The sequence below is a fragment of the Anomaloglossus baeobatrachus genome, chromosome 4 (assembly GCF_048569485.1).
Source record: "Anomaloglossus baeobatrachus isolate aAnoBae1 chromosome 4, aAnoBae1.hap1, whole genome shotgun sequence".
NCBI classification, from domain to species: domain Eukaryota; kingdom Metazoa; phylum Chordata; class Amphibia; order Anura; family Aromobatidae; genus Anomaloglossus; species Anomaloglossus baeobatrachus.
The window spans coordinates 698422244-698494332 of NC_134356.1; the positions used below are offsets into that span (position 1 = coordinate 698422244).

Consider the following 72089-nt stretch of genomic DNA (forward strand, 5'->3'; position numbering starts at 1 on the left):
ACACATAGAGGCCCTGGGGGGGCTGGCTGCATGACACATAGAGGCCTGTGGGGCTGGCTGCATGACACCTGGTGGGGCTGGCTGCATGACACATGGAGGCCTGGGGGGCTGGCTGCATGACACATGGAGGCCTGTGGGGCTGGCTGCATGACACCTGGTGGGGCTGGGGGGCTGGGCTAGCAGCATGACACGTAGAGGCCCCGGGGCAAGCTGGCTGCATGACACGTGGAGGCCTGGGGGGCTGGCTGCATGATACATGGAGGCCTGGGGGTGCTGGCTGCATGATACATGGAGGTCTATGGGACTGCATAATAAACATGAAGGACACCTTATACATGGACTATAGGGGTGCATTATACATGGAGGAGTATGGGGCTGCATAATACAATATGATTCATGGGGCTGCATTATAATACATATAGGACTATGGGGGCTACATTATAATATATGGAGGACTATGGAGGCTAGTTTATACATGGTCTGTGGGGGTGCATTATAAAACAGGGAGGACTATGTTGTGCAGTATAAAATATGGAGAACTATGGAAAATGTATTATAATACATGGAGGACTATGGAAGTGCATTCTAATATATGAACGGTTATGTGGGACCCTTTATACTATATGGAAGGCTATGTGGGGGCCATTATAGTATTTGGAGAACTATGTACGAGGGGGGACAAAGATACAAGTATGGGATGGGAATGTTTTGTGCTGAGGTGTGAAGGCTCTTTCCCTCAGCATCCAGCTTTCCCATGCTCTGCTATACATCTCTCAGCACCCAGCTTTCCCATGCTCTGATATGGGAAAGCTGGGTGCTGAGGGAAAGATGTGTGACAGAGCATGGGAAAGCTGGGTGCTGAGGATAAGATGGATATCAGATCATGGGAAAGCAGAGTGCTGTGGGTAAAAGCCAAGTGTCAGCATCATTATCCCGTACCCTAAGTGTCGGTGTACATGGAGGGGGGCCCTGGTCCAAATTTTGCACCAGGGCCCATCAAACTCTAGTTACGCCACTGCTCTCACACTAAGGTCAATGTGTATGATAATGACAGTGGCAAAAGCAGCAGCACGGACACACCTCACAGAGAACATGTACACATGCGTCCGCACATACACACATTACTCCCACACTGAGGTCAATGTGCGCTTCACATAGCATAGATACATGAAAGAAACACATAAATATGCATATAGACGTACTGATGGACAATGCTGCAGCGAAAAGACACACACAGGCCGCAATATACAATATAGTGAAGGCAATAGATCAAAATATATGTATATACTCACACACTGCGGCCAATGTGTGCTTCTCACGCAGCAGCAATGACAGTCACCAAAAACACCGCATGTATAGGTGTCAGTGTCAATAAAAAAGATGAATACCGCAGGGCAATGAGGGCGGCAGCACTGACACACCACACATATTACTGGCTGGCGACTACCACTGTCGCGGGCGGGGAGGAGGGTGTCAGCACACTACGCTCACCCCTTCTGCTCGGGTCCGGCGGCTGCTGCTCAGTGGTGGCTCAAGCTGTGGGCCGGATCCCAGGGGTTCTCGAGCGGCACTCCTCGCCCGTGAGTGAAAGGGGGTTGTTGGGTGTGGGAATAGCTTATTGTCCGTGACGCCACCCACGGTTGTGGTGATTTCACCACCGCTGCTCACTATGGGGATCCCGGGGATGGTGATGCGGAGCAGCCAGGTGTTGTGTTGCCCCTCCGTGGGTAGGGGTTGGTGATCCCGGGGCCCGGTGATGGTGAGGGAGGTGCAGGGCCTGGTGGGCGCAGGGACGTGGGGGGGCAGCGCTGTGCCTTGCGGCACTGTGGTACTCACTCAGCCTGAGACGTTGACACAGTTTTACGGTAAACCACACGGCTGGAAAGACGGTTCCCACGGACGGATGCACTTGCTCTCCCAGTAGGTGACGGTGATGTCCCTTTTCCTTGCACCTTTGTTTCTGTGTTGGTAGCAATGGATTCCCACCGGTAACCCGCTCCCCGGCTTCAAGCTGGACCGGAGGAGCTCTACTCTTTGCCCGCAGGTGCTGGCCATGAGAGACTGGTGCCTTGGCGGTGGCGGTGTCTCTCCTATTCTGGTTGGGCTGTTGCCTTCAATCGGGACTTGGTTGTTGGGGGATCTACGTCCCCTTCACTGACGGATTTGGCAAATTATGGCGACTCCTAGCCTTGCCAGGGTCCGAGAGGCCCCTGCCCTGGTGCTGACTGTCCTTCGGTACACTGCTCCAGACCGCCAGGCCACTACCCGTCCGCGTTCCTTCCAGGAACTTCCAAACGGTCCCCCTCCAGACAGTCACCGCCGTTGCTGACCTTGCTGACCTGTCCTGCACACAGCTGGACTACTTCAGGCTTTCTTTCTGTCACCACTCTTGCTTTCCTCCTTTACCTCTTTACTTCTTTCTACTTTCACTCCTTGTTTACTTCTTTCACTTCCTTAGCTCATCTTAGCTGTTTACTCCTTCATGTCCCTCACTGGACTGCCTGGTTTCTCCCACCTCCAGAGCTGTGAACTCCCCGGTGGGCGGAGCTAACCGCCTGGCCCACCCCCTGGTGTGAATCATCAGCCTCTGGAGGAAGGCAACAAGGATTTTTGGTTAGCTTTGGTGTTCCTAACTGGGATGTAGGGTGTGGTGGTGTGATGACCTGTGTCCCCTGGCTTGCCCAGGGCGACACACCACCATATTAGCACAGTATAATAGAAACATACGGTGAAGAAATCCACAATGTGGGACACTCAGACACTAACTGGACCAACCATAGTATGGATGTAACATTACCTAGAATATGCGGTTTGCAAAGGGAATGCGCCCGATGCGCATTTCGGAGTGTACCTTCGTCAGGGGGCGTGACCGGAAACTACGGGGGTGCCATTAAAATAGGCCTTCATCCCCCAGCTGATTGGGCAGACAGCCGGACGCATCCGCCGCCAGCCAACCGGAAGTCCCGCCTCACAGGCACGTCATGGCCCCACAGAACGCCGGGTAATTAAACCCGGCGTCCCCGTCGCCATAGAGACGCACCTACGAGAACAAGGAAATCCAGGCAAGCGGCGCATGCGTCAACCACCCAGTCAGGAGGGGGATGAAAATTAGAAAATAGAAGTTGCTATGCAGGCAAATAGACATGGAGGGATCCCTGCACGATAACCACAGCATAATATGGACATATACATTAATCTCATAAAGATGGGAATATGATCAGTAATAAAAAATAAATAATTACTGCACATAGTGAGACATACATATTACACAGTACACATACAACAGCAAATGCACAGATTACATATATGCACATATTGTATAGACATACACAGGTATGTATGTACCATAATTAAATGACAGATTAGATACTGTAAATAATAAGAAAAAATGAAACATAAAAAATAATAAATAAAAAATAAAAGTAAAAAAATTATCAAAAAATATTAATAAAAATAAAAATAAAAAACAAAAAAGACACTAAAAAATAATAATACTAAATAGAAAAACAAAGAGAAGATCCAAAGAGATTTTGCAGTCCAAAGAGATCCATCCATGTCAGCATCCTGTATGTAAAGCGACGATGACCAGGTAACCAATCGCCAATACAAGTGACATACAGTTAGGTCCAGAAATCTTTGGCCAGTGACACAATTTTGGCGAGTTGGGCTCTGCATGCCACCACATTGGATTTGAAATGAAACCTCTACAACAGAATTCAAGTGCAGATTGTAACGTTTAATTTGAAGGTTTGAACAAAAATATCTGATAGAAATTGTAGGAATTGTCACATTTCTTTACAAACACTCCACATTTTAGGAGGTCAAAAGTAATTGGACAAATAAACCAAACCCAAACAAAATATTTTTATTTTCAATATTTTGTTGCGAATCCTTTGGAGGCAATCACTGCCTTAAGTCTGGAACCCATGGACATCACCAAACCCTGGGTTTCCTCCTTCTTAATGCTTTTCCAGGCCTTTACAGCCGCAGCCTTCAGGTCTTGCTTGTTTGTGGGTCTTTCCGTCTTAAGTCTGGATTTGAGCAAGTGAAATGCATGCTCAATTGGGTTAAGATCTGGTGATTGACTTGGCCATTGCAGAATGTTCCACTTTTTTGCACTCATGAACTCCTGGGTAGCTTTGGCTGTATGCTTGGGGTCATTGTCCACCTGTACTATGAAGCGCCGTCCGATCAACTTTGCGGCATTTGGCTGAATCTGGGCTGAAAGTATATCCCGGTACACTTCAGAATTCATCCGGCTACTCTTGTCTGCTGTTATGTCATCAATAAACACAAGTGACCCAGTGCCATTGAAAGCCATGCATGCCCATGCCATCACGTTGCCTCCACCATGTTTTACAGAGGATGTGGTGTGCCTTGGATCATGTGCCGTTCCCTTTCTTCTCCAAACTTTTTTCTTCCAATCATTCTGGTACAGGTTGATCTTTGTCTCATCTGTCCATAGAATACTTTTCCAGAACTGAGCTGGCTTCATGAGGTGTTTTTCAGCAAATTTAACTCTGGCCTGTCTATTTTTGGAATTGATGAATGGTTTGCATCTAGATGTGAACCCTTTGTATTTACGTTCATGGAGTCTTCTCTTTACTGTTGACTTAGAGACAGATACACCTACTTCACTGAGAGTGTTCTGGACTTCAGTTGATGTTGTGAACGGGTTCTTCTTCACCAAAGAAAGTATGCGGTGATCATCCACCACTGTTGTCATCCGTGGACGCCCAGGCCTTTTTGAGTTCCCAAGCTCACCAGTCAATTCCTTTTTTCTCAGAATGTACCCGACTGTTGATTTTGCTACTCCAAGCATGTCTGCTATCTCTCTGATGGATTTTTTCTTTTTTTTCAGCCTCAGGATGTTCTGCTTCACCTCAATTGAGAGTTCCTTAGACCGCATGTTGTCTGGTCACAGCAACAGCTTCCAAATGCAAAACCACACACCTGTAATCAACCCCAGACCTTTTAACTACTTCATTGATTACAGGTTAACGAGGGAGACGCCTTCAGAGTTAATTGCAGCCCTTAGAGTCCCTTGTCCAATTACTTTTGGTCCCTTGAAAAAGAGGAGGCTATGCATTACAGAGCTATGATTCCTAAACCCTTTCTCCGATTTGGATGTGAAAACTCTCATATTGCAGCTGGGAGTGTGCACTTTCAGCCCATATTATATATAGAATTGTATTTCTGAACATGTTTTTGTAAGCAGCTAAAATAACAAAACTTGTGTCACTGTCCAAATATTTCTGGACCTAACTGTATGCCAATTGCCCTTCTTGGATGCGACCTTATATCATTAATCTAGTATATAATTGGTACATTATGACCAATACCTACACTGGTTGCGGTGATGTATACCGTTCTTTCCTTCCCATCACCTGTCCGCATGTTCCAAAATTTCAATATGAATATTAATAAAAAATGTTGAACCGTTGATCACCTTCTTTTGTTTTTTTGTATTATTAAAAGAGTAAGATGCATTGATTGGCATAAGCAAGTACAATACTTACAAGTGAACAAGGCAATCAGAGAACCCCTGCTGCCTCGACGTACGTTTCAAGTATGTCTTTTCTTCAGGGTGCATCCTGTAATTGTATAGCAGGATAGGACTTAATACAGCCGGAACATCCTGGATCCCAGCAAGAAAAGAGCTCAGCTGTAATGTGCTCCACCAGGAGCCCAAGGAGGTGGCGCTTGTAGGTAACCCTGACAGCACAGGCAAAGAGAGGCTGAAGAGGACACATGTAGGCCGGACCTGGATCTAGGGGTCTTAGTGAAGAAATACTGGTCTTACCAGGGCATGGAGACCACACAGAAGTGAGCTGGGATCAGTGAAGGACAAAAAGAATAGAGAATTTAAGTCAGACCTGCCCATGCGATGTGCCGGCCCATGAACCCGACATGCCTGAGCCTCTGTGTAAAGCACAATATGTGAATAACAAGCTTTGTATTTGCTGCCTACTGTAGATGAGTTCATTCCAACAGGAAAGTAGACTTTGTTTTAACGAAATTCACTGAATCCTACCCTGTAAATGCAATACAAACCGGAGATGATCCAATTTTTGTGGCCAAAATGGTAAATTGAACGTTATTATCATAACTTCATGGTAAGTTCCACTGCCGCCAGAAATTCTAATTTTGGGACTTTTTTGGGGGGGCGGCAGATAAGGAGATTTTCTTGGAAAAAGTAGAACGGAAAGTTTTTTCTCTCGATCTGTTGGGAGAGAGGTAGATTTTGACAGATTGAGGGAGCATCAACCCTTAGGTCGTTCTTCTTATCTGAATCGAGATCAGGGGCGGACATATCATTTGTTGATCCTGTGCAGCCCAACAGGGGCCCAAGAGATAAAGGGGCCACTTCCATATCCAGAGCAGGTGGAATTGTGCATAATGATGAAATATTAAACTGAAAAGGGCCCATATATTGATTTTGCACTTTTCAGTCAGTTTCTACTGATCGAGATGATGCTGATTACGGAGCTGAAGACAAGACAATGTCAAGATCCCGGAAGGATAGAATTGCAGAAACTGACTGATCCCTGGTTTTAGCCTCTTTTAGAGGTAACAGTCGGCATAGAATTTTTTTTTTAATTAATTGATTTTAATAATTTGCAAAATTTCTTAAAAGTGTTAACACATTTTCATTGTGGCCAATTTTGAATAGCCAAACCTTGACGGTATCCACATGATGACCCTCAGAAAGAACAATATAGACCAGGGAAGAAGGTTTCCCATCTTTACATCTGTGAGACCTGATTAAGATATTATGCAAGTAGATTAGGATGTAATGATTGAGCACATAATTAATGAAATCCTCCATGAACTGTCGGGAGACACCAAGGGCATTGCCCAAGAAAGTTGCCCAAGAAAAGGCTTCCCCTATAAGCAAAGAGAGACACTTAAAGGCATTATCCCCCACTGGACAACATCTTCATAAATACTAAAGAATCTAATTTGAAATTTAAAAATCCACAAAATCACCCAGTGGCGGACACACAATATAGCCAGTGCAGCCAGTGCAACTGCACCGGCGCCCATAAGGGAGGGGTCCCTCGCAACCAGGATCTGACTGGCCTGGTGGGACACCGGGGGATCCTCCGATGTCCCTGAGTCCTCAGTGGGCCCCCGTGCTGGATATAGAGTGGGCAACCGCAGTCGTTAGAATGAGCTTATGCAACATCAAACGCCTCTGCTATGCGCCGCGCAGTGACATCAGCATGCAGCGCATTGCAGACACGTTTACTAATAAGCTGGTGGCAATTAAACGTAACTGCTATGTGCCTGGAACTGTCACCAGAGCGTGGTGCATAGCATTGACGCTGAATGGCCGTCATAGCTTACTGCATCACACTGTGCCGCAGAGGTGGCAATGACAGACTGAAGGCAAAGACTGTGAGTGTGCACTGAGGTACAGTGTGACAATGCAGCGGGGGGTGAGTGGACCATATGGATAATGAGGAACAGTATTTAGTAGTGAAGGAACAGTATGAAGAAGTGGGAAACAGTATGGAGAGGTAAGAACTTGAGGGCACAGTGTGAATAAATGGTAGCATAAGGCAGTATGGATAAGTGAGAGCATAGGGGACAATATGGATACGTGGGAGCATAGGGAAGCACAGTATGGTAAGTGGGAGCATTAGGGGCAGTATGGATAAGTGAGAGCATTAGGGGCAGTATGGAAAAGTGGGAGCATAGGGGGCAGTATGGATAAGTGGGAGCATAGAGGAGCACAGTATGTAAAAGTGGGAGCATTAGGGGCTGTATGGCTAAGTGGGAGCATAGATCAGCACAGTATGTAAAAGTGGGAGCATAGGGGGCAGCACTAATAAGTGGGAGCATAGGGGATCAAGGTATGGATAAATAGGAACATAACGGGGCAGTATTGATAAGTGGAAGTTTAGCACCCCTGAGGCTTCAGTCGCCACAGAGTATTGCACCCAACATTGGGTGTAATGCTAAACCCGGATCATGAGGAGGTCAGTCCCGGTTACACCACATTACACACTCAAATACACACTAGGTTGCCCTGTTCCCACTGGGGACTTGGCTAGGGTCGGGTAATAAAGGGGTCACCGACAGAGAGGTATTTACAGGATGCCCTCAACAGGGGCCCCAGTCCCACTAGCTTAGGACCTGGGAGGGGGAGGTACAGCCAGCAGGGGGAGCCAGGAGCCACCACAACAGTTAGAGAGTTCTCCAGCAGAAGAGCAAGGAAGCAGTCGTATCTTCAGGTGTTCTGGTGGGAAGGAGGAGAAGTTCACTACGGTTGCTGCGGGGAGAGGGATCTCTGCTGTCCACGGAACCGACACCACACAGGGCGGCAGGACCCTAGGGAAGATCATACTTCACGTTGGCTTTCCAGAATCTGCCTAGACGGGGAAAGTTTCAAGCTTCCCTGCCCACACAACACCCGACAGCCCAGTGCCAGAGAGGATCCGGAGTCTTGCTTCAAGCCGGACCCCATAACGGAACCGCAACACCTACAGATAGGGACAAGAGTACATCTCGTGAAACCCAGTGTCCCCTCGTAGCTTCAAGCCAGGGGATCCACAGACAGGCGTTACAAGGAGAACCCCACCGTACACTAAAAATGACTGATCTCTAAAGGGATTAGAGTTTGACGGAACCTATCATAGCAAGTGACCGGCATTACCCGGGTGAGCAGCATCGTACAAAAGTGAGTAAACAACCTGGAACCACAGCTATAGACTCTGACTCTTTATTACCCATACTGACGCTCTGAGCTGCCATTACTACTCCCCTCATCATCCTCCCCGGGGTCCGCTCTACCTATGGAGAGCGATACCATCCCTGGCTGCTAACACCATCTGCCCCGGAGGACAGCGACAGCAGCAGCGACCCATTCCCTGACGGCGTACCACAGGTGGCATCACGACATTCACCTCACTACTACCCCCACCATACTTCCCCAGTCATCTTCTGTACGCCTCGGGGCAACAGAGCCGAACTAGGCTGCCCGTGACAATGACTGTCGACGAGTAGGTTAAATGCATCTGCCCCGTGGGGCACTACAGAAGCATAGGGGAGCACAGTATGGATAAGTGGGAGCATAGGGGGCAGTATTGGTAAGTGGCAGTGTGGGGGGGGGGCAGTATGGATAAGTGTGAGCAAAGGGGAGAACAAGGCCGGAACAAGGCAAGAAGGTGGCTCTCATAGATTACACTGTGACCTCCGGCATGCCACATGAAACACTGGAGCTGTTGGCAGGTCACAAACTATCCAAGACCAACTGGAACAGCGGTGGAAAAGGATGAAGCTGCCAGAAGGTGAGTATAAGACAAATCGCAAAGGACTTTTATTTAAAGCACCACTCCACTGGCAAAATAAAAGAATACGCTGGATTGGTGCTTTAAAAGTCTAAATTCAACACATGTATTATTAAATCTAAATGTTTGAGTGTGTTGGTGTGACGCCCTGGACTAGCCATGTAGTCACAGATAGGCCCGCATAACACCCGTCCCCCTAAACAGGTAACAGCAGCCAACCACATTAAAACCTAGTCACCTCCCTCTGAGCATAATGGACACGCCAGTGCAGCAGGCCTGTGGTGATAGGTCTGCAGCGGGAGAAACTGACAGGTGTGGGGGTTGTAGCCCGCACACCTTGGCTAGGAGTCAGGCAGTGGCCTGGCCTGCAGGAGCCGGGAAGACGGCCAGGTGGAACTGTAAGGGACCGGGACAAGGTAGTGGCCCGCCAGTACCGAACCGAGGAACCGACTGGAAATTGGAGCACCAGGTCGGTACTCAGACCCAGACCGAGGCCCAGAAGCCACTGGACCACGTCGAATTTACTGATTGAGGTCTGGACCTTAGGTCCTTTCCCATCCCAAGTCCCGACAGAAGGCAAAAGCCCACTGAGGGGGATAGAAAGCCACCGCACAGACAGAGAGATCGCACGGGTCAGCGCCTGCGGGCAAACGGACTCCACTGACACATACACAGCCGGGGAGCAGACTCCAAATTGCTAAAGCACAGGCAGTCTACACAAACATAACGAGGTGCAGGAGAAAAGCCAAAACCACCAACCCAGGTTGGTGACAAGACGCAGCCGGCTGCGGGCATCAACCACCATCAATTTTTTTCACCAGAGACTTGTGTGTGTCAATAATCGTGAGTACCACAGTGCCATCCGGTCGCGCACCGCCCTGCACCGCCCAACCACTACTCTCCCCAAGCGGGTCCCGGGGCCACCATCCCTGCCACGGAGGGGTCAACATCTTACTGCACGACCATCTCCCCCCGGGTGCCCCTGTAACTGCAGCGGTGGTGTCTACACCTCACCACGTCCCGTGGGTGGCGTCACGAACTCAAACACGGCTCCGGCCGTACACCTACCTAACAACCCCCATCGAGATTGCCAGCAACCCCTTGCAGAGCGACGTGACCCCTGGGTCCGGAGGCGCTCAAGCCACCCACCAAACGAGCCCGGACCCGAGCGGCTTCACTAAGTGAAGTGCGCCTTTAAGTGGAAGTCAGCTGTGATCCGTTGCAAAAATTGGAGAATCCGCCATCTTTTGGCGCTAAGATTCCCACCAGAGTCTTCTTCCCCGCAAAAAGGACGCGAAAGCCAAAGCCTCGCCCCCAGAGAACGCGGCCTTGTAGAGAAGGTGAGCGGTCGCAATGGGAAGTTGCCCAGCAGGAAAAGGGAGGGCCGCGAAAAGACCAAGGGGGAGTGGGTGAATTTGAATTGGCGGCTGCTGATGACCGCGGGAGAAGAGAAGGATGTCGGCGTTCAGGGAGGCACCGCATCGTCACCGGAGTGGCGGGACCCAGAAGCGGTAGAGGAGGCATGGCTTTTGATCCAGAGGACCGAAGCCCGAATGAGCTCCCCGCAGGAACCACTGCATGGTTAGAGCGGGAGCTGGGCCGGTTTTGTGTCCGGGTAAGAGCGCAGACCCTACAACAGGTGCTCGACTGGAAGGCGGAGGTCTGGAGGATGGTGACTGTGGTGTGGGCCCGTGAACAGAGGGTCTCAGCTGCAGTGCCATGCCATGACAAAGCCACGCAGACCCCTATGTCGTCCCTCATCAGCTGGGAGCTGGAGCCCGCCAGTACCGCAACAAGTGAGCCGGGAGTGGCGCAACTCATGAAAGAAGAGGTACTGTTTACGCTGCCCCCACCGCCGTTCCCCATGGAGATCCACAGTCCAGGGATCTATTGCACCTGGAAGGGGAGCCCGATAACCCGTCCGAAGATGGCACAATGTGGTCCCCTGCAATGGTGAGAACCGCTGCAAGTTAACCCCTGAAGTTTTAAAAGTTTTACAGTTAAATGTTTTAAAGTTAAAAGGACCAGCTCCTGCAGTAACCTCCTGCCTTTGTTGAACGTCCCCATGTTCCCGGGAGACGCCATCCAGCACACGGGTGGAAGGAGGAAGACCTTGCCCGACTTGTTGAACGTTGCCGCGGTCGGAGCCGCGGAGGGCGCCACCAGGGGTCGGAGCCCCTGGTGGAGGACGGCAAGGAGTTAAAGGAGTGAGGACAGTTTCTGCTACAGAGTCCGGTGTACCGTACCTGCACTGCAGGCAGTGGAAGACGGGGTCTTTCTGGACAGTGTCACCCGTGAGTGAAGGTGGCATTGGGGACCCGTGCTGCCCTGTGGTGGACTGTGAGAAAGTGGCTGGAGAAGGCTGCGTTGGCAGTGAAGTAACCCTGTTTGTAAATAAGTCCCGGACCACCCTTTCTGGTCCCACAGCCTCCGGAGAGGCAGGCTGGAGGAAGGGCCTGCGGGAATGTGATGGCCGAGGCCCTGTCACCAATGCAATTGGTAATAATCCTCCGGGTCAGTGGTCCCCTGGACGTGGGGCCTCTGAGAGACTGCCGGGTATGGAACTTTGTACCCGGCCCGTTTGGGCAATACCCGGACGTGTTCCTGTTTCCTGGACTGGGGAAAAGGGGTGCTGCCTGTTTCTTAGAGGCAGCATCAAGGAGCAGGTTTGCTTGGGTGGGTGACTGAAAGGACCTGGTCCCGTCCCGTTTCCAGTTACAATAAAAATGTTGCAACGTTTAAGCAAAATGCCTCCCGCAAGGGAAGAAACCTCACATATGCTTGGAAAATGTAAATAATGTTATTATAACTGTATATGTTTTCTCATTTTATCTTTTTCAGTTAAAATAAACGGTGGTGGTCGGACAGCCCGCGGATGGTCTGTGATTAACCAAGGGGGAGTGTGACGCCCTGGACTAGCCAGGTAGTGACAGATAGGCCCCGCATAACACCCGTACCCCTAAACAGGTAACAGCAGCCAACCACATTAAAACCTAGTCACCTCCCTCTGAGCATAATGGACACACCAGGGGCAGAGCCAGGTGGTTGGCCACGCCCACCGAGGAGTCCAGAGGGCTTGAGGCAGGAAGTGCAAGTCAGATTAGTGACAGGAGTAGAGTGCAGCAGGCCTATGGTGACAGGTCTGCAGCGGGAGAAACTGACAGGTGTGAGGGTCGTAGCCCGCACACCTTGGCTAGGAGGCAGACTGTGGCCTGGCCTGCAGGAGCCGGGAAGACTGCCAGGTGGAACTGTAAGGGACCACGACAGGGTAGTGGCCCGCCGGTACCGAATCGGGGAACCGACTGGAAACCGGAGCACAAGGGGGGTACTCATACCCAGAACGAGGCCCAGAAGCCACTGGACCATGTAGAATTTACTGATTGAGGTCTGGAACTTAGGTCCTTTCAGATCCCAAGTCCCGACAGAAGGCAAAAGCCCACCGAGGGGGATAGAAAGCCACTGCACAGGCAGAGAGATCCCACCGGCCAGCGCCTGCGGGCAAACGGACTCCACCGACACATACACAGCCAGGGAGCGGACTCCCGTTGCTGAGGCACAGGCAGTCTACAGAAACATAACGAGGTGCAGGAGAAAGGCCAAGACCACCAACCCGGGTGGGTGACAAGACGCAGCCGGCTGCGGGCACCAGCCACCATCAACTTTGTTCACCAGAGACTTGTGTGTGTCAATAATCGTGAGTACCACAGTGCCATCTGGCCGCGCACCGCCCTGCACCGCCCAACCACTACTCAACCCAAGCGGGTCCCGGGGCCACCATCCCTGCCCACGGAGGAATTAACATCTTGCTGCATGACAATCTCCCCCGGTTGCCCCCGTAACTGCATCGGTGGTGTCTACACCTTCACCATGTCCCGTGGGTGGCGTCACGAACTCAAACACAGCTACCGGCCGTACACCTATCTAACCACCCCCATCGAGATCGCCAGCAACCCGTTGCTGAGCGATGTGACCCCCGGGTCCGGAGGCGCTCGAGCCACCCACCAAACGATCCCAGACCCAAGCGGCTCGGCTGCAGCCGAGTGCGGGGCGGTACATTGGTGCAATATGTCAGCATATTGGGCCCCATATTAATCTTTTCCCCATGGCCCTAATCTATCTAAAACCAGCCTTGTCAGTGGTGGAGAATATATCAGCAGTAACTATGCAGCAAGCTGGAGTACGAGACAGGACTGTAGTCAGAACACAAACCAGGAGTCAACACCACGAGGCAGACTATGTGATTAAGGCAAAAATTCTAAATGAGCATTTCCAGGAACAAAGCCGACTTCTACAGTACCCAGCCTTCAAGACTTGATATTGTAGCACCCAGGGGGATTCAGGCACGGGGACTTGTGCCTGAGTTACTCGTCACCGGGCTGGTGTGGTGATCTGGATGACATCTATTTGGCTGGAGCAAGGTGAGGTGCGTGTGTAGTTCCAAATCACTATATATATCAACCGGCTACGAGATCTTGTATATGATGTTTGCAAAGATTTGGCCTTTAGATTGTTTGTCCGTTTTTTTTGTACCTTTGAATAACACAGGTAATTGTTGTCCCGGTCACTCTCCTTTTATTTTACTTTTTGCTTGTTGTTTTTTTTTCTTTATAGTTCTGACGCTTTCATTTTTTCTTAAGCAACATAAAGCAATTAATAAATAGATAATCTCCCTGAGTGTCATTCCCTGATGAGTAAGTAACCTGTGTGGTACGGGAGAGAGACATTCTCCGAGGGATTCATGGATTCTTATTAAAAGAACAAGATTTCAGAGGGAAAAGCGTTATGCGGATCCTGTTATATCCAAGTGGTGACATGAGCCAGACGTGCCGGAGATCTCGGGATAAATCAGGTAAGAGATGATTGTGTCTGTAACACATGCTCCACACACCTCACCATGAGGAATCAAGTCACAAATGAAGAACCTCACAGGGAGGAATCAAGATACAAGTGAAGAACCTCACCAGCAGGTACCAAGTCACAAGTGAAGAACCTCACCAGGAGGTACCAAGTCACAAGTGAAGAACTTCACCAGGAGGTACCAAGTCACAAGTGAAGAACCTCACCAGGAGGTACCAAGTCACAAGTGAAGAACGTGAAAAGGAGGAACCAAGTCACAAGTTAAGAACCTCATCAGGAAGAACCAAGTCGCAAGTGAAGAACCTCACCAGTAGGAATCAAGTCACAAGTGAAGAATATCACCAGGAGGAACCAAGTCACAAGTGAAGAAACTCACCAGGAGGAATCAAGTGATAGGTGAAGAACCTCACCAAGAGGAACCAAGTCACAAGTGAAGAACCTCACCAGGAGGTACCAAGTCACAAGTGAAGAACCTCACCAGGAGGTACCAAGTCACAAGTGAAGAACTTCACCAGGAGGTACCAAGTCACAAGTGAAGAACGTGAAAAGGAGGAACCAAGTCACAAGTTAAGAACCTCATCAGGAAGAACCAAGTCGCAAGTGAAGAACCTCACCAGTAGGAATCAAGTCACAAGTGAAGAATATCACCAGGAGGAACCAAGTCACAAGTGAAGAAACTCACCAGGAGGAATCAAGTGATGGGTTAAGAACCTCACTAAGAGGAACCAAGTCATAAGTGAAGAACCTCATCAGAAAGAACCAAGTCACAAGTGAAGAACCTCATCAGGAGGAACCAAGTCACAAGTGAAGAAACTCACAAGGAGGAACCAAGTCACAACTGAAGACCCTCATCAGGAGAAGCCAAGTCACAAGTGAAAAACCTCACCAGGAGAAAAGTCAATACCATCAGTTGCCAATGTTTCAGCTCATTTATGAGCCTTTGTCAAGGCAATATTATTCTGAGGTAGACTAAAGCAAGGTTAAATACTAAGGGTGGACACAAGAAATTATGCTGGTGCCCAGGGATGAGAGAGGCAGGATTAAGCAGCCACGCAGCCCATCCACCGGACTCTGCTCCCGTCTCACCAGGCTGTCTAAATCAGGTGCCGGCGCAGTTCACCCATACCAGTTTTCACTGCGTAATCCTGCCTCTCTCATCCTTGGGCACCAGCATAATTTCTTGTGCCCAGCCTTAGTATTTAACCCTGCTTCAGTCTACCTCATTATAATATTGCCCTGACAAAAGTTTATGAATGAGCCGAAACATTGGCAACTGATGACATTTACTTTTTGCAGAAAAAAATTCCAAAAAACTAAAAAACTGTCTCCAAATCCATAAGTGTGGCAGAAATATTTCTTCTATAGTATATACAGTTAGGTCCAGAAATATTTGGACAGTGACAGAAGTTTTGTTATTTTAGCTGTTTACAAAAACATGTTCAGAAATACAATTCTATATATAATATGGGCTGAAAGTGCACACTCCCAGCTGCAATATGAGAGTTTTCACATCCAAATCGGAGAAAGGGTTTAGGAATCATAGCTCTGTAATGCATAGCCTCCTCTTTTTCAAGGGACCAAAAGTAATTGGACAAGGGACTCTAAGGGCTGCAATTAACTCTGAAGGCGTCTCCCTCGTTAACCTGTAATCAATGAAGTAGTTAAAAGGTCTGGGGTTGATTACAGGTGTGTGGTTTTGCATTTGGAAGCTGTTGCTGTGACCAGACAACATGCGGTCTAAGGAACTCTCGATTGAGGTGAAGCAGAACATCCTGAGGCTGAAAAAAAAGAAAAAATCCATCAGAGAGATAGCAGACATGCTTGGAGTAGCAAAATCAACAGTCGGGTACATTCTGAGAAAAAAGGAATTGACTGGGGAGCTTGGGAACTCAAAAAGGCCTGGGCGTCCACGGATGACAACAGTGGTGGATGATCGCCGCATACTTTCTTTGGTGAAGAAGAACCCGTTCACAACATCAACTGAAGTCCAGAACACTCTCAGTGAAGTAGGTGTATCTGTCTCTAAGTCAACAGTAAAGAGAAGACTCCATGAAAGTAAATACAAAGGGTTCACATCTAGATGCAAACCATGCATCAATTCCAAAAATAGACAGGCCAGAGTTACATTTGCTGAAAAACACCTCATGAAGCCAGCTCAGTTCTGGAAAAGTATTCTATGGACAGATGAGACCAAGATCAACCTGTACCAGAATGATGGGAAGAAAAAAGTGTGGAGAAGAAAGGGAACGGCACATGATCCAAGGCACACCACATCCTCTGTAAAACATGGTGGAGGCAACGTGATGGCATGGGCATGCATGGCTTTCAATGGCACTGGGTCACTTGTGTTTATTGATGACATAACAGCAGACAAGAGTAGCCGGATGAATTCTGAAGTGTACCGGGATATACTTTCAGCCCAGATTCAGCCAAATGCCGCAAAGTTGATCGGACGGCGCTTCATAGTACAGATGGACAATGACCCCAAGCATACAGCCAAAGCTACCCAGGAGTTCATGAGTGCAAAAAAGTGGAACATTCTGCAATGGCCAAGTCAATCACCAGATCTTAACCCAATTGAGCATGCATTTCACTTGCTCAAATCCAGACTTAAGACGGAAAGACCCACAAACAAGCAAGACCTCAAGGCTGCGGCTGTAAAGGCCTGGCAAAGCATTAAGAAGGAGGAAACCCAGGGTTTGGTGATGTCCATGGGTTCCAGACTTAAGGCAGTGATTGCCTCCAAAGGATTCGCAACAAAATATTGAAACTAAAAATTTTTTTTTGGGTTTGGTTTATTTGTCCAATTACTTTTGACCTCCTAAAATGTGGAGTGTTTGTAAAGAAATGTGACAATTCCTACAATTTCTATCAGATATTTTTGTTCAAACCTTCAAATTAAACGTTACAATCTGCACTTTAATTCTGTTGTAGATGTTTCATTTCAAATCCAATGTGGTGCCATGCAGAGCCCAACTCGCGAAAATTGTGTCACTATCCAAATATTTCTGGACCTAACTGTATATTTCTCTGAGCACTGACTACTTATGGTTGAAGCAGAGCCCTACCATATCAAAAAGTTAGGGAAGGACGAGAGTGTGTAAGTGGAAGAAGAGGTGGTGAATGATGAAGTCACTCACCCAATTTGGCAAGGTGCCATGCAGAGCAAGGACAGCACAGCAGAGGTGATGGGATCAGCAGCAGGGCAACTGGCAGGAAGAGGCAGTGGGGTGGCAAGCGGGAGTGTTATATTCTCACAAAGGCATAATAGGTAACACAAAAAACTGCAACGGACCCTGCCGGTTTCCTTACAGACTAAATACTATACTAAAATGCTACCTGTGATGGGGTCCTTCTCCCATATCACACAATCAACAGAGCGAGAGATGGCTGTACAATCCAAAAAGCATTTATTCCAAGCAAATCAAATGGTCCATAAGATAATCCACAAAACAGAGGGTAAAATTAGTCCAGTAACACAAATATAGTCCGGTAAGCAATAAATGTTCATGTCTCTGAGAAGTCAGTTTCTTCCAGAGGATCAATCCTTCTCTCTTCAAGTTCTCCAACAGACTGCCAAATCCTCCAGGTAAGCAGAGAGTTTACAGTAGGTGGATCCCAGGCCCACCCCTTCCCCCAGACTTATGGGGACTTCTCACATAGCAAGATCGCTAGCGAGATTGTTGCTGAGTCACAGGTTTTATGACGCACCAGTGACCTCATCAGCGATCTCGCTGTGTGTGACACTAAGCAGCGACCTGGCCCCTGCTGTGAAATCGCTAATCGTTACACACTGTTCTGGTTCATTTTTTGCTAGTTGGTCTCCCACTGTGCAGCACACATCGCTGTGTTTGACTGCGGGAGACCAACGAGCACCAACTCTGTGTAAGTAGCATAAGCTGGTAACCAAGGTAAATATCAGGTAACTAAGCTTAGCGCTTTGCTTGGTTACCCGATATCTACCCTGGTTACCAGCGTACACCGCTTAGCGCTGGCTCCCTGCACACGTAGCCAGGGTAAATATCGGGTAACTAAGCAAAGCGCTTTGCTTAGTAACCCAATGTATACCCTGGCTACGTATGCAGGGAGCCAGCGCTAAGCGGTGTACGCTGGTAACCAGGGTAAATATCGGGTAAACAAGCAAAGCGCTTTGCTTAGTTACCCGATATTTACCATGGTTATCAAGTGCAGCATCGTTAAACAAGTTGCTGGTGGCTGGTGAGATTTGCTTGATTGACAGCTCACCAGCGACCATGTAGCGACGCACCAGCGATTCTGACCAGGTCGTATCGTGGTCAGAATCGCTGGTACGTCGTTTAGTGAGACTAAAGGTGGTGTCACACACAGCGACGATGACAACGACGTCGCTGCTACGTCACCATTTTCTGTGACGTTGCAGCGACGTCCCGTCGCTGTCGCTGTGTGTGACATCCAGCAACGAGCTGGCCCCTGCTGTGAGGTCGTTGCTCGTTGCTGAATGTCCTGCTTCATTTTTTCGTCGTCGCTCTCCCGCTGTGAAGCACACATCGCTGTGTGTGACAGCGAGAGAGCGACGAAATGAAACGAGCAGGGAGCAGGAGCCGGCGTCTGGCAGCTGCAGAAAGCTGTAACCACTGTAAACATCGGGTAACCAAGGGAAGACCTTTCCCTGGTTACCCGATATGTACCTTCGTTACCAGCCTCCGCCGCTCTTGCTGCCAGTGCCGGCTCCTGCTCTGTGCACATGTATCATAGTATCATAGTATCATAGTTTTTAAGGTTGAAGGGAGACTCTAAGTCCATCTAGTTCAACCCGTAGCCTAACATGTTGATCCAGAGGAAGACAAAAAACCCCCAATGTGGCAAACAAGTTCCAATGGGGAAAAAATGTCCTTCCTTCGTCCACATCCGGCAATCAGACTAGTTCCCTGGATCAATACACTGTCATACAATCTAATATACATAACTGGTAATATTACATTTTTCAAGAAAGGCGTCCAGGCTCTGCTTAATGTTAGTAGTGAATCACTCATTACAACATCATGCGGCAGAGAGTTCCATAGTCTCACTGCTCGTACAGTAAAGAATCCTCGTCTGTGATTATGATTAAACCTTCTTTCCTCAAGACGTAGCGGATGCCCCCGTGTTCCAGTCGCAGGCCTAGGTGTAAAAAGATCTTTGGAAAGGTCTCTGTACTGTCCCCTCATATATTTATACATTGTGATTAGATCCCCCCTAAGCCTTCGTTTAATAACCTGTCTTGGTATTGCAGCCCACCCATTCCTCTAATAATCTTGGTGGCTCTTCTCTGCACCCTCTCCAGTTCAGCTATGTCCTTCTTATATATCGGTGACCAGAATTGTACACAGTATTCTAAGTGCGGTCGCACTAGTGACTTGTACAGAGGTAGAACTATATTTTTTTCATGAACACTTATACCTCTTTTAATACATCCCATTATTTTATTAGCCCTGGCAGCAGCTGCCTGGCACTGTCCACTAAAGTGAAGTTTACCATCCACCCATATACCCAAGTCTTTTTCTGTGTCTGTTTTACCCAGTGCTCTACAATTAAGTACATAATCATAAATGTTATTTCCTCTACCCAAGTGCATGACCTTACATTTATCTACATTAAACTTCAATTGCCACTTCTCAGCCCAATCCTCCAATTTACATAAATCTCCCTGTAATATAAAATTATCCTCCTCTGTATTGATTACCCTGCCGAGTTTAGTATCATCTGCAAATATTGAAATTCTACTCCGCATGCCCCCAACAAGGTCATTTATAAATATGTTGAAAAGAAGAGGGCCCAATACTGACCTCTGTGGTACCCCATTATGAACTGAGACCCAGTCCGAGTACGTACCATTAATAACCACCCTTTGTTTCCTATCACTGAGCCAGTTTTTAACCCAGTTACACATATTTTCCCCTATCCCCATTATTCTCATTTTATGTACCAACCTTTTGTGTGGCACCGTATCAAAAGCTTTTGAAAAGTCCATATACACAACATCCACTGCATTTCCCTGGTCCAGGCTTGAACTTACCTCTTCATAGAAGCTGATCAGTTTGACAGGATCGATCCCTTATAAACCCATGTTGATACTCTGTCATAAGGTTATTTTTCTTGAGATACTCCAGTATAGCATCTCTCAAGAAACCCTCAAGGATTTTACCCACCGTAGAGGTTAAACTTACCGGCCTATAATTTCCCGGCTCAGTTTTTGTCCCCTTTTTGAATATTGGCACCACATTTGCTATGCGCCAGTCCTGCGGTACCGACCCTGTTATTAAGGAATCTGAGAAGATTAAAAATAATGGTCTATCTATCACAGAACTCAATTCCTGTAGTACTCTGGGGTGTAGCCATCCGGGCCCGGAGATTTGTCACCCTTAGTGATTTCGAGGCGGCGGCATACTTCCTGTAATTAACCCGATGTGTACTGTAGCTAGGAGAGCAAGGAGCCAGCGCTAAGCAGTGTGCGCGGCTCCCTGCTCTCTGCACATGTAGCGACGTTATGATCGCTGCTGCGTCGCTGTGTTTGACAGCTAAGCAGCGATCATAACAGCGACTTACAAGGTCGCTGTTACATCACAGAAAATGGTGACGTAACAGCGATGTCGTTGTCGCTGTCGCTATGTGTGAACCCAGCTTTAGGGCCAGGAACACTACAGGGGGTGATTACCTACAGACAATACAATGTACACACAGGCAATACAAATAACGGACAGTGAACCAATCTTAAAATAGGAATCTGAACATGATACACATCCCCCCATATCCTACCATCACAAACTCTCTCTCCTTCTGAATAAGTGACTATGCCATGAGGTCTACACAGACCTCTGGCCATCTCACATAAGTCCATGTTGCTCAGCTGTGGATAGTCTATGGTTCTTCTTTCCGGACAATCTATCAGCAGTCTGGCGTTGGCTTCCATGCTTCTATTGGATGGAGAAGCTGTGGATAGTCCCTTGTACAGCGGTAGGGTTGGAAGGACAAGCTTCCCTTTGTGTCCGCCTTCACTCAAACTCTGTTTCCTGCACCCACATATCGGCATTGTAGATCTCCCACATCATTTCCTAGGAGAATATCTGCAGCCGCTCATCACCCCAACCACACATTGCTTGACCCCAAAGCCAAAGTCCAGATCTACAGTCGCCTTTGGGATATTCCTCCTTTGTCCTCCAGCCAATTCAATAACAATCCCTGGTCCATGATGTATCGCCTCTTGCCGAACCACTCGGGGATCAGCTATTGTGAGAAATGCCCCGGAGTCACAAAATCCAATGACTTTCTGTCCATCCAGGACAACCTCCTGTAAGTGCTTGCTTTGATGGCAAGAGGAACTCGGGGCTGCAGCTCGCACCCCATGAACCCCTAGTGGCCGACCACGAGTGTCTGAATCATTAGGCAAGTCAACTTGAAGGGGTGAGAACTCTTCCCTGATTGTGCTCGGCTGTAGAGAATGAACAGGTCTATTTGGTGTCAGGTCATTCCTCAATCGACCACTAGATAAATAAATGTAGCTCCGGCACACCTTAGAGGATAAAATGCAGTAGGTCTTGGGTGGTGCTGAATAAATTTTTATTTAACCAAGAAATAAAGTCTGTCCCAACGTTTCGGTCCACACTGGACCTTTTTCAAGGGATCTATCAGACTGACAAGAAAAACAAAAACAGAAGGGAAAATAAATATACAATAAAGAAAGATATATATCATCATGAAGGAAACTTTACAATAATGTATGAGGGGAGATACAACATGGTATAATGCAATATTATAATCGGATAGTGACATCTTATGGTACAGAAGTTTGCAAACGCACATGATACCCTTGAGAAAAAGGTAAAGTCAACATGAAATCACGGTGAATGTATGAACATGTGATACCATGGGCAGATGCCGTAACTAGTAACTAATGCATATGAACATACCTAGAGTATTGCAGAGAATAAATAAGCACCAACGGACAACATGTGTAATCGTCAACAGCGTCTAACAGTAGGGCTGGGTGCTATATGAGAAAATGAAAAAGCTCTTAGGTACGCAAAATGATAAACAGTGTGATCACTGACATATAGTAAGTACCTGTGACCGTATAACCCAGGTTGTGTACCACGCTAATTACACCTAAAAATGGGAGGAGTCTTGTTAGCAAAACCTTAGGAGGCGAGATACTGTTTGTGTTCTAGATAAAGAAAAGGTAAGAGTCAAGAGAGAAACGTACAGAATAGTACCATGGAGTAAACGTAGACTATCCAAGACCATACCTGTGCATGTACTGCCGGGCAAAAACGAGCCCAATGAAGTGTACAGGGTGTTGTGTCCAGAAAGATGTCCTGATGGGAGAAAAGGAGGTGGTAAAATGTACTAGTGTCCATCTCCATATCTAGTGATGATGGATGATTATGTCCCAGAAAAAAGATACTGAAATACCTGGAAGATCAGGGTACAAATTGCAATCACAGTGGATCACGGTCAGAGGGCTGGACCGCGTATTTCTAATCCAGAAGCAAGGGGTGTCATGTTGTAATGGGATCAACAATTCAGACTGCATCATTAATGTAGAAATGGATTTGAATATTGCTTCAGCCCTTGCCCACAAGGGGGCAGTGTCAGACTGTGCAATCACAAACACAGAGATGGGAAATCCCCTCCAGCAGTTTGTGTGTTTTAACCAGGAAGAGAAAGTGCAGGAAAATCATTCAGCCCCGGAGCTTAGCCAGGAGAGAGCTGCGTGTGGTCTCTCTGAACACAGGGCTCTTTTGCCACCGGATTCTTGGAGGAATCACCCTGTGGAAGTGGTTCCTGCCATCCCCGGACTGCAGAGCATCGCGCCCGGAGTGCAAATCCAGGGGCTGTGACAACTTGACTGCAGAGCATCGCACCCTGAGTGCAAGTACAGGGGCCGTGACCTCCCTTCTTCTGCTCGGTGTGCCCCGGGACTAAAAGACTGACTAGAATCCGTTACCAGCGGGAGAAGATCAAAGGAAAAGACCGAGGAGCTGCATCCCTTCAGCGCTGCACCAGGACCCATCATCGTGAGACTCCAGGCCTGCGACGTGGGAGCGGCATCTTCTTCTGGGATAGACTGGTACGTGATTATAGGGAAAGTTAGGGAAAGTTGCCGCCATTTCTTTGTTGTTTTCTTCCTTTCTTTTTGCTGCGTACCCGGAAAGAGTGTAGATCCGGGGACTCCACTATACTCATGTGCGCAGATAGTTCGGTTGATTGTATTATAAATATGTTTCCTAGTAAAGAAATGTTACTACCGGTAAAATCTGAGTATGGGGATTTTGTTGGAATAGAGCATACACACACACCCGCGGCCCTACCACCGGTCGCTTCAATGTGACTAATCTTGAAGGCAAGAGAGAAAGAAAAAAGAGATGAGATAATAGCAGAGGATGACATGACTAGATAAGGAGCAGACACGTCGCAGAGGGATATCGGCGTGTCTGTGTTCCCTCATATGTACACGCCGTACACTGTAAGGACAAGGGCTCTCGGTAATGTACCTGTCATATTGAAGACATAAGCATATATGCTGTGGATTACCCCAGTGTCAAGTCTTCAGTGGGATCAGGAGAGAAGGATCTAGCAGAGAAAAAGGGGAGATTGTATGTGTATATCCATTAAGTGAATGGGAACCATGGGGGGGGGGGACATCAATGTGGTGGATTACCACATGATCTGGTTGCTAAGCAACAGTACCAGCTGTAAGCATTACAGATCTGTGAGAGATCTATGAGAGAGGTAGTGAGAGCATCATATCTTAATAGAACCAAAAGATTAGTGGTGAAAACCATGTAAGAAATTGCAGTTACACATGAGGAGACTGAAATGGTAACACATACCGCCAGGAGAAGGACAGGGGGCATGTGACAAGCGCTGGACTGTGCCTGTGCTAATGGAAACAGACATTTACACAGGGCTATGGTGCAAGGCTGGAGATAGGGTGTAGGCATGATACAGACCTGTGTCCGGGTGGGTGCGTCTAGACCGGATGCTCTGTCGGTGGTGGAGGGGCCAGATATGAAATAGGTGCCGTGAGTCAGGAAGGAAGGTGGAATCAGGTGAGACCACTTCCTGATTAGGTGGTTCACAGCGTGGTGACGCGATGCGCACGGCGACGCATGCGCAGACCGTATCTCGGCCCGCGCATGCGCACCGCGCATCACGTAGTGGAGAGATCGGTGGTGACTAGTGGTATTGCGGCGCTGTATCGCGCCTGCGTAGTAGCATAGGGGGACCAGAGGGCGGTGGTGGCTAATGGTATTGCAGCGCTGATTCGCGCTTGCGCAGTAGCAGTGGGGAACTAAGTGAGAGGTGGGGAACGTTCCTGTTGTGCTATCCACCGGTGACAGGTGGGAAAGTAGGTGCCTTTTCAAAACTTCTATCGGGGGTGATGGTGGGTGAAGACCAGGTGATCACGTAGTGTAGAGTGCCTAGAGGAAGAGAAAGACAAAGTTAGTACATCCTAGTAATAAATTGGATGGTCCACGCTGTAATGTAGCAAAACATAACACACATATGTGCCAACAGATGCACAGGGGTAATAGTCAATGTGATAACCAGTATTAAAGGGATAATCTCAAGCAATAGAAGACCACAGGGTATGTAAAGCTAAGAGTATATAGAGTAACATCTCATGGATCACGCATCCAAGAACCTATATATTATTTTATATGTACATCATACTCTCGGTTTAACCCTCTTGGTTCAAGTGTGCCTAATGTATGTATCCAGAAAGATTCTCTATCCTTCAATCTGCGAACCCTGTCTCCTCCCCTGCGCATGGATGGGATGTGTTCTATGACCTGAAACCTTAGCTGGGCCACTGTATGGTTTGCTGCGTCAAAATGATGAGGAATAGGTAACAGGAGTTCTCTGCATCGTATGGTGGATTTGTGCTTGCTAATCCGGTCTCGGATATGTTGGGTGGTCTCTCCAACATATCCGAGACCGCACGGGCACTTGATGAGGTATATAACAAATGAAGATTCGCAGGTGAAGTAATTCTTGATTGAAAAGATTTTGCCTGTGTAAAGATGCGTAAATATATTTCCTTTGGTGAGATTGTTACATTGGAGACAATGCAGGCAGGGAAAATTACCCATTTTGGGTGGACCAAGAAAAGTCTGTCGAACAGGAGTAGGTGATCCTATATCAGCTCTAATCAAGTTGTCTCTAAGATTCCTGGGCCTTTTGTGACAAAATACCGGGGGTGTCGAAAACTCGGTAATGGAAGAATAAGCTTTATGTAAAAGTGGCCAGTGCTTGGAGATTATTCCCTTGAAGATGGAGGAGAATGGGTGATAGGTTTGTACGCAATAGATGCGTGGTGTGGTAGTATCACGTCTCTGAGGGCGAGATGTCCGATTCATTGCTACAGAGGAGGGGTAACCATGTGAAATGAATTTTGTACCCATCTCATTGTATCGTAGTTGTTGTTGTTGGGGATCCGAAACGATCCGCTCAACCCGCTTATGTTGTGAGATCGGTAAAGATCTTTTCATGTGAGGAGGGTGACAACTCGTGTATAGCAGGAGACTATTCTTGTCGGTAGGTTTGACAAAGAGATCAGTAGAGATATTACCCTCAGGGGATAGGACGATCAGGGTGTCCAAGAAATTAATCTGTCGGGGGTCACAATGCATGGTAAATGTGAGGCCTGGTTGGGCGGAGGAGATGTCATTATGAAAGGTGTCTAGGGAGTTGGAGTCACCGTGCCAGATGACAAATACATCATCAATGTAACGTTTCCAGACCCTGGCATGCCTGATCCAAAGAGGGTGTTTGTATACAATAGTATCCTCAAAATGCGCCATGAAAATGTTAGCGTATGGAGGCGCTACATTAGATCCCATGGCGGTCCCTCGTTGCTGTATATAAAACTGGTCTCCAAATAGGAAAAAATTATGACCAAGAACCAGTTGGAGCAAATCCATACAGAAGGTATGCTGTGAGGGAGAGATAGTACCATGCTGTTCGAGGAACCAGTTAATGGCCTGAATGCCGTCACCGTGCTGTATACTTGTGTATAAGCTATCAACGTCTAAGGTTACGAGGAGACAGTCAGGGGGTAAAGGTGGAAGAGCCCTGATGTGAGAGAGGAAATCCGAAGTGTCTTTCACGTATGAGGGTATCAGTGGCATCAATGGGGTAAGTATTTTGTCTAAAGTGATTGCAAGAGGTGACAGAATAGACTCCGTGGAAGCCACGATGGGGCGTCCAGGTGGTCGTTGTAGGTTTTTATGTATTTTGGGCAAAACATAAAATACAGGTATCACCGGATTGGATTTAACGAGGAATTCCGCTAGGGTCTTTTCAATGGTGCCCTGCTGTAGATGGTAATCTACCTTTTCCTTGATGTATCCGCATATGAGTGGAGAAGGCTCTTTGGGGACAGGAAGATATGTGGTCGTATCACTAAGTTGTCGATCTATTTCTGAGAGGTAATAAGCCCTATCGAGAACCACAACAGCGCCCCCTTTGTCCGCTGGCTTGATAATGATGTCCTTATAATCCTTAAGTCCCTTAATAGCCATATTTTCATCGGGGGTGATATTATTTTTGACCCTAAAGATGCCCTTTTCAATCTCCTTAAGTGTCAAATCTATGTCCCGAGAGACCAAAGAGATGTATGTCTCAATCGGGTGGTATGATCTAGGGGGATTGAAAGTGCTGGTGACCCTTAGGTTGAGATTACGTAAGGAAAAAGTGCCAGTGTCCTGGGTGACATGATCCGAACGGGTGTCAATATCTGAGGAGGCGAAATGAGCCTTCAGTCGTAAGTTTCTAAAAAAACGCCTCATCTCTTGATCCACTAGAAAGGAGTCAAACTTTAGGGTGGGACAAAACGACAGACCTTTCTGTAACACTTGAGACTCAAGAGGTGTCAGATTATATGATGAAATATTATAAACCAGATTGTCAACTACATCCGTCATACCTGTGATCGAGTCTGTGCTCAGGTCGACGGGCCTGGTCTTCCTCTTGCTCCTCCTCGTCTTTCTCCTGGGGGTTGTCGTGGCTCTAAAAAATGGTTGGAGTGAGTAGAGTGGGAATCGCTATCTGAACCTGAAGAGGCAGAAAATCTATAATAATTCGGACGGCGCTGAGGGTTAGAGTCCAGGGAGCGCCACCGATATATGCGGTCTTTTGCGTAGTCCTCCTGGTCCCTGATGAATTTAAGTCGTTTGCGCTCCTGCAGTGTCTTCTGGAAACTTTCAATAGAATCCTTTGATCTCTGTTTAAGCTTTTCCCATTCGGTACTTGGTAAGGTGTTACAGAACTGGTCCTCTATAGACTTTATCTTTGGTTCTAGTTCACTGATCTCCTTCTGAAGGTACTCAATCGTCAGGATGATTATGTCCATAGAACACATAGAACACACCAGATAGTGAACCAGGCTTATTTTTTCTATTCCTCAATCGACCAGCAGGGCAAGTTTTTTGCAAATGCCCAGGTTGACCACATCGATAATATCTCCTCTGCGTCATACTCCTTCCAATGTGCATTCTGGAGAAGGCAGTAGGAAAACCTGGTGACAAAAGCCGGAGGCGATACACTCCAACAGGGGCATCTATGGTGCAGGGGTCAGTGGTACACTTCGGTGGAGGTGGTGGTAACTCTTCCTCAGGCAGGATGGACTGCACAAAATGCACCGGATGAGATGTAGGTGTGTGGGGCTCCCTCAGAATCCTTGCGAGACAACTGGATTGCAGGTGCCCAGGTTGCCCGCACCCATAATATCTTCTCTCTGAGATTCCCCCAGGGCGTGGTCGAAACTGCTGGGGCCCAGGATTGTGAGCCGTGGTTGTCATCGGTCTGCAGTTGGGTGGAGGGACAGATATAACTGGAGTGGTCCAAGGTGCAGGAGCAGGCTGTGACTTATTGTCCAGAAGCCTCCTCCATTGTGGTCGGATAGTAAGGGCCTCATCAGCCAGGGCTGCAGCTCCATCCAAGGTGCACGGCGTGCGCTCTCTGATCTATTCCTGTATTTCTGAGGGACATTTGTAAAGAAATTGTTCTATAAGAAATACCTGCATAACGTCTTCCACAGTGAAGACATTTTCCGCTTACAGCCATCTCCGACATGCCTGGGACATCTTATGGGCATACATCCTAAACGATCCCCCCTGTAACGCCTGATCCCACCAGACCCAGGGGGGAGCTCTCCCTCACATCTGCCCAGTCCCAGCATGGCTCCCACATGCACTCCTGCTCCCACTCCCAGACAGCGAAGGCCTTCCTCTTACCGGTCCCATGGCTCTGCAGACGCTGCTCCCACTCCCAGGCCTGCTGCAGTCTCTTCCTCACACAGAATTGCTGTAAGTGACTTTAGGCTGCGCGCGAGGCCACGCCCCCTTTCTTAAAGTGGTATGCCCCATTTTCTGGAAGTGACCTCAGAGGTCACCTGTTGCCTAATAGGTATTTAGGTTCACCTCCCCCGGCAGCAGGCGCCCGAGCAACGCCTCTATTAGTGCATTGCCAGTGTCCAGATCCGTTTGTGCTATTGTTTGTGATCCGTGCATTTGATACCTGGTTCTAATCCTGTGTCTCACCGTAGTGCCATCTATACCATTCCGGCTGTGGACGTCACCACTTATACCTACCGTGAACGTCACCGTGCCCTACCTGCCGTGGACACTATCTATACATACCCGCAGTGGACATCACCGGCCATACCTGCAGTGGACATCACCGCTCATACAGACAGTGGACGTCACCGTGCCCTACCTGCCGTGGACATTATCCGTGCCGTACCTGCTGTGGACATCACCTGCTGTGAACATCTCCGGTGCCGTTTCCGTGTTCTGCCGGCTGTGGACGTCACAACCTTGCTACACCTGGCCCTACAGAGACTCCTACTACCGGTTCCTGGCTGCCGTGCATTTAGGCCTTCTGGGGAGGCGCCGCACAGTCCCTGTATAGGGGTTCGCTGCTGGTCGCCTTCTCGGGGGAGTCCGGTGCACGGTCCAGTGGGTCCACCTCCGGACGCTCGCCGCTCCTCGGTGAGCGTAACAGTTTGCTCGGGCCATGGACTCCGCCGGGATCAAGGTTAACCCGCTGACTGACCTGCAACAGGAGCTCTCCCGCCAACGCGAGACCCAAGCAAGATTAGTAGCTTACATGAAGTCTGTGGAATCCCGTCTGGCATCCATGCAAACCTCCGGATCCTCCGACGGCTCCCAGTTAAGTGAACTACAGAAGGAATTGTCCCGCCAGCATGAGGCCCAGAGACGCATGGCCGAATATATGGCGTCCGTGGATTCCCGTCTGTACGCCCTGCAGAATCCGGCCTCCTCAACAACCCCCGACGCTGCGGGATTATCGACATGCATGTCTCCTTCCCGCCATGCCTCCCCACCCATGTATGGAGGGGATCCCCGTTTGTGTCGCGGTTTCTTAAACCAGTGCTCCCTGCACTTTGAGCTGTCGCCACTGCAGCGAGTGACTGATCGCTCGAAAATCGCATTTATCATGTCTCATCTGACTGGCCAGTCTCTGGCTTGGATGAATCCGCTCTGGGAGAGGAATGACCCGACCGTTCAAGTCCTGTCCGTCTTTCTGACCACCTTCCGTAAGGTGTTCGATGAGCCAGGCCGTCTCTCGTCTACTGCCTCTTCGCTCATGAGAATCCACCAGGGGAATCTCACCGTGGGACAGTATGCAATCGAATTCCGCACTCTGTCCTCCGAACTCAAGTGGAACAATGACGCCTTGGTAGCTGCCTTCTGTGAAGGGTTATCCGGTAAAATCAAGGATGAACTGGCCGGCTGGGATGTACCTACCACCCTGGAAGAGCTGATCTCTCTGGCTACCCGTATTGATCTCCGTTTCCAAGAGCGTGCCAGAGAAGTCACCCGGGCGAAAAGAACCCCGCGCCTTGCACCCACCTTCCAAAGGCCGATGTCACCTCCCTCCACCCGGCCTACTGCTCCGCACGAGCCCATAGAGGTTGATCGCGTCAGTGAGTCCAGACTGCAACAGAGGAATCGGAGAATGGCAGGAGAGTGCTTCTACTGCGGAAGTGCCAAACATCTGATTCAGGACTGTCCAGTAAAGCCTTGGAAACTACAGAGCCTAGGGTCCATCGGAGAGGCCACCCTAGGTCATGCCAAGTCCTCTCCTTTTCTCAATGTACCTGTATCCCTGTCCTGTGGTTCCATCCGGTTGTCAGAGCATGCGTTCCTGGATTCAGGCTCTGCCGGGAACTTTATCCAACAAGCCGTGGTGGACCTACACCAGATTCCCGTCCAATGTCTTGCTACCCCCATCAGTCTTTCTTCCGTGGATGGAAAACCGCTATCCGAACCCATCCGGTACATCACGGAGAACTGTACTATGCAAGTGGGGTTGTTACACTCTGAGACCATCGCCTTCCACGTACTCCCTGGCATGACGCATTCCCTACTACTGGGAATACCCTGGCTTCGGTCGCACAAGCCAGTACTGGACTGGGATTCTGGAGACATCCTGCAATGGGGTGCGTCTTGCCACAGCAACTGCCTGAAACCAGTGCATCCTCCGCACCGACCTGTTGAACCGGTCACCCTTCCCGGGTTACCCCCTGCCTATTTGGCCTATACCGATGTCTTTGACAAGAAGGAGGCTGAGACGTTGCCGCCACACAGACCCTACGATTGTCCCATCGACCTGCTCCCGGGGGCAACCCCTCCGCATGGGCGCATCTACCCTCTGTCCCGAGAAGAGACCCAAGCCATGTCTGATTACATAAAGGAAAATCTAGCACGAGGCTTCATCCAAAAATCCTCCTCTCCTGCCGGAGTGGGTTTCTTCTTTGTGGGAAAAAAAGGACGGGGGTCTACGGCCTTGCATTGACTACCGCGGATTGAATAAGATCACGGTGAAGAACAGATACCCGCTACCCCTGATACCGGAACTGTTTGACCGCTTTCAAGGTGCCAAGATCTTCTCCAAATTAGATCTCCGGGGTGCGTACAATCTGGTCCGCATTCGGTCGGGAGACGAATGGAAGACTGCGTTCAACACTCGGGATGGGCACTATGAATATCGAGTGATGCCCTTTGGGCTCAGAACGCTCCAGTGGTCTTCCAGGAGTTTGTGAACGACGTCTTCCGTGATCTTCTATACACCTGTGTAGTCGTGTATTTGGACGACATCCTTATCTTCTCTCCGGACTTGCATACCCATCGAAGACATGTCCGTCTTGTCCTGCGGAGATTGAGAGAGAATCGCCTTTACGCCAAACTCGAGAAATGCCTGTTTGAGCAGACCTCGCTACCCTTCCTTGGCCACATAGTCTCTGATACCGGCCTGAAGATGGACCCCGATAAGGTATCAGCCGTACTGAATTGGTCCCGTCCGGAAGGGTTGAAGGCTATCCAGCGATTCCTGGGATTCGCCAACTATTACCGGCAATTCATTCCACACTTCTCGTCTCTGGTGCGTCCCATAACCTTTCTCACTCGCAAAGGGGAAAACCCAAAGAAATGGACCCTGGAAGCTGAAGAATCGTTCCTGTCCCTTAAACGAGCCTTCGCTTCTGCTCCAGCCTTACACAGACCCGACACGAACAAGCCGTTTATCCTTGAGGTAGATGCCTCCTCATCCGGAGCCGGTGCGGTTCTTACACAGAAAACGTCAGAGGGTAAGACAGTAACCTGTGGCTTCTTTTCTAAGGCTTTCTCCCCAGCAGAACAAAACTACTCAATCGGAGACCGTGAGTTGCTGGCAATCAAGCTGGCCCTGGAAGAATGGCGATACCTGCTGGAAGGGTCATTGCATCCAGTTACCATCTACACTGACCACAAGAATCTGGCATATCTCCAGACAGTCCACAGGCTAAACCCCCGACAGGCCCGATGGTCATTATTGTTCGCCCGCTTTGATTTTGTTCTGCATTTCCGTCCAGCCGAGAAGAACCTGAAGGCCGATGCGCTGTCTCGATCATTCCTGTTAGAGGATCAGGAAGATGAACCTAGGCACATTATTGAACCTTCCAAGCTAATGGCGGCACCAGTTGACATGCACCACCTTCCTCCCGGTAAGACGTTTGTTGCTGAGGTCGATAGAGAAAGTGTACTCCGGTGGGGACACTCTTCCCAAATAGCAGGTCACGTGGGTCAAAAGAAATCTCTGCAATTGATATCCCGATATTACTGGTGGCCAGGGCTACGTCGAGACGTCCAGGACTTTTGTTCATCCTGTTCCTCCTGTGCCCGGAACAAGGTCCCGAAGACTCTTCCGGCGGGCCCTTTGCTTCCTTTACCCGTACCATCCGCTCCATGGCAACATATCGGCATGGATTTCATCACGGACCTGCCAAAATCGTCTGGCTGCACAGTCATCTGGGTGGTGGTGGACCGGTTCTCCAAGATGGCCCACTTCACACCACTCTCCGGGCTACCGTCCGCTCCGGTTCTCGCTGAATTATTCATTCAACATATCTTCCGGCTTCACGGCTTGCCTCTCCATATCGTGTTCGACAGAAGGGTCCAGTTCACCGCTCGGTTTTGGAGAGCAGTCTGCAAGATGATGGATGTGGAATTGGACTTTTCTTCTGCCTACCACCCTCAGTCCAATGGGCAAGTGGAGAGCATTAACCAAGTCCTGACTAACTATCTCCGCCACTTCGTGGACGAACACCACAGCAACTGGGTCACACTGCTTCCATGGGCCGAGTTCTCCTATAACAACCATGAAAGTGAGTCCTCTGCTAAATCTCCGTTCCAGGTAGTGTATGGACAGCGACCCAAAGTGCCATGCCCTGTGACATGTTCCTCAGGCAACCCTGCAGCTGATGACCTCATGAGGTCCTTCTCCGCCGTCTGGGCTGAGACCAAGTCGGCTCTGGAACGGTCCTCTGTCCGCATGAAGAAACACGCTGACAAGAACCGTCTGGATGTTCCTTTCATTCAACCCGGAGAAAAAGTCTGGCTCTCGTCTAAGTATGTCCGCCTGAAACAGCCGTCTTACAAGCTGGGTCCCCGCTTCATTGGTCCCTTTGAAGTGCTCCGACGGATCAATGAGGTGTTCAACAAGTTGAAGCTGCCGTCGACACTTCGCATCCCGAACTCCTTCCATGTGTCCCTCCTCAAGCCGGTGGTCCTGAGCCGTTTCCACAGTGATCCTGGGGCTTCGCCTCCTCCTGTTGGTGATGATGACGTCAATGAGGTAAAAGCCATCCTTGCAGCTAAGGAGGTCCGAGGTACAACCTACTATCTGGTAGACTGGAAGGGGTTCGGTCCTGAAGAGAGGACGTGGGTACCTGCGGAAGAGGTGGATGCTCCTCGTCTCCTCCGGAGCTTCCTGAGGAGGAAGGGGCTTCAGGGGGGGTACTGTAACGCCTGATCCCACCAGACCCCGGGGGGGAGCTCTCCCTCACATCTGCCCAGTCACAGCATGGCTCCCACGTGCACTCCTGCTCCCACTCCCAGACAGCGAAGACCTTCCTCTTACCGGTCCCATGGCTCTGCAGACGCTGCTCCCACTCCCAGGCCTGCTGCAGTCTCTTCCTCACACAGAATTGCTGTAAGTGACTTTAGGCTGTGCGCGAGGCCATGCCCCCTTTCTTAAAGTGGTATGCCCCATTTTCTGGAAGTGACCTCAGAGGTCACCTGTTGCCTAATAGGTATTTAGGTTCACCTCCCCCGGCAGCAGGTGCCCGAGCAACTCCTCTATTAGTGCATTGCCACGGTCCAGATCCGTTTGTGCTATTATTTGATATCCGTGCATTTGATACCTGGTTCTAATCCTGTGTCTCACCGTAGTGCCATCTATACCATTCCGGCTGTGGACGTCACCACTTATACCTACCGTGGACGTCACCGTGCCATACCTGCCGTGGACACTATCTATACATACCCGCAGTGGACGTCACCGCTCATACAGACAGTGGACGTCACCGTGCCCTACCTGCCGTGGACATTATCTGTACCGTACCTGCTGTGGACGTCACCTGCTGTGAACATCTCCGGTGCCGTTTCCGTGTTCTGCCGGCTGTGGACGTCACAACCTTGCTACACCTGGCCCTACAGAGACTCCTACTTCCGGTTCCTGGCTGCCGTGCATTTAGGCCTTCTGGGGAGGCGCCGCACAGTCCCTGTATAGGGGTTCGCTGCTGGTCGCCTTCTCGGGGGAGTCCGGTGCACGGTCCAGTGGGTCCACCTCCGGACGCTCGCCGCTCCTCGGTGAGCGTAACACCCCCGTGGTGCATGGGAGGTCTCGGAACTGTGCCCTATGTGAGTCTGGGGTGATGGCATTGTAATCCAGGATAGTCCACTTTACAATGTTGTATTCCCGGTTCTGCTGTGAGTCAATGGTGTGATAAGCCTCTGCCAGGCTCCGTTCAGGAGTCCCACTAACAAACGCCTCCAGCCAGAGTGGGGAACCTCCATCACCGCACACTGCTGCTCAAAATCCTTGAAGAACCCTTCCATATCTCTGGATGCCTCATCAAATGGCTTGAAGTCTGCCATGGTGATCCGTACAGATCGCTGGGTTTACACTCCAACTCACATTACTCCCTCTGGCGGACCCCATTGCTTCTTGTCTCCTCTGTGCTCGGCGAACAGCCTCCTCCTTATACTCCTGAGATACACCGGGGCCCAGAGCTACCATCTCTTCTTCGAACCACACCACACACTGGCTTTTTGGGGCAGTCCCCAGTGTTTGTCCATCAGACATCTGGGAGGAGGTGAATAGGATAACTGAAGTGAGCACTAATATATATATTCTGAGTGCAAGCCAAAAAAATACATACCATATAAGGATAAGGCTGCACATCAAACTTAGATAATGGTATAATTCCTCAAGCATATGGAAAAATATTGGAAAATACAATGAAAAATGCTACTTGCTAACTTGAACATGTGAATAATGAATTGCATACCTGCCATGAATATTAGGAAAAAGGAGATATTTAGCAATCGCATTGATCAATGTAACTGAGCCTCAAAACCTCGTCAAGGTATATCTCTATATTGGGGTCCCTAGCTCTGTGACCCTGTGTGTCATCTCATTGCAATTAAAAACTGCTGTGAGTGGAGAGGGGTAACCAAGGACTGTCTTATCCTATTCTACCCCTCTCCACCCACAGCAGTTTTTAATTGCAATGAGATGACACACAGGGTCACAGAGCTAGGGACCCCAATATAGAGATATACCTTGACGAGGTTTTGGGGCTCAGTTACATTGATCAATGCGATTGCTAAATATCTCCTTTTTCCTAATATTCATGGCAGGTATGCAATTCATTATTCACATGTTCAAGTTAGCAAGTAGCATTTTTCATTGTATTTTCCAATATTTTTCCATATGCTTGAGGCATTATACCATTATCTAAGTTTGATGTGCAGCCTTATCCTTATATAGTATGTATTTTTTTGGCTTGCACTCAGAATATATATATTAGTGCTCACTTCAGTTATCCTATTCAGTTATATGTAGTTTTTTTCTGAATGTGAACACAGCTCCGCCCCTTTCGGCCATGTTTTTTCCATCTCCTATATAAGACAGTCCTTGGTTACCCCTCTCCACCCACAGCAGTTTTTAATTGCAATGAGATGACACACAGTTAGGGTCACAGAGCTAGGGACCCCAATATAGAGATATACCTTGACGAGGTTTTGGGGCTCAGTTGCATTGATCAATGCGATTGCTAAATATCTCCTTTTTCCTAATATTCATGGCAGGTATGCAATTCATTATTCACATGTTCAAGTTAGCAAGTAGCATTTTTCATTGTATTTTCCAATATTTTTCCATATGCTTGAGGCATTATACCATTATCTAAGTTTGATGTGCAGCCTTATCCTTATATAGTATGTATTTTTTTGGCTTGCACTCAGAATATATATATTAGTGCTCACTTCAGTTATCCTATTCAGTTATATGTAGTTTTTTTCTGAATGTGAACACAGCTCCGCCCCTTTCGGCCATGTTTTTTCCATCTCCTATATAAGACAGTCCTTGGTTACTTCTCTCCACCCACAGCAGTTTTTAATTGCAATGAGATGACACACAGTTAGGGTCACAGAGCTAGGGACCCCAATATAGAGATATACCTTGACGAGGTTTTGGGGCTCAGTTGCATTGATCAATGCGATTGCTAAATATCTCCTTTTTCCTAATATTCATGGCAGGTATGCAATTCATTATTCACATGTTCAAGTTAGCAAGTAGCATTTTTCATTGTATTTTCCAATATTTTTCCATATGCTTGAGGCATTATACCATTATCTAAGTTTGATGTGCAGCCTTATCCTTATATAATCTGGGAGGAGGTGGACTGGCTCGCACCCACCAGTAGATCAATTAAGGCTTCTTTACTCAATCCCTGGTAGTTCAGGCCCAGATCTTTGGCTCTCTCCTTTAGACTGGATGCAGTCAAGTTTCTGTACTCACTCTGTGGGTTGATCTCCATTAAGCTGTGCTCTGTTGATCCCACCGCTGCCACCAGTTGTGACGGGGTCCTTCTCCCATATCACACGATCAACAGAGCGAGAGATAGGTGTACAATCCAAAGAGCATTTTTTCCATGCAAATCAAACTGTCCATAAGATAATCCACAAAAGAGAGGGTAAAATTAGTCCAGTAACACAAATATAGTCCGGTAAGTGATAAATGTCCAGATCTCTCTGAGAAGCCAGTATCTTCCAGAGGATCAATCCTTCTCTCTTCAAGTTCTCCAACAGACTGCCAAATCCCCCAGGTAAGCAGAGAGTTTACAGTAGGTGGATTCCAGGCCCACCCCTTCCCCAGACTTGGGGCCAGGAACACTACAGGGGGTGATTACCTACAGACAATACAATGTACACACAAGCAATACAAATAATGGACAGTGAACCAAGCCTAAAATAGGAATTAGCACATAATACACCTCCCCCCATATCCCACCATCACACTACCAATTTTTAGAGGGCCATTAAGTGGTTCTCACTGATAAATTTTGAGGGCAAGCAGCCGACCCTCACTCAACTGACAAAACTGGGTAATCGACCAAACTGGTGAGCAGCTATGACGCCATAATCAGGGTAACCATCCCCCATCTGTGTCTACTCAGACGCTGACTGCTCACAATTAGAGAGAAAGCTTTACATGCGAAGCTGGTGGAAAAGGATAAAGTATAAAGAAAGCTATGTGCTTGCATATCCTGACTGCTTCTCCTGGAAATGTTACTGTTTAGTCTTGTGGACTATGAGGTTTTCCGCAACCTTATGGCAGTAATTATCATGTGGTACTCGGTACCCAGACATCAATATATTTCACAGTATTCCTTCCTCACTTTACACCAGCACTTGTCCCATAACATCACCCGTGCTCTGAACAATGTAGCTAGGTAGCAGCAGCAGTATACTTATAGAAGGACTGTAAAGCGATATACTCTGACTATGTGCCTCTAATCCAAAACTATCCCTCCTCCAGCAGCTATCCCTCCTCCAGCAGCTATCCCTGCACTGAATGCAGCTAATAGCAATATTAATAGATAATAGAATAGATGTAAGCCTGAAAAAGACTTTTGATTTTAGGTTGCATCAGTAAGGCTAGAATCACTGTCTACATGCCACTAATACACTATCCGTACTCCAGCAGAGGCTCTCCCTACACTATTTCTGGGTATAGTGCACCAAGCATGGTGTAACTGGGTCTTATGTAGACTCAATGATGGGATGTGGCTGACAAGTCACAGAAAGGCCAGTAGCCAACATGGCTACCGCATTACCGTGATTGGTAGGTAATCCCCGCATGTTTAGTGGCTGATAAAAAGCCGCCAAACATGCAGGGTGGAGACTCAATCATGGCGCCTAAGAATCATGATACTTGATTGAGTATCGAGCGTCTTGAGCACCCTGATGCTCCATCGCATACCGAGCAGTGCTGAGCCCACTCGCCCATCACTAGTAAAAAACAAAACTTGTGTCAGTCTGAAAACTTTCGTCCATGGCTGAATACAGACTTAAATAATAGGAATCTGAAGATTTTTTTTCTCAGTAAGGTAAATTAGTCCATAATTCGAGAGAGGTTTTCAATTTGCTTGGATTAAAAAATGTAATCTACTGGTACATTTCTGCTTCCTCCACTTCCTCTGATTGAATTTTTTTGAATGGGCTATATAACAGGTATTGTAGTGATGACGTATCCAACAATGACCCTGGTGTAATGCCTGCAATGTTATCGATGCTGTTAGAGTTATGTATTTGTGTCTTTATCGTCCAGGTTTGGGGGTTTTTCTTATGTCCCTGTTGAATCAGAATCTGTTCAATGTGTGATTTTCATCCTTTCTTTCACCAGTAGAGATCAAGGTCATGGGTGTCACAAACCAGACAGAAGTCAGACAGTTTATGTTTTCTGGACTGACTGATAATGAGAAGCTGAAGCCCTTCCTCTTCATACTCATTCTGCATGTCTACATTGTGACCATAGTGGCCAATGTTGGCCTGGTGGCTATTGTCAGTAACACGTCAAACCTTCAGAATCCAATGTATTACTTCCTGAGTGTCCTCTCTCTGGTGGATATCTTCTATTCCTCTACCATAACTCCTAAGATGCTGGTGGACCTCAAATGTTTGGAGAAGATCATCTCCTTTGAAGGTTGTGCTCTCCAGTTCTTCTTCTATGCCGCACTGGGCTCTATTGAGACTTTTCTTCTCTCCGCCATGTCCTATGACCGCTATGTTGCAATCTGCCACCCTCTCCATTATGTGTCTATAATGACTAAGAAGAAATGTCTATGCCTTGTACTTCTTTCCTTCTCCATTGGATTCCTGCAATCCTCCATACTGACTGGCTGCGCTTTCACTCTGCAATTCTATGGGCCTAACCTCATTGACCACTTCTACTGTGATTCTCCTGTGGTCCTCAGACTGTCCTGCTCAGACACCTCTACCTGTGACCTGGTCACTATCTATATTGTAGGTTCTTTGGCCTCAAGCTCATTGATTACTATCCTTATTTCATACACCCTAATCATCTTTTCAATTCTAAACATAAAATCCACAGAAGGTAGGAGGAAAGCCTTCAGCACCTGCTCCTCACACCTCATGTGTGTCTTCATCTTCTTTGGCACTGTGCTATTCACATACATGCGTCCTTCTTCCAGTGTCTTTACTGTACGAGACAAGGTGGCTTCTATCTTCTTCACGGTTGTGACTCCAATGCTGAACCCCCTGATATATAGTCTGAGGAACCAACATGTGAGAGGAATCGTAATTCAATTAGTTCACCTGTTTTCCAGGTCTCAACTATGGGCAAACATGAGAAAGTAACATTCAACACATAATCAAGACGTACAAACAGAATCATTGCCTGTGTGACCTCTCCATGGGACACGATATATTACCATCTTGCCAGCTCTTGGTTCTGATAGTTATCTTCTCGGCAGGTCTAGACTATTACTCACCTGTTCCGGCTCCAGTGCCGGGCTCTGTTTCATCCTCTATGGATGACTCTTTTTGTGCTAGACAGCACAGGATTACTGTGATAACTCGGCATACTTCTCTAATCTCATCATCAAAACCCTTTCAATACCGGCTCAGGTGGTTGCTTGCTGCATATTGAGGTAGTATAGTGCTCTGGCAGCACATGTTTGTCAGGAGTTTAGCTTCACCTTCCACTTTGCTCCGGTCCAGCCACATATTTTTCTTCTCTGCTATTCCTGACTTCTCTACAGCTACCAGTGTTTTCTACCAAGGTCAGTCCAGCTTTGGTAAGTGTTATCCACACCTACAACTCTGCTTAAAAACCTCCTCTCCTGTTTCAAGACACTAGTTTACCAGACATGTCGAGAAGTCAAAGCGAGCCAGACGCACTGGTGCAAGCTCCAGATCATCCACCTTAATCTGCACCAATATAGAAGAAATCAAACCCATCCACCTACCAAACCATTTCTCCCAACTTTGTACGACCTTCTGGATCCGTTTGAGCCCAATTTCATAAGTAGCATACTTGCAGGTCTGAATCCATGGACTCTCCTGGTCCTGCTCATTCGGCCCTTTCTCACCGGAGATGTCCTGTGGATGTTCGCAAGTGTGCACCAAGGGTTTGGAGATGAGAAACCCCTGTACAGGATTTCCCGCAGTCCTATTCTTGATCGGGTCGAGGGTCAGTGTTGACTCATATCATGGCGGTACGGCCCACACCTGTGCTATCCCTGGTGGGTCTTCCTCTCCTGCGTAATCAAGACGCTAAAGTGCGAGATCCCCTGGCTGGGAAATCTCACTGGCAGTGTCTTCAGTCCTGCTAGGTCCCTCATTGCTTTCCCCTTTTCTGCCTGTAAATATCTATTCCGCATGGATTTGGTTTGAGGCCAATGCAATATTTTCTAAACTCTCAAGAAATTCATTATCAAAAACATAATGAATCTACTGCATTTGTTGATACATGTGTTGACACACAACTTTTTTCTCTATGACCTTAAGGTCTACCACAAGCTCAATGGCACTACAATGGGAAGCCCCTTTGCCACATCATATGCTAATTTGTTCTGAGGCTGATGGGAGGACACTAAGATCTTCAAAGCACCCCTTTCCAAATGGGCTCCCCTAATAGCATACTATTAGGGGAGCCCATTATAATATAATATAACAGACTATTTTTACCACAATAATGCCTCATAAGAAAAGGAATTCCTTGGCACAAATGTCAGCTGATGCGAAAAGAAAAGCTGCATTACGGGCCAATGAAAAATGTGAAGACCGAGAAACAAGGCTGACACCTGAGAACAGCAGCTGCTTCCTCAAGCTGTGAGAAGTCGGGTAGTACAGCTAGTATATAATAAACACGTGAAATAGATCCCTCTGTGTAATGACTCTATATAATATATAGGAATAGATCCCTCTGTGTGTAATGACTCTATATAATATATAGGAATAGATCCCTCTGTGTGTAATGACTCTATATAATATATAGGAATAGATCCCTCTGTGTGTAATGACTCTATATAATATATAGGAATAGATCCCTCTGTGTGTAATCACTCTATAGAATATATAGGAATAGATCCCTCTGTGTAATGACTATATAATATATAGGAATAGATCCCTCTGTGTAATGACTCTATGTAATATATAGGAATAGATCCCTCTGTGTATAATGACTCTATATAATATATAGGAGTAGATCCCTCTGTGTAATGACTCTATATAATATATAGGAATAGATCCCTCTGTGTGTAATGACTCTATATAATATATAGGAATAGATCCCTCTGTGTAATGACTATATAATATATAGGAATAGATCCCTCTGTGTAATGACTCTATATAATATATAGGAATAGATCCCTCTGTGTATAATGACTCTATATAATATATAGGAATAGATCCCTCTGTGTAATGACTCTATATAATATATAGGAATAGATCCCTCTGTGTGTAATGACTCTATATAATATATAGGAATAGATCCCTCTGTGTGTAATGACTCTATATATAATATATAGGATAGATCCCTGTGTGTCAAATGACTCTATCTAATATATAAAGCTGACTGTATGTGTGTTGTCACGCTCCCGGTGTCCCAGCAGCCCTCCTTACCCACTGAGCCGGTTCCTGCATCGCACCACCGCTCCATACCCACTGATCCAGTCGTACCTGCATTGCACCACCGCTCTGTACCCACTGATCCAGTCGCACCTGCATCGCACCACCGCTCCGTACCCACTGATCCGGCCTCACCGTCATTGCACTGCTCCTTACCCACTGATCCACTCCACGTGTCCACCGGTCATGGCTGCCGCTCCCGCTCGTGCTCTCCTGTGTCCTGCTCCTGGTCTCATGAGTCTGACTCTGAGTATTAGCTTCAGGCCTCTGTATAGGACCAGGCCGCGCCCACTCTCCTGGTTTTATGGACCCAGCACACCTGAAGCAGGATGTGACATACGGCTGTGCTGGATATATAAGACTGGCCCTTCCATAGGGGCGTTGCCTGATCAACGTGTCTGGAAGCTTTGTCTTTTGAGCTAGGTGCTCAGGCCCCCTGGTGCCGTGTCCTGTAGACTTCTTGTCTTTGCTCCCTGGTACCTGTGCCTGTTTCCTTACCGTCCTGAAGAACTCTGTGACTCTGCTGACCTGGTTATACCTGTCCCTGCCACGCCAGTGCTCCGGCTGCCGTGTACCCTGCCCCCCAGTGGGATACTCGGTCCAGTGGATCCACCTCCTGGGCCCATCCGTCCTCCCGGTCCTGACAGTTTGATTAGGCCATGGATCCCGCTGGAGCACAAACATCTGAGCTGGCCGAACTACGCCAGGAACTGGTGCAACAGCGTGACACCTTACACCGGATGCTGAAATTCCTGGCGTCCATGGACCACCGGTTATATACGCTGCAGACCGCTGCCTCGTCTGAGTCCACGCAGCAACCAGTCTCCGGCTCCGAACCAGTTTCCGCCACGGCCTCGCAACTTCGCCTCGCTGCTCCGCCTCGCTATGCAGGGGATCCCAAGTCCTGCCGCGGCTTCTTGAACCAGTGCTCCCTGCATTTCAAGTTGCTTCCTCATTTGTTTGTCTCAGACCAGGCTAAAGTGGCGTTCCTGATGTCGCACTTGGAAGGCGAAGCTCTAGCCTGGATTAACCCCCTGTGGGAGAATGAGGATCCAATGACCACTAACATCCGGGAATTCCTGCACGCTTTCCGAAGTACATTCGATGAACCCGGACGTACCACCACAGTGACCTCTTCGCTCCTCCGGCTACGCCAAGGGACCCTGACCGTCGGCCAATACGCCATCCAGTTCCGCACGCTCGCCTCTGAGCTGGGCTGGAACAATGAGGCCTTGACGGCGGCCTTTTGGGAAGGACTCTCTGGCCGCGTCAAAGACGAGCTTGCTGGCCGTGACGTTCCACGCACCTTGGACGCTTTAATATCCTTAGCCACCCGGATCGACCTCCGTTTCCAGGAGCGAACCAAAGAGGTATTCCGGGAGAAGCTACCACCCCGTCACGCCTTGTCCCCGCAGAGGCCTACCGCTCCTTTGCCCCTGCCTTCCTGTGACATGTTTCCGGAACCCATGCAAATTGACCGACTGAACCAAGCCAAGCAACGCCGTGCAGAACGGCTCGCCCTGGGCCTGTGCTTCTATTGTGGAGACGGGTCACACATGCTTCGGACATGCCCTGAGAAACCTGGTAGACCCCAGGCCCAAGGGATGGTGGGAACCGCTACCCTTGGCACCGGAATCCCCTCCGTTCCACTTACACAGACTGTCCAGGTGACGACGAAGAAGACCAGGTTCACAGCAGAGGCCCACATCGATTCTGGGGCAGCGGCTAATTTCATACACCAGTCTGCAGTGGACCGATACCAGATACCTGTGATCCCGCTTGCCAAGCCCCTCTGGTTCGCCTCCGTGGACGGCAAACTGCTATACGAACCTGTCCGATATACCACTGAACCAGTGAGACTCCAGGTTGGCCCTTTGCATACTGAGACCATCACCTTCTATGTGATCCCGAGGATGGCTCCTGAGCTCCTGTTGGGCCTACCCTGGCTTCAACTCCATGACCCTGCCATTAGTTGGCACTCTGGCGCTATTACTCGCTGGGGGTCCTTGTGTCATGACCACTGCCTACAGCCCGTTCCTCGGCCCCTGTCACCTGAGCCTGCTATGCCGCAGGAAGAAGAAGAGGCGACGACTCAGTCCAGCGGTGTACCACAGCTCCTGGCACTTGTGCCTGTGGTGCCACCGGACCCAGAAGCAGAGTCGACGCAGTCCAGCGTCGTTCCACCATCCCTGGCACTTGAGACTTTGGTGCCCCCTGCTACTGAGGATGACACACTATCCTGTACCCGGTCCGAGACGCCCGAACCGGTCGCCCACGACTCCAGTCCTGCTTCTGACTGTCTTCCCCTATCCGTTGCCTCCGTTGCCGCTGACTTGGGTTCTCCGATACGGGACATAGTGGCCATGAAAACGGTCCGGGGTAGGCAGTCCTTCCTGGTCGATTGGGTGGATTGCGGCCCCGAGGCTCGGTCCTGGTTGTCCCGGAAGTACGTTGCTGCCCCTCTTCGGCGCGCCTACATGTCCCGGCCGCGGGGAGGGAGGCTTCAAGGGGGGGGTACTGTCACGCTCCCGGTGTCCCAGCAGCCCTCCTTACCCACTGAGCCGGTTCCTGCATCGCACCACCGCTCCATACCCACTGATCCAGTCGTACCTGCATTGCACCACCGCTCTGTACCCACTGATCCAGTCGCACCTGCATCGCACCACCGCTCCGTACCCACTGATCCGGCCTCACCGTCATTGCACTGCTCCTTACCCACTGATCCACTCCACGTGTCCACCGGTCATGGCTGTCGCTCCCGCTCGTGCTCTCCTGTGTCCTGCTCCTGGTCTCATGAGTCTGACTCTGAGTATTAGCCTCATGCCTCTGTATAGGACCAGGCCGCGCCCACTCTCCTGGTTTTATGGACCCAGCACACCTGAAGCAGGATGTGACATACGGCTGTGCTGGATATATAAGACTGGCCTTTCCATACCGGCGTTGCCTGATCAACGTGTCTGGAAGCTTTGTCTTTTGAGCTAGGTGCTCAGGCCCCCTGGTGCCGTGTCGTGTAGACTTCTTGTCTTTGCTCCCTGGTACCTGTGCCTGTTTCCTTACCGTCCTGAAGAACTCTGTGACTCTGCTGACCTGGTTATACCTGTCCCTGCCACGCCAGTGCTCCGGCTGCCGTGTACCCTGCCCCCCGGTGGGATACTCGGTCCAGTGGATCCACCTCCTGGGCCCATCCGTCCTCCCGGTCCTGACATGTGTGTGTATGTGTGTATGCTGCTAAAGGAATCTGCACCGTCGTATTTACAATGACGAAATTTTGCACAGACACCTCATGTGACCCAGGGAACGTCGTAGACTATGTTTTGACAGGAAAATTTACAGTTACTCTCCAAAATCCTGCCGCCATTAAACTGAATGGAGGTGGGAGCTACAGGCTATTAATAGCAGCTATCAGTGGTTGCTATAGGAACAAAATACAGTAAACTGTTAATAGAAGCTTATGTGTGAGGTAATATGATGTCGGTGGAGAGACAGATAGAGAGAAACAGAAAAAGAGAGACAGAAAAAGACAGACAGAGACACAGACAGACAGACAGACGAGGAAAGATACAGCCCTGGAAAGAGACAGCCCTGGAAAGAGACTGGCAGGCAGAGAAAGACCTGTAAAGAGAAAGCTGGGGAAAGAGACAGCTCTGTAAAGACACAGACGGGGAAAGAGACAGTCAGAGAAAGAGGCAGACTGGGAAAGAGACAGTCGGAGAAAGAGACAGATGGGGAAAGAGACAGATGGGGAAAGAGACAGACGGGGAAAGAGACTGTTCCCACTAGCTCCAGAATCTGGGCACTAGCTCAACGAGGGGGATCGGTTCTTCCATATAACAGCCTGCTAAAATCCCAAGCATGAGCCCTGAGAGCAGGCTCCCACACTTAGCCATAGCGGGGAGCGGGGCCCGGCAAGTTACAGATTACGGGCCACTACGGTGAATTTAAACTTTGTGCCAGGAGGCAGGTCACAGATAACCAGGCAGCACTGCAGGGGACGGGACCCGGACGAGCTCCCCTCAGCGGCAGCGGCACCCAGAGACTTGGTTTACCCGGTTGTCACCGTCTGCTTATTGGCTGAGTGAGTACATGAGTGACTTTTCCCCCTTCATGGCACCAACTATCACCATCCAGAGTCCCGGGGCATGCCCCTACCCGTGGAGGGTAATGACACCTTGCTGCCTCATTTCATCACCCCGGGTACTCCCAGCGGCAGCAGCGGTACTCCCAGTTATCGCATACTACGGGTGGTGTCACAAACTATAACTCCCTTGTAAATATCCCCCTTTTACTTTAGAGCGTGGCCCCTAAGCCCCCGGGTCTGGAGACCCTCGAGTCATGAACTGACACCTTCCCGAATGCGAGCGGTTCGATCCGCTGCGGAGGCGGCACAGTTCCACTGGGGCTGATGTGATGGCAGCTTGGGTGTTGGGACCTCCGTAAGTAGGGCTGGGGCCCCAGGAGGTTAGGTGTAGGAGTTGCGCACAAAAAGAAAGGTAGTCCACACAGGGGTTGCTGTGTAACTGGTTCTCTTTACTCACTGTGGTTGGTAACTGGTACCCGGAGCAAGGCTGGTATTCACCTCTGGTTCCCCTAGTCCCAATGCCGGTTGGTGACCTGGTGGTTTCTTTCCCCTGTACCTTTCTCAAGTTGGTGTGTCCCCATGGTTTGGAGCGAATTGGGGTCCCCTCCTGTTTGTCTCTCTTTAGTCCGTACACCTGCAGTGTGAACCCTGTAGGGACGGTGTTCGGTTCCGATCCCTGGCTCTCCCGTTACTGCTGTTGCCCCCGGACTTCTAAGGTCAGGGAGGTCCTGGATGATCCCCTCACTGTGCAGATTTTATCAGGTCTGCCTGGAGCATTTGCCTGACCTAGGGCTCTGTACCCCGTTCGTGCTATGGTTCCGGGAGTACTTCGCCGTGCTTCTCCGGCAACCACACGCCTGGGCCCTCAGGTCCCAATTACACTCCCCGTGTCAGAGCAGTTGTGTCCATCTCCTCTCATTTCCTACTACTCTCTCCTACTGTTTGTCCCCTCCTCCTGCCTGGTCGTTGTCTAGTGGACTGGATCCGCTCCACCCCAGAGTGGCCATCCATTGGGTCCATGTCTAGTCTGTCACCAGTCTGTGTGGATGGTGGGGAAACTGTGATTATAATTTGTTTTGCTGTTACTGCCACTGGTCTTCCAGGTCCCTGGGGGTAGGCCCTGCATCTTTGGCTGTATGCAGTACCTTGTAGTGCCCTGATGGGTTCAGGGGCGCTACACAAATAATTTTCCCAAATTGTCACATGAGAGACCATGACTGGTATGGAGGTTGAACTAATAGGCTGAAAACAATTCTGCTCAATATTAATATTCACATATTAATAATAATTATTTTATATTAATATTAATTGTATATATGTAAATATCTCCAATTCATCATGTAAAAACTGACACCGCCGGGGTCACGGAGTTGGGCCCTGCTGCCGTGACAAGACTAAGAACAGAACCGGACCAGCTCTGAGTGCCCCATATACAGTATGCGCCCACACGAAGCACATTACATAGAATATAAGCTCCTACACAGCCCCCTTTAGACAGGATGTGCCTCTGTAGCGCCCTGAAGCCATCAAGGTGCTACAAGGTTCTGCATCCCCACCAGGATGCAGGGCCTACCCCCCTAGGGCCCCGGAAGACCAGTGATGGTAACACACAAAAATTCCAGGTAATCACAGTTTTCCCAAACAATTCCCCATACAATGGTACAAGGCCAGGGTCAGACCAATGGATGGCCGCCTAGAGGTGGAGCCAGTCCAGTCCACTAGTTGACCTGGTGGGAGGGGTAGACTGTAGACAGGTACCCAGGCTTCCAGGCTTCATGTCATCAGAGAAGGTGATCACAATGGAAACCCAAAGCGACCAGGAACCAGGGAACATCAGCCACAAAATGAGCAGCAGAGTGAAGACGGCATCTGTTTGGCTGGAGCAGGGTGAGGTGCGTGTACGGCTCCAAATCACGATTTATATCAACAACTACTAGATCTTGTATATGATTTTTGTGAGCATCGGGCTTTGGATTGTTTGTACGTTTGTTTTTTTGTGAAACACAAGTAATTGTTCTCTCCTGTTATTTTACTTTTTGGTTGTTTTTTTCTTTATCGTTCTGTCATTTTCATTTTTCTGAAGCAATATAAAGCAATTAATAAATAGCTAATTTCCCTGAGTGTCATTCCCCGGTGAGTAACCTGTGTGGTACGGGAGAGAGACATTCTCCGAGGGATGCATGGATTCTTATTAAAAGAACAAGATTTCTGATGGGAAAACTTCAAGCGGATCCTGTTATATCCAAGGGGTGACATGAGACAGACGTGCCGGAGATCTCGGGATAAATCAGGTAAGAGACGTCTGTGTCTATAGCACACACTCCACACACCTCACCAGGAGGAATGAAGTCACAAGTGAAGAACCTCACCAGGAAGAATGAAGTCACAAGTGAAGAACTTCCCCAGGAGGAATCAAGTCACAAGTGAAGAAACTCACCAGGAGGAATCAAGTCACAAGTGAAGAACCTCACCAGGAAGAATGAAGTCACAAGTGAAGAACCTCACCAGGAAGAATGAAGTCACAAGTGAAGAACCTCACCAGGAGGAATCAAGTCACAAGTGAAGAACTTCACCATGAGGACTCAAGTCACAAGTGAAGAACTTCACCATGAGGACTCACGTCACAAGTGAAGAACTTCACCATGAGGACTCAAGTCACAAGTGAAGAACTTCACCACGAGGACTCAAGTCACAGGGGAAGAACTTCAGCAGGAAGAATAAGAATCAAGTCACAGGTGAAGAATCTCAGCAGGAGGAATCAAGTCACAGGTGAAGAACTTCCCCAGGAGGAATCAAGTCACAAGTGAAGAACCTCATTAGGAGGAATCAAGTCACAAGTGAAGAACTTCACCATGAAGACTCAAGTCACAGGGGAAGAACTTCAGCAGGAAGAATAAGAATCAAGTCACAAGTGAAGAATCTCAGCAGGAGGACTCAAGTCACAGGTGAAGAACCTCATTAGGAGGAATCAAGTCACAAGTGAAGAAACTCACCAAGGAGGAATCAAGTCACAGGTGAATAATTTCACCAGTAGGAATCAAGTCACAGGTGAAGAACCTCACGAGGAGGAATCAAGTCACAAGTAAAGAACCTCACCAGGACAAATTAAGTCACAGGTGAAGAAACTCACCAGGAGGTACCAAGTCACAAGTAGAGATGAGCGAACCTGTTCAATAAAAGTTTCAAATTCGGTACGAGCCTGAGCTTGTTTGTCCGGGCTCGGCAAACCGGATTCCTTTCCCCAAATGTCAGCAATCTTCTGTTTTGTTTGTTTTTTGCCCCCGAACATTGTCCACATTCCAAAAATGCTTTTGTAATAACATTTTCTGCTTTTGTGCAGGATTGGGGTGCTGTCTGATGAATGGGGAGATGTGTAAAATCAGTGGAAGGGTGGGGACTCGCAGTACGCCTTATTTTTTAACCTTATCTCTGGAAGTTCATGCAGCCAACCACAGTGCAGCAAACATCCACAAGATTCAGACACAAGGGCTTCTCTGATTAGCTGGCTAGGTCACATGTCCGTGTGCACATAAATAGTGGACATGCAAGGTCGGGACCATTTTTTGAATGTTAATCGTTGGGGAAGGTGCTGCCGCCGGTGCTCCTGGAAAGTGAGCTTAGTAAGGGGTTTAATGCTAGGTAGTTCAGATAGATAGGAGAGTAGTAGTTTAGAATAGGGATTTGCAGTATAGGGAAAGGTGCATGTGTGCCACAAATTGGCACATTTCATGATAGGGATTGGTACTTGCAGCACCTACTAAAGAGTTGCCAGTGAAGCATCTAAATTGATATTGCTACGTATTACTGCCTGCTCAAAATTACACAAACACATTTATAGGTATTGCTAGTTAGCAGTGCCTGGCCTAAAAGGTTGCTAGGGAAGTATCTAAAAGGTGTTCTTACCAATTTTAAATGTCTGTTCAAAATTATGCAAACACATTTATAGGTATTGTTGGTTAGCAGTGTTGGCCTGCTGTACATTTTCTAGGCAACTAGCTAAAAAATTGTTCTTGGCAATTTTAATTGCCTGCTCAAAATTCCGCAATGAAACACATTTATAGGTATTGATAGTGGTGCCTGCTGAAAATTTGCTATTGAACAAATTAAAAAGGTCTTCTTAGCAGTTTTCCATGTCTGCTCCAAATTACGCAGTGAACAACATTTGTAAGTAGAGTTTTTTTTTAGTGCCTTCACAATATTTCCAACTCAAGCAGGAAATAAATAATTTAGCTTTTGTGTCCGGTGTCTGAAAGGTGTGAGCATAGGTTTATGAAACCTCTGTTTGAAAGGGGAAAGGTACATCAACCATGAGTGGTAAATCATGATGAGGTTGTCGGAAAGGGGGAATAGGAGGTGTATGTATCGGAAGTTCTGTTAGTCAAAGGTCTAGTGAGCAAACACCGGCTCATCCTATCCCAAGAGAATTGAGGACAACTTCCATTACTGGACAGCCTACTCCACTAGATTTCTTTGGAAGTCGCACATTGTTTCAAATCCCAAAGCACCATGTGCTGGAGTGGATAGCAAGCGCTGCATCAAGTGGCCTCTCCTCCTCTTCCTTCACCTTAACATCACACACACACTTCATTTACTACAGCTGCCACCACAATTACACTTGTTTCCCCCGGCATCACAAATTTCCAACTGGAAAACTGACTGTGGGGAAACACACATGGGCAAGCTATTCACACATTGTATCCCATGGGCATCAGAGTTTTGCTCCAAAGATTCCCAGACTCAAGAGGAGGAATGCATCTGCACATACACCCAAAATCTTTGTCAGTTGGATCCTGGCCCAGACGAAGTAGGGTTCAAGCAGGATCCCCACCCCATCAACTGATGTTAACCCCCAAGCGTGGGGGTGATGATGATGAGACTCAGATATTTGATGCGCAGTCATACTGTCCTGTGATGTCAGGTCAGGAAGAGGAGGATTGGGACCACATAGAGCTTGATGATGAAGTTATATATCCCACTTTGTGTAAACCAGAGGCACACAGCAGATAAGGAGGAGGAGGAAGCTGAGGAGGTTACGCTGGCAATTGCCAAATGGAGTCTTCATTCATATGTGTATGCAAGGACAGCAACACTGCCAAACATGCATGAAAATGAGTCACTGCTAATCTGATTATATCATTACAATCTACATGAAAAAGATACCCTTTCTTTCCACCTCACACACAAAGAGATTTTCAACCGTGAAGTGCCAAGAAAAGGCAGGTTGTCTTCATGGAAGGCTTCACTGCAGGTTCCCCCATTGCCACCCCCATACAAACATGTAGTGATGCAGCCATGAGAAACATAGCATCCTCAGCCACAACTCTGGCTGTGGCCAACTGCGGTCAGTTAGTTGGCCTATTTTTAGAGTGTGCTAATTGTTGCCACTTTTCCTGTTGCCTTACCTTAATTTTTGGAAATGTGGAGACGCAAAGTAGGGTCTTCAAGTTAGCTTTTGTCCGTAGTGTCAGTCTTCTGGGAGCAAGAGGCCTATTCCTGTCATTCATGCATCTGTTGAATTTTAAAATTTAAATGCCAGGTCACATCCTGTGTGTAGTCAATGCAGTTAGACAGTGCTTAAATTAATATGCAGCAGAGAATGCAGTGACACAGCTGCAGAGTTGTGGAACACTATCCAGGCCAAGTTTGATTAATGTCTGTCTCCACTGAACCTGGAGCCATGGAAGACCATGTGCGAGAACGGTGCAAACCTAGTGGCGGCCCTACACCTGAGTGACATCACATATGCACTACATGGATCAACCTGGTTGTACAGAAATTTCTAGGGCACTATTATGTTCTGAATGCGCTGCTGCAGAAGGCATGGTTGCTGTATGCTCACTTTTTAAAATTGAAATGGCGGGCCACAGCCTGTGTGTTGCATGGACCATACCTCTCTGCTGTGCAAAGACACTATGGGTAGGCGGGCAATTGATGCCACTGTCCTAATGTCTGCCTGAAAGGTTTTTAAATGTTGAGACTCCAGGATGGGTCTCAATATTGTGTCTTCATAGGTAAGGATGCTTGACCTCGGGAAGATCAACATCCAACACCGCGGAGACACCATCACATGTTTCTCAATGCTGGCAGGTAACTAGCCAGGTCTTTCACCGGGAAGGAACAACCACAGGAAGGGCAGTCTCCAGTCAAGAAACCGTCTATACCAAAACATGGTATCCATCCACAGACAGCTGTTTCGGGGTATTTGCCCCTCATCAGTGTGGAGTAGGAAACTGGCTAGTGGGAGCAATGCCTAGTAGAAGACTACATAGATAAGGATTGCTCCCACTAGCCAAAATTTTTAAAAATAAAATTCCAAGTGCATTCAAATTGCAAAAAATAGTGCAATTGCACAATTTTTTTTTTGTTTTTTTATTTACCGTGTTCCCTTTATGGTAAAACAGACCTGGCATTTTGATTCCTCAGGTCAGTACAAGTTTGTAGATTACAGATGTATAATAGTTTTTTTAAGTGGTAGAAAAAAATTCAGAAATGTATAAAAAAAAAATTGCTTGTGTCACCATTTTATGAGATCCGTAGCGCTTTAGATTTTCGGGATATGGGGCTGTGTGATGGTTATTGACGATGTGTTTACTGATGCCATTTTGGTGACAATACAATCTTTTGATCATCTATTATTGCATGTTAGTACAATTTTGTGGCAACCAAATAAACATATTGTTGGCGTTTCAATTTCTAGCCTCGTTACGCGGCTTATCGATCCGGTTCATTTATTTTAGATGTTGACAGATCAGACGTTTACATCTTTTGCATTATTTATTTTTTTAATATTTTTTTTTACTTTTTATTCTATAAAAGTCTTTGTTAGGAGACTTGAAGCTGCTTCATTTGATTGCTTATATTATATTATATAGTATATTGCAGTGCATTAGCACTGTGCGCGTGTATCCCATGTTATTCGCATTTTGGCCAACACTTCTTATAGATGGTTCTCCTTTCTCAACGCACAATACAGGGAGAACTTTCCATCTCTAATTGCTGCGGTGGAGAGGGCTAGTAAAATGGTGCAATTCCAAAATGCCAGAGTTGAACAATTTGTACAAAAATTTCCATCTGACAATGCCGGCGTCACAGGTCAGAGATCCTTGGGCGACCAAGAAGGAGAGAGGTGGAAGTCACACAGGCCGGGGAACACGATCTAAGGTCTGGGACAGCTTCATTACATTACCAACAGTCAGAAGGAAATTCCACTAAATAGATCCGTAAAGAAGCCTCAGAATATACGGAACTGATGTTTCCCAACAAATTATTCAAAAAGCGTTAAGTAGAAAAGGTATACATTTATTAAGTTATAAAAAAAAACACCAAAAACAAACACAGAAGACATTAAAATCACAATAGATCAGGTATGTGCAAGAGGAGGATCACAGAGGGGGGTTATATAAATGCATGATGACAAAAAAAGGTACCTACCAAAAACACCATAAACAGGACAAAGGCTATTGGTGTATATAATTTATATTAGTCTAAGCCAAAAAGATCTAAACTATGGATACACAATATAATTTCTAGAATCCAAATGTAAAACAACGTAAGATAAAGCTTGAACAGACCGGAACCATATAAAAACAATTAGAAAAATGCATGTAGCCTTATAGGTAAGTAAACATGGTAGATACCAATGGTGAGTATCAATAATTAATACAATTCATCTAAATAAACCATACACACCGTGGGATAGGCATGGCTTCAAAAAAGAAAGTACATGTGTGCCAGTACAATTGCATCAAGATAATGAAGCCATACCCAAGGAGAATCTCCAACCCCTCGCACCACTCCAACGACCGTTTCACTCAGCTCTTCATCAGGCAGTTACGTGGAGGGGCCAGTGTACGGATTAAATACCTGTAATGGTAGCTGTAATCAATAAAACAAGAGAACGCCATGATATCGGGCATTATAAGACACACATGTGCCACGCGCCGTCCAGAAGCCACAAGCGAACCCCGTGTACAACAAGTGTGAAGATGTCACCGTTGATGACGCGGGGAGATCATTCAACCATGGAAGATGAGCCGTGCACACGCGATGCAACATGCAGTGTCTCCACCAAAATCACCGCTGGTAATTAAGTTGACCAATCACAAGAAGTGAGCCGCGCATGCGCAATGCAGCACACAATGCCCTGAAAAAAAAAACAGCAATAGTTGGTAAAATAAGCAGGCGCAAGCGTGTTAGATAAAAAGCATCAAGAGTTGGTGATCAGTACATATACTAGAAGGCTAGCTCCAAGCTACAGTAGTCCAGGGAATCCCTAAATAGCAATAATTTAGAAATATGAAAAATACAAGTATATAACCGATCAGATAAATTGATTTTCTATTTTGATAGATTGGGTATTTCTGAATGCGGTTGTTAAGGGGGGCATAATTTAGAGTAATGCAATGCAAGTTATGCAGCAACGTCTTAAATCCATCTGCATTTCAAATCCATGCTATTCATCCACACAGTTCAGAGCTGTTCACGAATCTACGTAGGAAATATGACTGGTTTAATTGCGGAAGTTAAGATACATTTAAAGAAATCAGTTGGCTAGGAGCCAAGAATACGTAACACTTCTCCTACTGGGTAAACTGCAAAAAGAGCTTATTTTGAGATATATATGTACTGTATATGTGTTTCCTCATTCTATATTAGGCTAAGTCAGCATGAATCACTTATGACGAGAAAGTCCCGTATCTGAGTACAGTTCAAATGCCATTTTGAGTCGGGTTTTTGGATATCTTCATATAATTCATAATACTCATAACAGTCCATAACCATGTCCATAACATTCCCCCCTTTGGAGATAGCCAAAAATCTTTTCCTACTTCCGTCGAGTCTGTCGATCTGTCCTAATGCCGATGGTTACCTCACTTGCCTACGAGATAATCCATCCCTTGTGGATGAACCTTCTCACCCAACAGACTATGCATAGGAAGTCAGATCCTGTCCGTATCCCCTTAACTGTCCTCATGGCTATGTTCCACACTGGTACACATTATTCGGGGGGTGGGGGGAAGAGGCGGTGGTAGTTCTCTCATCGGTCCTTTCATCCGTTCATATTCATCAGGGCTGGTTTCACTCAGAGCCTCATATTCCTCAGGCGGTGATGGTGGGACATAATCAAAGGCAGCATGCATAGTCAACCCATCCGTGCCTCCATCTTCTGGTCCATAAGCTTGGATACCATCTTCTTTACACAAAGTATCGGGTAGAATAGGGGAGATAGCCATCTCCTGGTCCCAGGTCTGACATATTTTTATAATGGGATGCGTGGATCTATGTTGGTCTCCCTTCCACCTTTACAGCAGTGCTGGTCATCAGGAGGACTTTGAAGTTCCCATCATATCTGGTTCCAGGGCTCGTAGTCAGTCATTTCCTGATCTGGATCTTATTTGGATCTGGAGTGGAGGAGAAAACTCAACAACGTATGTTAGTCAAATGTTTAGTTGATTAAACAACATGTTTAGTTAAAGTATCTGGGGGTACTTCTAAACAGGATTTCATTGGGCCTCGACTTAGTGGTCCCTGCTGGTGTGTGTCTGACACTAAACAATGCAAGGGGAAGACTCTCATGCCCTTGTTTCCTACACTGCCCCAACCTCTCAATCCTCCCACTATTCTGTGAATGGTATGGGGTGTGTAGGGTCAGTTCTGTCCCCAAGGCCTGCCATATCTCTTTGACTGGCAGTGAAATATGTCCCTGGCCACTTTCTATGGTCTCCGGGACCCCACAGCCGCACTCTATCTCAGTCCTCTTCTTCTTCTGAGACTTGCTTTTGTAGGGTCAGGACAATGTTTTCCCAAGACTTTCCATCTTTCCTTTCTTCTTCACATCGGGGATCACTTGAAGAGCACAGATTGACTGACTTTTTTTGTGGTAAGTGGTTGCATTGCCTCTTCTTTGTTTGTTCTGTCAACGAGGGCATTTCTTACTGCTTTCCTTGATTCCTGCAATGTAGGCCTCAACCCTGCTCACCGTGACTCTGTCTGTTAATAGCAAAGCTTCCATCAGTTCTTCTATGGCCTCATAATTACATACAATTCCATTGGCGGTGATCAAGTCTCTTGTCTTCCATACAGAGTAGATGTTGGCTGCCATCTTGCAGGCTTCTGTGAGAGCACATACCTCTGCTTCTTTTGCAGACAGAAATGCGGGTAGCGGCTGCACAGTGTCTTCTGCTACCACCACCATACCCGTGTGGAACCGTCCTTCTTAATCTGCATATCTTGATCCATCCGCAAAGAGGTTAAGTCAGGGTCTTCCAATGGTGTAGCCGTCACTGTATCGAATCCAGAGGTTTCCTGACTTAGGAGTGCAAGGCAATCATGTAGGGCTATGCCAGAGTTGACTACCTCTTCCACTAAGGTGTCAGAGGTGGCACACTCCCCCCTTGGAAGAGGGAGAAGTGTAGCAGGATTAAGGACCGCACACCGGAAGATGGTGACATTGTCAGGGAGCAGTGATGTCATACGGGAATTGAGCTTTAACTGGTGCTTTAGGTTGGTATTTCTGAGAGAGCTGGATCCAATCTGACTGAGTATATCCAAAGGGCCACTGTCTTCCTCCATGGCAAACAGGCATAATGACTTCTGGTAGTCAGGCAGGCCCAGGGTTGGAGATAACGTGATGATAGTTTTCAGGTGACTGTGAATGCAGCACATTTGTACGTTAGCTGGTCTTGGAATCTGCTAGATTCATCTCCACACCTCTTGCCACTTGAAAGAGAGTGTCTTGGTCCTTCACTCTGTAATCAGGAGTTACCAGCTGTAGTTGTTTGTATATGGGCTCTCGGAGACCTGATACAAAGGACTATACCCAGGTTTGTATGGAACAGATTAGGGTGTAAATTGGTATCAGGAGAATACTGAGATTCCAAAAACTAAGATCCCCTAAAAGCCCGGAAGAACAGGACAAGAGTTTTTGGTAACTAACAAGCAGTACCCCCTGACTATATATACACAATTAGAAATAGCGGTGGAGCGCACGTACTCTCCCTAGATGCTTCGTCACCTCCTAAGAAACTAGATAGCCTCAAAGAAGAAAGAAATCTTCACTTGCCTCGGATCAGCCCCAAACAGATAGATAAAGCCCCCAACATATAACAACGATGGTTAGGGAAAGACTTAAGAGAAGAGAGGCCCTGCTAACTAAGACACAAAAGGATAGGATAGATCACTGGGTGCTGCCAGCAAAAACCCTAACATATGCCAACTCCTGATGATCAACATTCCCTGAGGACCACACGATCCTCCACCCTGGTCTAATAAATTATATACTAGGTACAGCAAAAACAAATATCCAGAAGTGAAGGAAAACAGTTTTCACTGGATTATTAGCAATGTCCTTTGTTAAGGTTCATTAGTGGAACACAATGGGGCCCAAACTCATATATGACCAAAAAAATAGTGTGGATTTCAGGTCTTTATGTCCCTCCTCTGCAGCCTCTGCTGCACCTGCAATAAACAGGGCAGTGGCTTTGGGTCCTAAGATGGCGGCTTGAAAAAAAGGAACTAGGTGTTGGCCAGGATAAAATGGCGTCTGAAGAGGAAGTATGTAGTGACTGAGTTAAAATGGCCACCAAAAGAGGAAGTATGTAGTTTCTGAGTAAAAATGGCCACTAAGAGAGGAATAAAAAGGAACTAGGTGTTAGATAGGTTAAAATGGTGTCCGAAGAGGCCGGAGAGGGAGGGACATGGGGCGTGCCATCTACATTCAGAACAGGAAATAATGGGGTGGACTTACGTGGACACAGTGCTCTACAGACAGTACACAAGTCCAATCTGTGGGGACAGCTTATAGGGTGGAGGCCGATGCCTTCTAATAGGCCTGGGAGAAGTTATTTTCACAGACAGGCAAAATACACGTAGGAGTAGTTACTATTTTCAGAATTACATTTCTTAATCCATCTCAATATTTACACTTCCCTTGATGTTCTATCAATATTACATCCTTTACCACAATCTCTCCTCATCTAATCTCCCCCCCTGGGGCAACCATTCCTATCCCCCCCCCGGAGGAGAATTCATTTTTTATTTTATTTTTTTCCCCCACATGCTAAATTTGCTGGTCTCATTTGATCTTATTTCACTTTTGCTTTTTTTGCAATCTCACCATTTCTCAGGTGTTCCCCTATTTCTTCTGCACCGGAAACTGCGTACATTCACAGGATTATATATACAAACGTCTAGATTCTATCTCCGTCAACAAAAACACTGAAAGGATCGAGTACCGTCCACCGCTACTCCAGCGTGAATCTTTAGTCTGAAAATGTTTGCTTCGGGAAAGAACCAGAGTGCGTGCCAAAACCAGTATCACATGGGCGGCAAGAAATGTCTTCCACCCTTACTATATGCCAGTTGTACATTGATATTACAAGTACTAAAGCCTGTTTACACTACATCACCTAATAAAGATGGTCCATCCAAACCTCCAAAAACTTGATCAACGCTGGGGTTAAAGATTTTCCCCTGTAAGGCTATTCTTCTCCTAGGATGACGAAAGAACACATTACCTTCCACTGAGATACAGCCAGGGCTCTTTACCATCAGCTCAGTACTCAGCAGGTAATCACTACAAATCCCTTCTGTCTCCTCTATTCCTGGAAGACTAGGGCCCCCAGACTTATCAATTATTTCAATATTGGACCCGTCACACACAGATGCAGTTAACTTCTCCAAGGTACTAGTTCCTCTTTCCACACAAGAAAGACAGCTGAGTACAGTAACATAACTCACTTCCGCTTTCCAGAGAAACTCTGCTATTTTATTTCCAGACAAAAGAAGAACCAACACAGATTAACATAAAATAAAGAGACAAGGCATAAAATGCAGGTGTCTGAACTCGCCAATGACACACTTAAAAACAGTCCTTCATATAACTTGCTTCATACCAGAATTCAGATTATATCTCCTTCCCCTTTTTCTCTAAAACCAACGGCGCTCACAACTTCCGCTTTTTCACAGAACAGATAAAGACACACATTACACATTACATTATGCAGACGTTTTAAAAGATATTATGACCGGATTCGCTCTAGGACTTTTATCTCAGAGAGATCGGTCATCAGGTGTCTGGACTGGGGAAGCCAACACCCCCCTTCCAAATGGAAACACATGAGAGTTTATAAGGTAAGAAAATGTTCTTACCTTTTTTTGGAGTTGCGCAATCTTCCCCCGCATGTGGTCCCTTGGAAATTGAAGGTGACAACACTTCAGTCTTTCATCCAGACATTTCGTCCTAGGTTATGTTGGGTGCCATCTGTTAAGGGGGCATAATTTAGGATGATGCAATACAAGTTATGCATTCACGTCTTAAATCAATCTGCATTCTAAATCATGAGTCATTTCCCAGTTGCATGCAAGCTATTCGTCCATACAGTATAAAAAGCAGAAAGGATCCAGCTCCATGTGCTCAGTAAAATTTCCAAGGCTTTATTACAAAAATCAATAAAATCCAAAAAGGCAGACTTACAAAGGTAATATAAAAAAACTTCAAGGTGGGCAAATGATCATAGAAACCAGCAACATGTTTCAGACAGTTCTTGTCCTTTAACGAAGCTTAATTCGTCCATACAGACAACTGATATATGAGATGTACACGAATCTGGGTAGAAAATATGACTGCTTTAATTGCGGAAAGTTCAGATATATTTAAAGAAATCAGTTGGCTAGGAGCAGAAGAAATGCTAGCACAGACTTCCAGTATCCATTGTTTCAGATGCTGCACAACTTGTGTCTTCACAGCATAGACAATTGCCTTCAGATGACCCCAAAGATAAAAGTCTAAAGGGGTCAGATCGGGAGACCTTGGTGGCAATTCAACTGGCCAACGATGACCAATTCACGTTCCAGGACACTGTTCATGTAGGAATCCTTGGACCTGACACCCATAATGTGGTGGTGCACCATGCTGGAAGCCTGTGTTAGCATTTCTTCTGCGGTGTTGCTATTTGTGTGTCAAGAGTGGGAGAAGAGGGTGGCATTGACAATCCAACACAATGAGCAGCACTTTGAACAGATTTTATAAGTGGTCATAAAATTGTAAATAACTAATGAACGAATAAAGTTATGTTAAATCCAAGCACACCATTGGTTTTTCTTGTGAAATTCTCAATACGTTTGATGTGTTACATGACCCTCTTCTCACTGGACAAAATAAAGTTGGATCAGAAATGTCCGACTTCAAAATGGCCGCCATGGTCACAACCCATCTTGAAAAGTTTCTCCTCCCATATACTAATTAGTTTCAAACAGGAAGTTGATATCACCATCCATTCCCATTTTAGTTAGGTGTATCCATATAAATGGCCCACCCTGTAGAATAGAATAAAATAGAATAGATTTCAATTAGTCCTGAAAAGGACTGTTGGTTTATTGTTGCACCAGCAGGTACTGTGACGCTGTAAGACACTGTCCTTTCTCCAGTAGAATCTTTCTCTACACTATTTCCAGGTACAGTGTGCCAAGTATGGCGTCACCGGGTCTTATGTAGACCAGATGATGTGGCTGGCCAATCACAGTAATGCCAGTGGCCTACATGGCTACCGCATTACCATAATCGGTAGGCGGCTACCGCATTACCATGATCGGTAGGCGGCTACCGCATTACCATGATCGGTAGGCAATTCCCGCATGTTTAGTGGTTGAACGAAAGCTGTGAAACATGCGGGATTGGGACTCAATCATGGCACCCGAGCATCATGATACTTGATCGAGTATTGAGAGTCTTGAGCACCCTGATGCTCCATCGAGTACCGAGCAGTGCTGAGCCCACTCGCCCATCACTAGTAAAAAACAAAACTTATGTCAGTCTGAAAACTTTTGTCCACTGCTGAATATAGACTAAAATAATATGGATCTGAAGATTTTTTCTCAATAAGGTAAATTAGTCCATAATTCGAGAGAGGTTTTCATTTTCAAATATAATCTACATTTCTGCTTCCTCCATTTCCTCTGATTGAATTTTTTTGAATTGACTATATAACAGGTATTGTAGTGATGACGTATCCAACAATGACCCTGGTGTAATGTCTGCAATGCTATCGATGCTGTTAGAATTATGTATTTGTGTCTTTATCGTCCAGGTTTTGGCTTCTTATGTCCCTGTTGAATCAGAATCTGTTCAATGTGTGATTTTCATCCTTTCTTTCACCAGTAGAGATCAAGGTCATGGGTGTCACAAACCAGACAGAAGTCAGACAGTTTATGTTTTCTGGACTGACTGATAATGAGAAGCTGAAGCCCTTCCTCTTCATACTCATCCTGCATGTCTACATTGTGACCATAGTGGCCAATGTTGGCCTGGTGGCTATTGTCAGTAACACGTCAAACCTTCAGAATCCGATGTATTACTTCCTGAGTGTCCTCTCTCTGGTGGATATCTTCTATTCATCTACCATAACTCCTAAGATGCTGGTGGACCTCAAATGTTTTGCGAGGATCATCTCCTTTGAAGGTTGTGCTCTCCAGTTCTTCTTCTATGCCGCACTTGGCTCTATTGAGACTCTTCTGCTCTCTACCATGTCCTATGACCGCTATGTTGCCATCTGCCACCCTCTCCATTATGTGTCTATAATGACTAAGAAGAAATGTCTATGCCTTGTTCTTCTTTCCTTCTCCATTGGATTCCTACAATCATCCATACAGACTGGCTGCGCTTTCACTCTTCAATTCTATGGGCCTAACCTCATTGACCACTTCTACTGTGATTCTCCTGTGGTCCTCAGACTATCCTGCTCAGACACCTCTACCTGTAACCTGGTCACTATCTATATTGTAGGTGCTTTGGCCTCAAGCTCATTGATTACTATCCTTATTTCATATACCCTAATCATCTTTTCAGTTCTAAACATAAAATCCACAGAAGGAAGGAGGAAAGCCTTCAGCACCTGCTCTTCACACCTCATGTGTGTCTTCATCTTCTATAGCACTGTGCTATTCACATACATGCGTCCTCCTTCCAGTGTCTTTACTGTACGAGACAAGGTGGCTTCTATCTTCTACACGGCTGTGACTCCAATGCTGAATCCCCTGATATATAGTCTGAGGAACCAACATGTGAGAGGAATCGTAATTCAATCAGTTCACATGTTTTCCAGGTCTCAACTATGGACTAGCATCAGAAAGTAACATTGAACACATAATTAAGGCGTAAAAAGCAGAATGGTTGCCTGTCTGACCTCTCCATGGGACACAATACATTATTATTATTATTTATTATTATAGCGCCATTTATTCCATGGAGCTTTACATGTGAAAAGGGCATACATAAAAAAAAGAAAAAGAACAAGTACACTAATCATGAGCAATACAAAACAGACTAGTGCAAGAGGACCCTGCCCACAAGGGCTCACAGTCTACAGGGGATGGGTGAGGATACAGTAGATGGGGGCAGAGCTGGTTGCACAGTGATCCAGTGGACTGAGGGTTTTTGTAGGTTGTAGGCTTGTCGGAAGAGGTGGGTCTTCAGGTTCCTTTGCAAGGTTTCCATGGTAGGTAAGGGCCTGATATGTTGTGGTAGAGAGTTACAGAGTATGGAGGGGGCACAGAAAAAATGTTGGTTGCGATTTTGGGAGGAAAAAAGAGGGGAATAAAGAAGGAGATCTTGTGAGGTTTGGTGGTTACGTGCAGCTAAGTATCGAGAGACTAGGTCATAGATGTAAGGAGGAGACAGGTTGTGGAAGGCTTTGTATGCCATGGTTAGAGTTTTGAACGGGAATTTTTGGGCAATGGAAGCCACTGAATAGATTGGCAGAGTGGCGAGGCTGGGGCATAGTGGGGGGAGAGGTGGATAAGTTGGGCCATAGAGCTTAGGATAGATTGGAGGGGTGCAAGAGTGTTGGAAGGAAGACCACAGAGTAGTAGTTTGCAGTAGTCGAGGCGGGAGATGATGAGGGCATGCACTAGTGTTTTGGCTGATTCTTGGTTATGCAATGCACGAATATGGGAGATATTTTTGAGTTGTAGCCACCAGGAGGTGAAGAGGGGTTGGATGTGTGGTTTAAAGGATACAGCAGAGTTGAGGGTTACCCCAAGGCAACGAGCTTGTAAGACTGGGGAGAGTGAGCAGCCATTGACTTTGATGGATGGGCTTGTTGGGGGGGTTGAGAGAGGTGGAGGAAAGATGATGAATTCCATTTTGTCCATGTTGAGTTTTAGAAATCAAGCAGAGAAGAAGGATGAAATAGCAGACAGACTTTGTTGGATTCTGGTTAGGAAGGAGGTGATATCAGGTCCAAAGAGGTAGATCTGCGTATCATCAGCGTTGAGGTGATACTGAAAGCCATAAGACTCTATGAGCTGTCCCAGGCCTTGGGTGTAGATGGAAAAGAGGAGGGATCCAAGATCAGAGCTTTGAGGGACACCGACAGATAGGGAGTGAGATGAGGAAGTGGTGTGAGAGTGGGCGATGCTGAATATCCGGTCTGTTAGAGATCCAAGATAGAGCAATCTAGAAGAAATAAGAGCCATCTACCTCCCAAACCATCTACCCGAACTCTGCGCTACTTTCTGGACCCTTTTGAGCCCAATTGCATATGCAGCTTACTTGCAGGTCTGAAGCCGTGGCCTCTCCTGGGCCTGCTCATTAGACCCTGTCTCACCAAAGATGTCCTGCGGGTGTCCGCAGGTGTACGCCATGGCTCCGAAGGTGAGAAACCTCTGTGCAGGATTTCATACGGTCCTATCCTTGGGCGTGGGGCCAGCAATGACTCGTGTCATGGTGGTATGTCCCATACCTGTGCTATCCCTGGCAAGTCCCACTCTCCTGCGTAACCAAGTCACTAAAGTGGGAGATCTCTTGGCTGGGAAAACTTGCTGACCATGTCATCTGCCCTGCCGGATCCCTCACTGCTTTCATCTCCCCATTTTCTGTCTGCAAATATCTGGCTCAATGAGAACAGAGACAATTCTATTGCACATGAATTAGGTTTAAGGGCAGTGCAATATTTTCTCTCAGGGAATTCATGATCACAAACATAATGGATCTTTGCTGCATTTGCTAGAATATGTGCTGACACCCAACTATTTTCTCTACGATCTTAAATTCTACCAACAGCACAAGGGCACTGCAATGGGGAGTCTCTTTGCCCTGTCGTATGCAAAATTGTTCCTCAGCTGGTGGGGGGAAACTAAGATTTTTAATGAACCCCTCTCAAAATTGGCTCCCCTAATAGCATACTGGGGGAGATTCATTGATGACATCTTCATACTATAGACAGGAGATGTGGCCTCTTTTAGGGATTTTATAGTGGAACCGAACAAAAACTGCATAGGTTTTTACTTCATCTCAGAGATGCAACTGTCAGAGCTGACCTATTTAGATGTCATTACTGGCAAAGATCAATAGAGACACATAGAAACAAAAACTTACCACACAAAACTGACAAGTCATCACCTAGTACCCCACAAAAGAGGAATCCAGAGAGGTACCTTAAAGTAAGGGAAAACTGTTCCACAGATGACCTCTTTCATGGACAAACTAGAGATCTAAAAACAAGGTTCCTCAATAGAGGTTATCCATTAAAAGTACTTGATGATGCCAATGTGATGCCCCTGCGGTAACCAGGTGTCACAAAAATAAGGTAACAACAAGGTAACACCTCGGGTCCAGCAAGGCTGTGCCGGTTATCACACACACACTGGCACACCAGGACATTTACACTCGCTGTACCCGGCTGGGAGCCTCACCTAGCCAGATGACAGGGCTGGGCACTGTTAGATGACAGGCAGCCAACTGAGAAGAGACCAGACCTGGGGGAAAAGAGAGTGACCTGGGGAGTGTGGGTAGACATTGGGAGGAGTTAGTTAGTAGGAAGGAGTAGAAGGAAAGGTGTCAAGACAGACAACAGACTCTTAAAACACAAGGAAAGTACCAAAGAATCCGCAAAGGCCTGAGTAGAAAGATCAGCCACTCAGAGGAGAAAAGTAGCTGGAGAGCGAGAGAGCAAGCTCCAAGGAGAGAGGGATCCTGTGGGGTGGACATCCAGGGCTCACAGTACTTTGCATGCACGGGGTGCAGATCCCAGCACAGACCAGGACTTCAAGCCATCTGTTAACTCTGCTAGGCGGGTGGGTTTCCAGAACTCATCTGCCACCACTAACGTCCGAGGCATCAGCAGCAAAGAGCGGACCGGGAGAAATTCCCTTAAATAGTCCAAGCTGCCTGCGGCAGGACCCAGACACCAGTAAGAACTCCAAGTACTCCATGCCAGGGAGGACAGACAAATACACCAGAGTGCATCGGTGGTGGAGTGGCACCAGGTTGGCTGGCACAGCTATAAAGGACACCTGGGATCCAGCACATCCCCAGGGGGCAAATCCAGTAAGTAAAGACAAACTAACTGCACTCCCTGTCTGGACTGACTTATTGCTGTGCGCCTCCACATTAACCCTTCAGCTACCCCTGGGGAAAAGCCCTGCTCGCAGAGGGGTCCACCATCCACGCTGCCCCCATCCATCATCCCCAGCGGGAACCCGCAGCGATGGCCCTACCATCCCTGGCCAAAAACCACGAGTGGCGTAGTTGGACTTTTTGTTATTTTTATTTTTCTTTTCATTTAAAATTATTTGACGGTGCCCCCGAATTCGGAACCCCTCGAGCCATAGACCGTCCGGATCTGAGCAGCTCGGCTGCCCCGGGGCGCGACACCTACAAATATGCCTTAAGTCTTGAAAGGAAACCTCTTCTAATACCAAAACCTGAAGGGGACCCCCCACCAATAACACGCATTATCAGAATATTTGATAATCATAATGATCAGACATTATCTGGGTTGTGAAACCATTGGAGGATCCGTCAGGCATACATGGCCTACATGACTTTATTCCACTGAAGCCCTCTGTCACCTTCAGAAAGGACAGATCGATAACTTAAATTATCACTTAGTACATAGTTTTATCGCACATCTTAAAAAGATGGGACTTGGATGGACAGAAGGGTTTGGGGAACATTCAGATGTGGACATATCCACCTCACAGTGCCCGATTTTGTTTGTGTTAAAAATGTTTTGATTTATTATTTTTTGGGAGTTGGTTCTGAACATTAATGTCCACTGGTCTCTAACTGGTCCATTATGGGATCGACCTTACTGGGAAACTATTAGGTAAACCACTGTAATATTAGTATATGTAAACTCTTTACGACATTGGACGTACTGGGTACGTCATGGCTGATGCCGGTATAATTACTGTTGGCTGCTGCGGTGAGCCTGCAGTGAGTCTAGCACATGTCAGCTGATTTTAACAGCTGACATAGGCGGCTATCAAGTGCGGGTGGATCCACGATCCACCCATGCATGATCACGCTGTCAAAATGTGACAGCTAGATGTAAATGACCATGGTGGGGAAATCGCCTTTCCCCACCACCATTAGAGGCCCCATGACAATCACGGGGAGCCGATGGTTGCCATGGTAGTACAATGTCATGTGATGACTCCTGTAGCTCCCATGACTCAATTCCCGTAACAGCCGACAGAGCAGCTTCTGTTACAAGACATGACCATTTCTACTTTTCTCAGCTGTGCAGCTCTGATCAGGAGAAATGAACAAGCAATCATACTACTGATCCTTATAGCCCCCTAGGGTAACTGGTAAAATAAAAAAAAGTAAAGAAAAGTTTTAAAAAAAATTAAAAAATAAGAAAACCTAAAAGTTCAAATCACCCTCCTTTCACCCCATTGAAATTTATATGCTTAGAAAAAAAAAATATATATATACTGTATATATATATACAGTGTATATATATATATATATATATATATATATATATATATACAGTTAGGTCCAGAAATCTTTGGACAGTGACACAATTTTCGCGAGTTGGGCTCTGCATGCCACCACATTGGATTTGAAATGAAATCTCTACAACAGAATTCAAGTGCAGATTGTAACGTTTAATTTGAAGCTTTGAACAAAAATATCTGATAGAAATTGTAGGAATTGTCACATTTCTTTACAAACACTCCACATTTTAGGAGGTCAAAAGTAATTGGACAAATAAACCAAACCCAAACAAAATATTTATAATTTCAATATTTTGTTGCGAATCCTTTGGAGGCAATCACTGCCTTAAGTCTGGAACCCATGGACATCACCAAACGCTGGGTTTCCTCCTTCTTAATGCTTTGCCAGGCCTTTACCGCCGCAGCCTTCAGGTCTTGCTTGTTTGTGGGTCTTTCCGTCTTAAGTCTGGATTTGAGCAAGTGAAATGCATGCTCAATTGGGTTAAGATCTGGTGATTGTCTTGGCCATTGCAGAATGTTCCACTTTTTAGCACTCATGAACTCATGGGTAGCTTTGGCTGTATGCTTGGGGTCATTGTCCATCTGTACTATGAAGCGCCGTCCGATCAACTTTGTGGCATTTGGCTGAATCTGGGCTGAAAGTATATCCCGGTACACTTCAGAATTCATCCGGCTACTCTTGTCTGCTGTTATGTCATCAATAAACACAAGTGACCCAGTGCCATTGAAAGCCATGCATGCCCATGCCATCACGTTGCCTCCACCATGTTTTACAGAGGATGTGGTGTGCCTTGGATCATGTGCCGTTCCCTTTCTTTTCCAAACTTTTTTCTTCCCATCATTCTGGTACAGGTTGATCTTGGTCTCATCTGTCCATAGAATACTTTTCCAGAACTGAGCTGGCTTCATGAGGTGTTTTTCAGCAAATGTAACTCTGGCCTGTCTATTTTTGGAATTGATGAATGGTTTGCATCTAGATGTGAACCCTTTGTATTTACTTTCATGGAGTCTTCTCTTTACTGTTGACTTAGAGACAGATACACCTACTTCACTGAGAGTGTTCTGGACTTCAGTTGATGTTGTGAACGGGTTCTTCTTCACCAAAGAAAGTATGCGGCGATCATCCACCACTGTTGTCATCCGTGGACGCCCAGGCCTTCTTGAGTTCCCAAGCTCACCAGTCAATTCCTTTTTTCTCAGAATGTACCCGACTGTTGATTTTGCTACTCCATGCATGTCTGCTATCTCTCTGATGGATTTTTTCTTTTTTTTCAGCCTCAGGATGTTCTGCTTCACCTCAATTGAGAGTTCCTTAGACCGCATGTTGTCTGGTCACAGCAACAGCTTCCAAATGCAAAACCACACACCTGTAATCAACCCCAGACCTTTTAACTACTTCATTGATTACAGGTTAACGAGGGAGACGCTTTCAGAGTTAATTGCAGCCCTTAGAGTCCCTTGTCCAATTACTTTTGGTCCCTTGAAAAAGAGGAGGCTATGCATTACAGAGCTATGATTCCTAAGCCCTTTCTCCGATTTGGATGTGAAAACTCTCATATTGCAGCTGGGAGTGTGCACTTTCAGCCCATATTATATATAGAATTGCATTTCTGAACATGTTTTTGTAAACAGCTAAAATAACAAAACTTGTGTCACTGATATATATATATATATATATATATATATATATATATATATATATATACATATACAGTGCCTACAAGTAGTATTCAACCCCCTGCAGATTTAGCAGGTTTACGCATTCGGAATTAACTTGGCATTGTGACATTTGGACTGTAGATCAGCCTGGAAGTGTGAAATGCAGCAAAAAAGAATGTTATTTCTTTATTTGTTTTATTTTTAAATTGTGAAAAGTTTATTCAGAGGTCATTTATTATTCAACCCCTCAATCCACCAGAATTCTGTTTGGTTCCCCTAAAGTATTAAGAAGTATTTCAGGCACAAAGAACAATGAGCTTCACATGTTTGGATTAATTATCTCTTTTTCCAGCCTTTTCTGACTAATTAAGACCCTCCCCAAACTTGTGAACAGCACTCATACATGGTCAACATGGGAAAGACAAAGGAGCATTCCAAGGCCATCAGAGACAAGATCGTGGAGGGTCACAAGGCTGGCAAGGGGTACAAAACCCTTTCCAAGGAGTTGGGCCTACCTGTCTCCACTGTTGGGAGCATCATCCGGAAGTGGAAGGCTTATGGAACTACTGTTAGCCTTCCACGGCCTGGACAGCCTTTGAAAGTTTCCTCCCGTGCCGAGGCCAGGCTTGTCCGAAGAGTCAAGGCTAACCCAAGGACAACAATGAAGGAGCTCCGGGTAGATCTCATGGCAGTGGGGAAATTGGTTTCAGTCAATACCATAAGTAACGTACTCCACCGCAATGTTCTCCGTTCCAGACGAGCCTGTAAGGTACCTTTACTTTCAAAGAGTCATGTCAAGGCTCGTCTACAGTTTGCTCATGATCACTTGGAGGACTCTGAGACAGACTGGTTCAAGGTTCTCTGGTCTGATGAGACCAAGATCGAGATCTTTGGTGCCAACCACACACGTGACGTTTGGAGACTGGATGGCACTGCATACGACCCCAAGAATACCATCCCTACAGTCAAGCATGGTGGTGGCAGCATCATGCTGTGGGGCTGTTTCTCAGCCAAGGGGCCTGGCCATCTGGTCCGCATCCATGGGAAGATGGATAGCACGGACTACCTGAAGATTTTGGCCAAGACCCTCCGCTCCTCCATCAAGGATCTTAAGATGGGTCGTCATTTCATCTTCCAACAAGACAACGACCCAAAGCACACAGCCAAGAAAACCAAGGCCTGGTTCAAGAGGGAAAAAATCAAGGTGTTGCAGTGGCCTAGTCAGTCTCCTGACCTTAACCCAATTGAAAACTTGTGGAAGGAGCTCAAGATTAAAGTCCACATGAGACACCCAAAGAACCTAGATAACTTGGAGAAGATCTGCATGGAGGAGTGGGCCAAGATAACTCCAGAGACCTGTGCCGGCCTGATCAGGTCTTATAAAAGACGATTATTAGCTGTAATTGCAAACAAGGGTTATTCCACAAAATATTAAACCTAGGGGTTGAATAATAATTGACCCACACTTTTATGTTGAAAATGTATTAAAATTTAACTGAGCAACAAAACTTGTTGGTTTGTAAGATTTATGCATCTGTTAATAAATCCTGCTCTTGTTTGAAGTTTGCATCTTATCAAACCTGCTAAATCTGCAGGGGTTGAATACTACTTGTAGGCACTGTATATATACACAGTATATATGTGTGTATGTATATATATATATATAGTACAGACCAAAAGTTTAGACACATCTCATTCAAGGGGTTTTCTTTATTTTCATGACTCTGAAAATTGTAGATTCACATTGAAGGCATCAAAACTATGAATTAACACATGTGGAATGAAATACTTAATAAAAAAGTGTGACACAACTGAAAATGTCTTATATTCTAGGTTCTTCAAAGTAGCCACCTTTTGCTTTGATTCCTGCATTGCACACTCTTGGCATTCTCTTGTCACCGGAAATGGTCTTCACTTCACAGGTGTGCCCTGTCAGGGTTAATAAGTGGGATTTCTTACCTAATAAATGGGGTTAGGGCCATCAGTCGTGCTGTGCAGAGTCTGGTGGATACAGCTGATATCCTACTGAATACACTGGTAGAATTTGTATTATGGCAAGAAAAAAGCAGCTAAGTAAAGAAAAACGAGTGGCCATCATTACTTTAAGAAATGAAGATCAGTCAGTCCGAAAAATTGGGAAAACTTTGATAGTGTCCCCAAGTGCAGTAGCAAAATCCATCAAACGCTACAAAGAAACTGGCTCAATTCCAAACGCCAAAATTGTTTTTTGGTCTCCACAAATTTTGCGCAAAATGCAATCAGGCAATCAAAACGTAGCATCTGCGCAAAAATGGTACCATTAAAAACGCCAGCTTGAGATGCAAAAAAATCAGCCGTCACTGAGCCATAGATAACGAAAAATGAGAACGCTACAGGTTTAGGAAAATGCGCAAAAAGTGTGCCCCTTATGGACAAACTTCTGAATTTTTTTAACCCCTTAGACAAAAGTAAACCTATACATGTTTGTTGTCTACGAAATCTTATCGACCGGAGGCATCACGATGACACATCAGTTTTACCATATAGTGAACACGGTGAATAGAATATTCCAAAAACTATCGCACTTTTTTTCAATTTTTCCGCACTTGGATTTTTTTTTTCCCGTTCCCAGTACACTATACGGTAAAACTCATGCTTTGATTTAATAGTACAACTCATCCTGCAAAAAATAACCCCTTATATGGAAAGATTGACAAAAAAATAAAAAGTTACGGCTCTTGGGAGAAGGGAAGCAACAAAAAATAAAGGAAAATTGCCCAGAGGAAGGCGTTAAAAATCTTATTTACATACCTACAGTCATATGAAAAAGTTTGGGCACCCCTATTAATGTTACCCTTTTTTCTTTATAACAATTTGGGTTTTTGCTATTTCGGTTTCATATATCTAATAACTGATGGACTGAGGAATATTTCTGGATTGAGATGAGGTTTCTTGTACTAACAGAAAATGTGCAATCCGCATTTAAACAAAATTTGAACGGTGCAAAAGTATGGGCACCTCAATATAAAAGTGACATTAATATTTTGTAGATCCTCCTTTTGCAGAAATCACAGCCTCTAGTCGCTTCCTGTAGCTTTTAATGAGTTCCTGGATCCTGGATGAAGGTAGATTTGACCATTCCTGTTTACAAAACAATTCCAGTTCAGGTAAGTTTGATGGTCGCCGAGCATGGACAGCCGCTTCACATCATCCCACAGATTTTCAATGATATTCAGGTCTGGGGACTGGGATGGCCATTCCAGAACATTGTAATTGTTCCTCTGCATGAATGCCTGAGTAGATTTGGAGCGGTGTTTTGGATCATTGTCTTGCTGAAATATCCATCCCCTGCATAACTTCAACTTTGTCACTGATTCTTGCACGTTATTGTCAAGAATCTGCTGATACTGAGTTGAATCCATGCGACCCTCAACTTTAACAAGATTCCCGGTGCAGGCATTGGCCACACAGCCCCAAAGCATGATGGAACCTCCACCAAATGTTACTGTGGGTAGCAAGTGCTTTTCTTGGAATGCCGTGTTTTTTTGCCTCCATGCATAACACCTTTTTGTATGACCAAACAACTCAATCTTTGTTTCATCAGTCCACAGTACCTTCTTCCAAAATGTAACTGGCTTGTCCAAATGTGCTTTTGCATACCTCAGGTGACTCTGTTTGTGGCGTGCTTGCAGAAACGGCTTCTTTCGCATCACTCTCCCATACAGCTTCTCCTTGTGCAACGTGCGCTGTATTGTTGACCGATGCACAGTGACACCATCTGCAGCAAGATGATGCTGCAGGTCTTTGGAGGTGGTCTGTGGATTGTCCTTGACTGTTCTCACCATTCTTCTTCTCTGCCTTTCTGATATTTTTCTTGGCCTGCCACTTCTGGGCTTAACAAGAACTGTACCTGTGTTCTTCCATGTCCTTACTATGTTCCTCACAGTGGAA

General features: G+C 46.9%; 2 protein-coding genes across 2 annotated transcripts; both read left to right on the forward strand.

The window, feature by feature from the left end:
• Nucleotides 1–38443: 38443 nt before the first annotated feature.
• LOC142303056 (olfactory receptor 5B12-like) lies at nucleotides 38444–39403 on the forward strand. The gene has a single exon (XM_075344148.1). The coding sequence runs from the start codon at nucleotides 38444–38446 to the stop codon at nucleotides 39401–39403; it is 960 nt and encodes a 319-aa protein (XP_075200263.1).
• A 21523-nt stretch (nucleotides 39404–60926) lies between these two features.
• On the forward strand, nucleotides 60927–61886 carry LOC142303057 (olfactory receptor 8H2-like). Its single transcript, XM_075344149.1, has one exon. It carries the CDS (start codon nucleotides 60927–60929, stop codon nucleotides 61884–61886), a length of 960 nt encoding a protein of 319 aa, XP_075200264.1.
• The last annotated feature ends 10203 nt before the right edge of the window (nucleotides 61887–72089 follow it).

Bases quoted from the DNA above. Each gene is read 5' to 3' on its own strand.
- LOC142303057 (XM_075344149.1), top strand. From the start codon at position 60,927: ATGGGTGTCACAAACCAGACAGAAGTCAGACAGTTTATGTTTTCTGGA.
- LOC142303056 (XM_075344148.1), top strand. From the start codon at position 38,444: ATGGGTGTCACAAACCAGACAGAAGTCAGACAGTTTATGTTTTCTGGA.